This window comes from Protomyctophum bolini (assembly GCF_963924005.1).
Source record: "Protomyctophum bolini genome assembly, chromosome: 10".
Lineage (NCBI taxonomy): Eukaryota > Metazoa > Chordata > Actinopteri > Myctophiformes > Myctophidae > Protomyctophum > Protomyctophum bolini.
Window position 1 is genome coordinate 4,114,419 of NC_137871.1, and position 72,089 is coordinate 4,186,507.

At 45.6% G+C, this 72,089-nt stretch overlaps 1 protein-coding gene across 1 annotated transcript; it reads right to left on the minus strand.

The window, feature by feature from the left end:
• Positions 1-8,338: 8,338 nt before the first annotated feature.
• LOC308322846 (phosphatidylinositol 4,5-bisphosphate 3-kinase catalytic subunit gamma isoform-like) lies at positions 8,339-42,121 on the minus strand (the record flags this gene model as incomplete). Its single annotated transcript, XM_080774336.1, has 12 exons — positions 8,339-8,599; positions 8,860-9,017; positions 10,705-10,816; positions 11,543-11,673; positions 11,899-11,989; positions 13,786-13,932; positions 14,166-14,260; positions 22,039-22,270; positions 23,028-23,093; positions 25,778-27,794; positions 29,476-30,641; positions 41,579-42,121. The coding sequence occupies 12 exons, from the start codon at positions 42,119-42,121 to the stop codon at positions 8,339-8,341; spliced, it is 5,019 nt and encodes a 1,672-aa protein (XP_080630462.1).
• Between the last annotated feature and the right edge of the window lie 29,968 nt (positions 42,122-72,089).

Below are 72,089 nucleotides of genomic sequence, written 5' to 3' on the forward strand. Positions count from 1 at the left end.
GGTAAAACAATAGGTACTAGGCTGGGACGACACAGATACAATATTAACAATGCCAAAAAGACAACCACAAGATTGGTGCAACATTTTATGGCGCACGGCATTGGAGCTCTAAAATGCACTGGACTTCAACACAATCCTAACTGGACAGTAGGACAAAGACGTTTTAATGAAAAACAGTGGATTAAGAACCTCAACACGGATTTTCCTCGAGGCTTAAACATGCCTAAAATTAGATCTTGAACACTAAAAAACTTAAACTCAGGATTAAACTGGAGAAATCTAAAAGTGATTGGATCAGACTTCCTTCGGATACATGGCGAATGCATTTATTCCTTGCATTGTGCCTACACATGTCGCGACCTGCGGTCGCGACATGTGTAGGCACAGTGCACTGAAATCTTTTAATTCCCCCCCCCACATTTCCTGTCAGCCTATTGTATGTCCCTCTATTAAAAATCACACCTGTGTGAACCGAGTGGTGCAACTCCCCTCCCCCCCCTCCTCTCTCTCTCAGTCTCTCTCTCTCTCTCTCTCTCTCTCTCTCTCTCTCTCTCATTAGCAGGCACAGCACTACCCCTCTCTCCGTTTCTGATGCCCCCTACTGGTATTAAGTCACATACTCGTGCTCATGACAACATACAGGTATACAGGTACACAGGTACACGGACATTGCTGGTTGTAGGAGTGGTTGCACCACTCAAAAATATATAAAATAGAGGCGAAAGCCACAAAAACAAACGTAAAAATAAATAAAAAGTATTGTATTGCGGTTCCCTTTCAACGCAACCGATTTCAAATGGTGCTAGAAAACTTCCAATCCACTCTGAACACCAGAGGAAATCAGTCGAGCTGCGAGGCGACGTGTAGAGGGCAGGCCAAACGCTGGACGCTGTCTGTCTGTCTGTCTGTCTGTCTGTCTGTCTGTCAGTCTGACCTGGAGAAGGGAGAGAGGCAGCAATGCAGAACATGCATGAGACAAAATGGCTACGTCATGTGTTTCTTTCTCTCTCACGTGAGATTAAACTGAAGAATCATGTGCTTTCCCTTCCTTGAGGCTCTGAAACATGCACGCACACACACACACACACACACACAAACACACGCCCTTTTAGGGACGCCAGGGACGCCATGCAGTGTCATAACTGGTTAGCCACGGGACACTGCAGCTCAAAGGGGTAAACCCTGAGTTTGGACATGGCTGCAAGTTGCAGCCATGTCCAAACTCAGGGTTTACGTTGCAGCCTGCAACATATTGAGATACACAGACATACAGAATGACAGAGACGAGGGAGAACGTGAATGAGAGAGAGACAGAGAGAGAGAGAGAGAGAGAGAGAGAGAGAGAGAGAGAGAGAGAGACAGAGGGGGGGGTCAACAAGTACATTAAAAGACACAGCTATTATTTGACCCGATGGAAAAGAGAAGTGCTGTTTTTAAATTGATATACAGTAGTAGATATTGTTTGTTGAAGTAGTCCACATACACAGTATAGAGAACACATAGAGTAGAGCTCACATTTCCCTACAGAAATGTGGAAAAGAGGCTAAGCTAACAGAGAAGTGCTCGGATGTCACTGGTCTATTGCAACTGTAGGCTATAAATTGGATAATTAATTCTAGACAAAAAAAATGCAATTTGTAATTGGAACTTGATAGAATGAACAGTATATGTGGCCTTACATGGGAAGTATTTGCATTTCCTCTCTCTACCACGCGCACACAGTCACAAACACACACACACACACACACACACACACACACACACACACACACACACACACACACACACACACACACACACACACACACTTCTCACTGTTCACAAACTTCACACATATGGCATATGGTAGGCTATATGAAAAATCACACCTGTGTGATGTGAGGGGAGCTAATATATTAAAGTCTAACTCATGTTGATTATTATGGTGATGTAACACAAACGGTGCCAACACAAACATTAAACGCCATTAACAATAAAGAAGAGACAATATGACGTAATGAGGGACAATATGACATACATTTTCCCTTCATTGTCAATGGCGTTTTTAAAACAAACATTAACCCATTTTGGGGCGGGAACCCCTTTTGGTGTTAGCATTATGCTATGCTTTAGCTATTGAGAAATAGCAGATCTACAAGCTCATACGCACCACGAGCTTGTAGGTCTGCTATTTTTGAAGAATCGTGAAAAGTGACATGAAAGTGTTTGAAACGACTGACATAGAAAAACTGCTTTTTCAAGAAAACAGACATGATTTATAGAAGACATTTGCAGAATCATTCCCAGGTCAAAATGGGTTAAACCTGTATATATAGGAAGGGCTGCATGGCGCCCCTCAAAAACAGAGAAGGAGAAAGATTATATAATAATAATTATTATTATCATAAAGATGAACCTTACTATAATTTGTCCGGATCATCAGGTTGTGTGCTCCAGCACCCCCCCTCCCCATCAGCTCTACGCCACAGATCTGCTGTCCCATGAAATGAACAACAAAAAATTAAAAATACGCAAGATATTTGACATGTTTACCATATATAAAGGACGGAAATAAACAGGAAATATTCATATTATTCAGAAAGACACAATGAATAAAGGAGATTAATAAATGAAACTGAAGGTAATAAAGGAAGAAAAGTAAAGGATGGAGTCAATGGGCCTGATTCACAACGGCGTTTACGGTGATAACATGACGTGAAGCTAGCGGAAAGGCATTTACGTGGATTTCCCACATTAATTTGGAATTCATGGAAATGGCCGTGAACTTGACGCTCACGTACGTTGGTCGGAAACTCCGTCAATTCCCACGGGACGTCTTTAGGTGGCGGAGACGGCCCAGACGGGAGACATTTGCGGAAGCATACACGTGAGATTTATTCAGAAGGCTTTAGTCTTCATGCTGAATCAATAAATTGTTCCCAAATCTCAGATAAAATATGTAGGCATGTGTCCCCATGACATATTGGTCGATCAGCACAAAATAAATGATAGCCTATATAATAAAAGCTGAGTGCACTTGTATGCCTAAATGCATGCATTTCCCCATACAGAAACTGCCCCTGCAAGCCCGACACCTTTTTATTTATTCATTAGGATATTACTATAGCATGCGCGATTGCGCTTCTCACTTGACAGCTTTCTACTCGCAGTGCAACGGTTGTGAGCTTGTAGATCGGCTCTCGCGCATGTTAAAAAACAAACTCACAATTATAATAAGAACACATAGGCTTATCTGCATTCTGCAATTTCTGCACTACGAATCCAACATTGTTTAGTGTAGTAATGCCTGCAGTAGGCGGCAGGCCTATTGAAATTGTTTTGTTACGGAGCTCCTTGAGTCAGTTGACTGTCGGTCGGTGTGTGTGTGTGTGTGTGTGTGTGTGTGTGTGTGTGTGTGTGTGGGGTGGGCAGACAGCAGCGTGCTGCCGATCCGATTCACATTGGAAAATGAATGGGCTATATAGCCCTGTATAAAAAATAGAAGACCACATTAGCCTGGGAGGCGGCCTTTTTTCCGACAGCATTCTAGCCGACGGGGCAACGGTCCGCTCCGCAGCTCCACATGCGCTGCTCCCGTGCTTGCAAATATGAAGGACAGACTTTATAATCATGTATTGATATTGATCACATGCATGGATGCCACACACAGAATAGTTTAACTCACTGGCTAAACTCACTGGATTATAATTTCTTAAATTCTTCAGACAAGAGGATCCCAATTATTCACTTATGAATGTATAGGCTTGTACTGTTCTTTATCGCGCAAGCCATGCCCCCCTCCCTCTCTCCTCTCTCTCTCTCTCTCTCTCTCTCTCTCTCTCTCTCTCAAAAGACGACTTTTGCATTGACATATATCCGATATTTTAAATATCGGATAGGATAGCCTATGTTTTACCTCTGACTGCAAAGTGCAAAGGTATGAGTGCAGCACCCGCCTTGGTCCCGAACTTAATTAAATAAATTATAATTATATTGTTTCAGCAGCGGAGCACGCACCGTTGTGGACATATTAATAGAGTGCGGGCTATATTCATGCATTGACCGCGGCTGTGAAGCCGCATAGTCTGCGGCTGCAAAGCCTTTTTTCTTTTTTTGACAGACCAAACTGCTGTCTGCTGAGTCATGCTTGAAGCCTTTTATGGTGCGATATGGGGCGTGGATCAATGCAAATGAGGTTGTCGGGTGCTTTTCCGATCACTTTGCACCCACTGCATTCAGTATGACATACACCTGCGATACGCCAGCGCACCTGTGGTACACACCGCTCTCTGAATAACACGTCATCTCAACGTAGCTTGATCGGACGGATAAATACGATATCTGTTTCCACCACAGTGTAACGGTGGCGTATTTCTTTTTAATGAATCAGGCCCATAGAGAGAGAGAGAGAGATCTAGGTACATAGAAAGACAGATACACACACACACACACACACACACACACACACACAGGGAGTGACAAACAAATGCAACAACCCCCAAAGAGCAAAAGTGAAAATAAAAAAATATATAAATAAATGAAAGAGAAAATAAAGTAAAGTATACTTCCATGGATAGGATCCATGCGGTCTGCTGAGGTCATGTGGTGTAGCGCTGTGGTCCGGGCGGCGGTGAGTCTGATCTGACACCAGGAGAGGGAGTGTGTTGTAGGGGGTGGGGGTAGGGTGGGGTAGGGTGGGGCGGTTTCCCGTTTGCCCCCAATTCCACATGCATGCCCTGCAGTTCATCACCCCCCCCCCACCCACCAACCCCTTCAAAGCACCCACCCTTCCTCCACATGGACCCCCCCCGCCTCCCCCCCACCGCTATCTCCTCCTTTCCCTTCATCCTTTTACCCATGTGCGTGCGTGCGTGTCACTGTGTGTGTGTGTGTGTGTGTGTGTGTGTGTCACTGTGTGTGTGTGTGTGTGTGTGTGTGCGTGTGTGCGTGCGTGTGTGTCACTGTGTGTGTGGGTGTGGGTGTGGGTGCGTGCGTGCGTGTGTGTCACTGTGTGTGTGTGTGTGTGTGTGTGTGTGTGTGTGTGTGTGTGTGGGTGCGTGTGTGCGTGCGTGTGTGTCACTGTGTGTGTGGTAGCCTGGTTAATAAACCAGACTAATATCGCACGGACCGCGGGATATTAGTCTGGGGAGGCTCAGCTTGGATTTAATTTCCAGGGCGGCGGGTTGAAACATTTTCTCAGACCTGCCGAAATCCGCCGGCAGGCAATTTTTTTTTGCCAACGGCTGATTCGGTCTGGTTTATTAACCAGGCTATGTGTGTGGTTGCATGTGCGTGTGTGTGTGTGTTGCTCCTCCCATGTGGCCTTAATTGTACTACAATGAGCCCCGCCCACATAGAGACCTCAAGGTCTGCAGCTGCTGTGCAAATTAAGTCCTGTTCAATTAACTAAGAACTGTGGAATGACAATAAGTGTCAAGTCTACCTATTATGCTACATTCATACCGTCATATAATCTCTTTTGTTATCATTTACTATAGTTTATTCAGGACAAAGTTGGTGGTAGAAAGCATACAGTAATTTATACCAATGACCATTCATCTTTGATGAATTGAACATGGTGGACCCTGTTGTAAACAAGTGTAATGCTTGATTGGGTCGTCCACTCACAGTTAACAGTCTTTGTATTGAGTTTGTGCTTGAAATGTATACTGTAATTCTGCAAACTGTTAATAAATATTTCAATCAATCAAAAAAAACAGTTCGATGAAGGATCATTTGTTTTGTTCATGATATCCATGTTTTCAAAATGATATGCACTAATTATTAATGTGAATAAAAACAGGCCACACATGTGGCCTGCTTTAACCCATTCTGAACGGGAACCCATTTTTGTGTTAGCATCATGTTATGCTTTAACTATTGAAAAATAGCAGATCTACAAGCTCAGCGCGCTACGAGCTTGTAGGTCTGCCATTTTTTTTAATCGAAGAACGACTGACTTTTTTAAAATCTGATCTCAGGTCAGAATGGGTTAATCAGACCAGTGTGTGTCCATTGGAAACCTCGTATGAATCTGATCTCAGGTCAGAATGGGTTAAATTGGCTTAACAATCAACGCAGTAGAATAAAATAACACTGCCAAAAGCACAGTGCATGCATATGTCTGGAAAAAGTGCAAACATTTTATGAGCTAAAAATAACATTTATTTTAGCTGTATTTAATACAGATTGATAAACAACAAAAGCACAAACACTCAACTAAACTTGTACTGTATGTGTGTTATTAGTTTCGTCATTACAACGTTCACATGCAAATCCTAATTTTACGTAACATTGTGATTGTAATATTGTAAATCAACATTGTCAAGGAAGCAGAATATCTCTACATTCTGTCAATTATTCAAGTGGTCATGATATGGTGCTACCTTATTAAATCAATTATTCAAGTGGTCATGATATGGTGCTAATAAATCAATTATTCAAGTGGTCATGGTATGTTGCTAATAAATCAATTCAATTAACATTACAGGAGCATGCACACTACAGATTCAACAGGAGTGTAGCCTTTGTTCACCAAACAAAAGTGTTTATTACTTAGGCTACTTCGTAGTTAAAGGTTTTTTTTTGTTGTAACCACCGTGGCTCAGTGATGTCATGTTGTAGTTTTCTTGCAGTGTGACATCATGTTGTAGTTTGCGGTGGTCACCTTGTCGCCTAAAACTGGAGTATGAATAGGCCTTTGTTTACAGTACTGGTTCTCGACCACCAGGAGGGTGTTCCAACCAGGGTTCCACACACAGCTAGATAGTCGATAGTTAAACCCCCTTTTGGTGTTAGCATTATGTTATGCTTTAGCTATTGAAAAATAGCAGATCTACAAGACCTTTGATAAACAACAGAATGAGCCCCAGACCGTTGATAAACAACAGAATGAGCCCCAGACCGTTGATAAACAACAGCATGAGCCCCAGACCGTTGATAAACAACAGAATGAACCCCAGACCGATGATAAACAACAGAATGAGCCCCAGACGAGTGTCGCGCTACGAGCTTGTAGGTCTGCCATTTTTGAAAAATCGAAGAACGACTGACATAGAAAAATAGCTTTTTCGGAAAGCTGTCAGGATGTAGAAGACATTTTTAGAATCTGATCTCAGGTCAGAATGGGCTAATCGGAACCAAATGGACCCATATTGGTCCCTTCATGGTCCAGGTGGTTCCCTTTGTATAGGCTCTCAGAGTTCAAATAATCTGTGGCCTAATAATGCATATCTCTGCTGTCAGGAAGAAACCACTAACTCCAAAATGTCCCATTTTTCAGGAAATGAAACATATAATGTTTTTCAGGAAATTAAGAAAACCTTATTTTTTGCCCCTCCTATATACAGGTTTAATGTTTGTTTTGTCACTCACACAAACATTAAACAATGCCATTAAAAATGAACAGAGTTTCAGAACAGGTTTGTTTCGCCTGTCACTGAGCAAATGTGGGCATATGATGTTATATGTTATGATATCGCAAATCCCCTCACTTCACACAGGTTTTTAATTATTTTTTATCCCACGATTTTGTAACTCATTTTTCACCCCTGTGTCAATCATCTTATGTGATCCTGGGCTCTACACACCCTCCACCAACCTAGTCCCCATATATGGGGGACAAGGGGAGAGCAACGGACTTGAACTCATGCTTCCTTCATGCCTGAGTGTCCAAGTTGCTCCTTTACACCTGACAGGGGGGAGTTTCCCTGGTTGGACGTAGCGCGTGGAAGGAACACGTTATTCCAAGCAGTGTGGTCTTTTTTAAACAATGCAATGCTGCCACAAGTCGGTGTTGTGACTTTATCGGATATTGTCAATTAATTCCATGAGCGGGGGAGAGTAAGCGGGTGGAGTAAGCTGCTTTTTTATAGCAGAGACAGTTTGAGGGTCCAATGGAGTTAACCCATTTTGGGCGGGAACCCCTTTTGGTGTTCGAAGAGTGACTGACATAGAAGATTTTTTTTAGAATCTGATCTCAGGTCAGAATGGAAAACTGTCAGGATGTAGAAGACATTTTTAGAATCTGATATCAGGTCAGAATGGGATAACTCTTTCAGCGCCACCTGGTGGTCACCAGTTTAGACTCTGAGTACCAATTCTCCCATTATAAAGAAAGAAATAATTTGTAATTATATTATGCATGTAATGTGCATGTCATCACCTGTACACCAGATTAGAGGAATTTTCAAAATATGGAGGAAAATAAAAGAAATATATTTTTTAAGAATATTTTTAAAAAAAAAAAGAAAAAAAAGGGGATACGTCTTGACGCCCGTGGCATCCATTACAAAGACCTCAATTAGACGTCTTGACGTTTTTGGCTACTAAACAGAGGTGTTTTCCAAAGCGCTCTTCTTCAGTGGTGGATGATGTTGTGGATCCACCAGTTGACCTGCACGGTCCAGCCCTTGTCCTCGCACAGGGCGATCTGCTGCAGGAAGTGCTCCCTGGCCACGTCCTCCGTGCTCTCCTCCTGCAGTGCCTCCCGCAGGTAACGCATGTCCTCCGTCTCTGCACTGCTCAGCTTGGGGATGCCCGTCAGCAGCATGAGGGAGAACAGGGTGACCAGCAGGCGCTGGTGGGAGCGCAGAGACAGGTACGCCTGAACGCACGTGTCCTATAGGGGAGGGGAGGACCAACTATATATATCATATGACACACACACACACGCACGCACACAAGCACGAGTCCGATAGGGGAGGAGAGGAGAGGAGAGGAGAGGAGAGGAGAGGAGAGGAGAGGAGAGGAGAGGAACAAAAACAGCAAAGCATATAACCAACTAGATATGACACACGCACGCATATCACACGCACACACACACACACACACACACACACACACACACGCACACGCACACGTCAAATCAGGCGTTCTTACCCTGAACCGTTGGAAGTAGAGGCTGGTGCGACCCTTGACCCGGCCCATGACATACAGGAAGTCAGGTGTGAGGACGAAGGGAACGCGCTCCCTGCTGACACCCCTGAAACGCTTGATGTTGCCCAGGATGTGACCGAAGTCTATGTGGAACAGGTTCCCTGAGGAACCAGAAGATCTGAATCAGGATGTGACCGAAGTCTATGTGGAACAGGTTCCCTGAGGAACCATGAAGATCTAAATCAGGATGTGACCGAAGTCTATACGTCTATGTGGAACAGGTTCCCTGAGGAAGCAGAGGATCTAAATCAGGATGTGACCGAAGTCTATGTGGAACAGGTTCCAACAGGGTTGAACACCACTGGTTTAAATGGTTATAATTTAACACTGTGTATACACACTATGGCTCTCATTTATCAACCGTGCGTACGCCAAAATATGGGTGCACGCCGAAATTGCCGACATTTTTGACATTTACCATTTCCGCCAAAGCTTGAAATTGAACGTGACAACGTGCAAAATCCACGTTTGCTCCTCAGCTGGCGTACGCATTTTTTTCTGTCTATACACAAGCGGAGCAGCATTGTCTGAACTGCTGACACTGTCACAGGCATCTAAACATATGTTTTCACTCCTAAAATGTTAATATAAAACGGTATGTGTATGTAAAAAACAAAAGAGAGATTTCCAACTTTACAAGTAATTAAAATCGCGCAATTAAAAACAATATAACATGTTTACAATGTATTAGTTTGTGCTTAATCAAACACTTGTTATGCGAGCGCACTTGTGAGATGATTTTGGAGCGCATGCGGACGCGGTGATGCGGCATATGCGATTATGATATTATTATTTTTTTAAAGGCATGAATGGACTGCACGCCTTTATTTCCAAGTGACAATGACAAGCATACAATACAGCTTGCCTATTTGTAGTAAGTACTAGCAGGCTATAGGCGTAAGGGGCTTAATAATTCACCATTTATAAGTGCTTAGACAGTTTTGACAGTTCAGATAAAAGCGAGATCATTTTCGGGGGTCGGGAGGACGGGACCGCGGCGTGCGTCGCCAACACATACCAGCGCAAGCGGCAAGCCTTCATCCATATGTTTATGATTCGTTCATCAATGATCAAATCACTACATAAACGTTGATTGTGAGCTGCCTTGACGACATGATAGCCTATCTCTCATGCAGGCATGTCACCCACAGGACTTTAATATCACAGCAGTGCGCAGTATCACGCCTTCGCCGTGCACTGTGCACGAATGGGTAAAATTAATATAGGCCAGCCTACAAACTAATTCCATTCATGGCGATGCGATGTCGATGTGTCATGTATATGCGTGCATGCGTGGACATGACAGCAAAGCAAGCGAGGTGAGAGGAAAACAGACAGGGTAGGCCTACAACTTTATTTAATTCATGCAGGTGTTCGTTCTTTATTTAACAAGACACCAGTGGGCTTGCAAGTTGCGTGTGCTTCTGCGTGTGTGTGTGTGTGTGTGTGTGTGTGTGTGTGTGTGTGTGTGAGAGAGGTGCGTGAGGCGGGCAAGGCACGGGAGAAACCTTTTTTCCATGGTTTCCATGGTTCCCACAGGTCGTAAACATGTGTTCAGTCGCAAAAACGAGGGCGAGGCTTGATTTCATAGGGCGTGCCAGATAGATTTCAGCCGTCACATTTATTAACGTCAGAACGAAATTAAGGAAGGATCAGCTGTTTGCGATCACTTTATAAATGCCGTGGCGACGTGGGTGTACTACGAAACCTGCACTCGAATCTGTGGCAGATTTTACACTCGATTGATAAATGAGGGCCTATAGGCCTACATACAATAATGTTGCATACCTTGGTCTGTGATCATGATGTTGTCATTGTGGCGGTCTCCTATCCCAAGCACGTACGTGGCCACACAGTAGCCAGCACAGGAGTTCACAAACCGCTCCACGGAATGGCAGTGCTGTAAGCAAATTAATCCATTCAGGAGGGAACCCCTTTTGGTGTTTTAAAACCCATTCTGACCTGAGATCAGATTCTAAAAATGTCTTCTACATCCTGACAGTTTTCTGAAAAAGCTATGTCAGTCGTACATCGATTTTTCTAAAATAGCAGACCTACAAGCTCGTAGCATACATCTGCTTTTTTTCAATAGCTAAAGCATAACGTAATGCAAACACCAAAAAGGGGTTCCCGCACAAAACGGGTTAAGCATTGTTAGACTTTTAGCTATTGAAAAATAGCAGATCTACAAGCTCATATAGCACTGCACCGAGTGCCGCGCTATGATCTTTGTAGGTCTGCTATTTTTTTAAAGTCGTGAAAATGTGGTGCAAACCTTTGATTGTATATTCTTTTAGAGCGAATGTTTAGGGGGGGGGGGGGGGTCCCCTGGAACAACATATTTTCAGATGGGGGTCGGTGGCCAATTTCTGGGGGTCCTTGACCCCCAGACATTGTTGCTCACTGGCAAATGGGGGCCCGTAGCCTAATGCATGACAAACTGGGGGGTCCTTGAAATTAAACGGGTTGAGAGTCACTGCTAGAGCCGTAACAATCTTCTCTTATGGGGGGTCCGCGGGCTAATTAGTGTCAATTTGGGGGTCCCTGACATGAAGAGGTTTGGGAACCGCTGCCATAGGACACTTGAAAGTCATCCAGTTTGAACTAATGGATCTGTTATACTTACAATTTCCTGAAATGGGCATTTGTTCTTAAGCCACTCAAACAAAGCATCTTCTGCAAAAGCTCCGTTGCGTGCTCCCTCATTGGTCTGGACTGTAGCGATGGTCACCGCATCTCTTACAATCTCTATCATACCTGTTGGATGGGATGCTTCATTATTATTAAGGCCATATTTAAAGATATTTGTGTACATATTGGAATTGAATTAGTATACACATATACAGTAGATTGTTTAACGATTTTGTTATAAAGTGTGCGTGTGTCCATTCGTGTGTGTGTGTGTGTGTGTGTGTGTGTGTGTGTGTGTGTGTGTGTGTGTGTGTGCGTGCGTGCGTGCGTGCGTGCATGCGTGTACCGTACCGACATTCTGTCCTGTGGAGATGCAGCCATAGGGAACCAGACAAAGGTCCAGGGATCTCTCCTGCCAAATGGAGTCCATCACCACCAGCATCTGATCAGTGAGATTTGACCAGAGTTTCCACATGGTTGACCAACAACAATGTCAACCAACCGCCCTACAGTACCATATTCATCCATGCAGTCACTAGCAGTGTTGGGACCGTTACTTTTAAAAAGTAACTAGTTACAGTTACTAGTTACATCATTTCAAAAGTAACTTAGTTACTTTACTGTTACTTAAACCAAAAAGTAAAGCGTTACTTCGAAAAGTAACTTTTTCGTTACTTTTCGGTTCGGCTCGCCCCACATCCAAAACACTTGGTGGAGAAAATATGCTATTTCCGTGCTCAGACCCAGGGACACAACCAGCCAACCAGGGACACACATAGTTCTATCTATAATAGAGTGTTTGCACCACTCAAAAAGAAAAACGGGCTCCCACTTCCAGGCCATTCATTCATGCCTTCAGTTCAGTACAGTGATAATAATATAACAATAGCAGGGGGGACTGGTGGTGATTTTGATGATGCTATGTAGGCCTATCAATACATATTTATAGCAAACAACTAAATACAAGTAGGCTACAACCAACAACATGAGGGTTCCAGTTCCACTGCTCCAGTGAATGTTGTATACTGTGCAGATAGGCTGAGATAGCTCATAGCTGCTCTTATTGGTGGTGGTGGCAATACTAATTTGAGTCTGGAATTTTAAACAAAGTAAGACCAAAACCAGAATTAATATTTTATAATCAAACACACGCGCAAAGTCTCTTTCAGTATCTGTCCGTCTCTCTCTCTCGCTCAAAGGTAGCTAGGCTACGCACACTGTCTCACACACACACACACACACACACACACACGAACGCGCAGCCTCTTTCAGTGTCTCTCTCTCTATCTCTCTCTCTCTCTCTTTTTCTCTCGCTCGCTCGCTCACATGATGTGCATACACGGCGCACACGACACACACACACACACACACGCGCGACCGACATAAACAAACACACGGTGGTATAGCCGGTAGGAATGGGATCGTCATAATTTGCTGGGACTCAACAACTTACTTTGACTGTACTTTGTGCTGGATTGGAGCAGCTGAAGGAAATAAGGAGGAATATAGCCATTTGCGATATGGGCGCCGCCATGACACTAGTCAGAGTAAACAAACTTGCGCATCACCACGTGTAGCACACACACACACACACACACACACACACACAAACGCACACACACTCCTCCTCCTCCCCCTTCTCTCCCGCAAGGCAAGCATGACAGTTCTTCTCATTCTCCCCCGATCGAGACTACATGAAAAATAACGGAAGAGTAACGGAATAACGCACCATGTAGTAACGGTAACAAGTTACTGAATTTAATATAATAAATAACGCGTTACAGCAACCGTTACTGCCGAACGTAACGGCGTTACTGTAACGCGTTATTTACGTTACGTTACGTCCCAACACTGGTCACTAGTATAGACAAGGTTATTGTAATTATCTAAAACTATAAAAAAAAATGTCCGCTCTGGCGCCATTCATCTTGGCAGTAGAACGCTCCAGTAAAAAAAAGCAATTAATCCAATGAATTTCTCTTCAAATTAATAGTCTGTTCAAACTAAAGCAGTTTTTTGATAATTGTTTTCTCTAATAGCAGCAGTTGAGGCAGCTGATAATATCATGCGTTTGGACAGTATGGATGGATGGAGGCGTGCTGACCTGAATCAGACAGTATATGGATGGAGGCGTGTGATTGGACAGTATGGATGGATGGAGGCGTGCTGACCTGAATCAGACAGTATATGGATGGAGGCGTGTGATTGGACAGTATGGATGGATGGAGGCGTGCTGACCTGAATCACCAGCATGTCCTGCCGGAGGTCGTCCCCCTGCTTGAAGATGATGCCCACGGGGGGCGTGGCCGAGACCGGGGACGGCATGGAGCGGAACTCCAGCCACAGCGGCTTCTTCTTGGAGGGCATTACTTTACATTTGTCCAGCTGAAGGACACATGTCCATTACTTTACATTTGTCCATTACTTTACATGTGTCCATTACTTTACATGTGTCCATTACTTTACATTTGTCCATTACTTTACATGTGTCCATTACTTTACATGTGTCCATTACTTTACATGTGTCCATTACTTTACTTTACATGTGTCCATTACTTTACATTTGTCCATTACTTTACATGTGTCCATTACTTTACATGTGTCTGTTTTACTCTTACCAAGATCCTTCCTGCTTTGATCCGAGGGTCAAAGGGCACCAGAAATTCAGATGGAAGGTCAGCGTTTCTAAGAAGATCCAGAAGTTTCATGGCAACTATTAAGAGACACAATAAATACATATAATTATTATTTTTTAAATATAAAGCTTTAAATCATAATTATTCAATTAATCAAATGATAATACGGTAATTGCTATAGTTGCAGCCATAGTTCCCCCATAGGTACCCCATAAAATATAAAGCTTAAATCATAATTATTCGATTAACCAAATGATAATAATTGCTATAGTTGCAGCCATAGTTCCCCCATAGGTCCCCCATAAAATATAAAGCTTAAATCTTAATTATTCGATTAATCAAATCATCGTCATATCATCATCAGTCAATGTCTGTCTGTCTGAATGTCTGTCTGTGTGTCAGAAACACTGCCGTATCTCCTCACCGCCTGCACCAATCGCTCCCATCGCTTTTCACACAGGCATTGACCATAATAATATGGAGGTCTTAACGAAGCCCTTTTTCCAATTGTGGGAGGTCGGGTGGGAAATACAACTCAGAGTGCAGTTTCAGGGGTTAGACACACGATGGCGCCCCTTGCTTTATTTCTCCAACAGGTTCAAACAAAGTCAGTTTTCACAAACAGAACTCAGACAGTAATATTCTTTGCATGAGGTCCCGGCTCCGAGGCGGGAGTCGTCACTGCAGAGGATGAGAGGGGATGTTAGCATACGGTCAGAGCACAAGGTAAGTACAAAGTTGGGGCCTGAGACACCCGGTCTAGGCAGTCTACCAACTGGACCTTTGTATAACTCTTTCTCTTCTTCTTTTCCAGGTTCCAGAGGAGGCCAGGAGGCTCCCCCGGAGGTAGGTAAGGGGGTGCGTATCTTTCTCTATCCACAAGGCACAGAAGAGTACTTTAGAGTAGAAGTACTCGGATACGGGGTGGTGAGTAATTAGAGTAAAAGTACTTGGTATGGTACCGGGCGGGGATGGTACGGAGGGCCCCTTAGGCTCGGCCAACAGGAAGATACACAAGCATTTATATTCTTATTTCTCTCTATCTACTGGGTGGCCGTGTCGGTACGACAACGGCAGTCAGGGGGTTAACACAAAGTAAGCGCTCTAGTTTCTAACGGTCTTCTTTCACCGGGCCTGGCGGCGCAAGCCAACTTAAAGTCTCTTCAAGGGTGAAATAAACATAACACGGGCCTGTCTTCTTTCACAGGGTGTACGTGACACTTTATCTAGAGCCTGCTAGCTTCCATTAGTCTCTACGGGGTTATCTTCATTCAACAATCTTCAGTGTAAAACACCACGGTGACACTCTTCATTCACAGTCTTCATTTAGCATCGACAGGGTGACTTCCTTCATTCACAATCTTCGTTATTATCCTTAGCTGCTCATTTGCCACTATGAGTGCCTCTTCTTAATAACACGGGTGATAGATAGTGAACGGTTTGTCTTACTGCGACCTTATGGAGCTGTGGGGCTGCCGTTTCCATACGGGGGTCCCGTCTTCCGCACTCGTCCCCGATACGAGCCAGGTGGGTCTCCAGTATGCATGCGGCTCTCCGTGTATACTTGTCTATGGGGGGCACACGCTCCTGCGTGTGCTTCCAGCCCCACTCCTACAAGCCTGGTGATGTGAGAATATAAGAGAGCAATTGAGTGGTGATACAAACAATCAAACAATAAACATAGTCCATACGTGAGAGTCCATAAGTGAGAGGAGTGTGGACTTACCATCCAACGCCGAGTGGACGGCATATGCTGCGCGAGCGTCTGTGTGTAGCAGGGATCTGATACTGCTAGGTGCGCAGGCTGTTTATAAAGGGCGCGGCTGACAGGCTGCGGCTGTCCTTAATTGCTAACCAGGGCGGCGGCCGGAATGAGGCGCAGCTGATTTAGAATTGCTCTGGGATAATACACTGAGTCTATGACCCGGCCATGGGCGTGCCTGGTTGTCATGGTAACTCGCCCCTCCCCCTGAGGTGAGACCTGACAGACTCCACACACTCCCCCCCTAAGTTTCTTGCTACCGCAAGGAGCTTGACTACTTCCCTCGTCTTCGTACAGTCTTGAGAGCGCGTCCGCGTGTTTCATCTTGGTCCCGGGCCGGTGCTCTATCTCGAACTTGTAGCTCTGGAGCTCGACGAACCAGCGGGTGACACGGTCGTTGCGGTCTTTGTTCGCCGCCATCCACTTGAGTGGCGCGTGGTCGGTCACGAGGGTGAACTGTCTGCCCCATAAGTAGTACCGGAGGTGATGGATGGCCCATTTCACGGCCAGGCACTCCTTCTCGACAGTGGAGTAGTTACGCTCGTGCTTCAGCAGCTTCCTGCTGATGTACAGTACGGGATGCTCATCTCCGTCTAGCGGCTGGGACAGGACAGCGCCGACCCCGGTGTTGGACGCATCCGTGGCGAGGATGAAGGGCCTTGTGAAGTCCGGCGCCACGAGCACCGGCTCGCTGCACAGGGCGGTCTTCAACGTGCGGAAGGCTTCGTCCGCCTCGTCCGTCCACTGGACGTGGTGGGGAAGGTTCTTCTTGGTCAAGTCGTGGAGGGGGGCCGCGATCGTGGCGAAGTTCTGGACGAACTTCTGGTAATAGGCGATCAGGCCGAGGAAGGACTTGACCTGCTTCTTGGTCACCGGGCGTGGCCAGGTCTGGATCTTCTCCACCTTCCTCGTCTGTGGTCGGATGCACCCTCGGCCGATGGTGTAGCCGAGGTAGTCCGTCTCGGTCCAACCAATGCGGCACTTCTTTGCGTTGGCGGTCAGGCCGGCCGCCCGTAGGGTGGCTAGGACTGTGTCGACCCGCTCCAGGTGCTGTCCCCAGGTGGCGCTGTGGATGATTACATCGTCCAGGTAGGCCGCCGCGAAGGCCTGGTGGGGTCGCAGTATCCGGTCCATCAGCCGTTGGAACGTGGCGGGGGCCCCGTGTACTCCGAAGGGCATCACTCGGTACTGGAAGAGTCCATCGGGAGTGATGAAGGCCGTCTTCTGCTTGGCTCTCTCCGTGAGGGGAACCTGCCAGTACCCTTTAGTCAGGTCGAGGGTACTGATGAACCGGGCGGGCCCCAGCCGGTCAATCAGCTCATCGACGCGGGCCATGGGATACGCGTCGAACACGGAGATCTCATTTAACTTCCGGAAATCATTGCAGAAGCGGAGTGTGCCGTCGGGTTTGGGGACAATCACGATCGGGCTCGACCAGGCACTGTGGGACTCCTCGATGACCCCCAGCTCGAGCATCTTCTGGACCTCTTCTCTGATTGCCTTCCTTCGTGCCTCCGGGATCCGGTACGGCCGTAGTCTCACTACCTGGCCGTTAGGGGTGTCGATGTCATGCTTTAGCACGGAGGTGTGGCCCGGTAACTCTGAGAATACGTCGCGGTTCCGATCGAGTAGCTCCCGCAAGTCCTGTGTCTGCTGGGGCGTCAGATCCTCACCAAGGGCCACGGCCGGGGCCTGCGGGGAGACAAAGGTTACTAAAGCGGGTAGGGGCACTTCCTCCGGCGTATGCCACCGTTTCAGTATGTTCACGTGGTAGATCTGGTGTCCGCGTCTTCTACCTGGCTGACTCACCCGGTAGTTCACGTCTCCTTTCCTCTCTACGACTTCATATGGGCCCTTCCATCGGGCCAGGAACTTACATTCGCTGGTGGGGACCAACACCAGCACTTTATCGCCGGGGGCGAACTCTCGGATCTTGGCACCCTTATTGTAGGTGCGCGCCTGGGCCGTCTGGGCTGCGGCCATGTGCTCTCTTACGATGGGCCAGATGCGTTTGGCGCGCTCCTGGAGCGCGTCGACGTGTTCGATGACGCTGCGGAGGGGGGACGGCTGGCTCTCCCAGGCTTCTTTAGCCAGGTCGAGGAGGCCACGCGGTTTCCTCCCGTACAGGAGCTCAAAGGGCGAAAACCCGGTTGACGCTTGGGGTACTTCGCGAATGGCGAAGAGTACAAACGGGATGAGGCGGTCCCAGTCTTTGGCGTCCTCTTCCGTGACGCGTTTTAACATTTTCTTTAGCGTTTGGTTGAACCGTTCGACCAAACCATCCGTCTCAGGGTGGTAGGCGGAGGTCCGTATACGCTTGACCTTCAGCCATTTATACAGGGATGCTAGGACTCTGGACATGAAGCACGTGCCCTGGTCGGTCAGGATTTCGTCCGCTATGCCGACGTGGCTGAATAGCATCAGCAGCTCGTGGGCGATGGCCCGGGCGTTGGCGGTGCGGAGGGGGATGGCCTCCGGATAGCGCGTCGCATAATCCATGATGACTAGGATGTACCGGTGGCCCCGGGCGGACTTAGGGAGGGGTCCGACAATATCCATGGCGATACGGGAGAACGGTACATCGATAATTGGCATTGGAATTAGGGGGCTATGGGGCACGCCGCGGGGGGCGGTTAGCTGACACTCGGCACAGGAGCGGCAAAACTCCTCAATGGCCTTCTTAACGCCTGGCCAATAGAAGCGGGCGGCGACCCGGTCGTAAGTCTTTTGTACGGCCAGGTGGGCCCCTAACTGGTGGGAGTGGGCGAGATACATTACTCGGGACACATACGGTTTGGGGACGAGTAATTGTTCGACGACCTCCCCAGCGGGGTCCTTGCAAGCGCGGTACAGCAAGTCGTGTTGGACGAAGAAGTGTGGGAAAGGTTTCTCACTCACCCCCGGGTTCAGCTTCCCGTCGACGGCCACGACGTTCCGCCTGGCGCCAGCCAGGTTGGGGTCGGCCCACTGAGCGGTGGCGAACGATCCTTGCCGCCGGGGGGGCGGCGCGTCTATTCTGGGGAACTCTAGGAAGGGGTCTTCACCGAGGGCCGGCGTGTCGTCTGCGTCGGAGGCCTCCGCTTCTTCCGGCCCGGGTTCTGGCTGGGGACTTCCTCGGCCGCTGCTGGTGGACGAGGTCCCGTCTTCGCGGAGGGCGGGGCAGGCGACGAGGGGTACGCTACTTCGGCGGCGTCGGCGGCGCCGCGTCCTGGGGGGCCCTCGTCGTCCCGGGTTCCAGTATTTCTCGAACAGCGGACAGTCCGTTCCGATCAAGAGGGGGACGGGGAGTTCGGGGACCACTCCGGCGGCGACCAACGCGGAGCCACGGGGGGTCTGTACGGTCACGTGGGCGACGGGGTACCGCCGGACATCTCCGTGGACACACGTGACCGGGATGGTGGGTCCATTGGTGGCGGAGGCGAGGTCACCCCGGACCAGCGTCACGACGCTGCCTGAGTCCAGCAAGGCATGGGTGTCGGTCCCATCAACCCGGGCGGGGAGGGTGGTCTGTCGTCGGCTCTCACTTCCGGTGTGGAGGCAGGGGCGGGGCCCTCTCATGCTGTCCGCGGAGGGCATGGAGACATCGGGGCCGGGGGGCCGCTCTGGGCAGGCCCAGGACAGGTGGTCCTCCCGATTACAGACGTAGCACCTGCGGATCCGCGGGCTGCGGTCGGGGGGGCCGGAGGCACGGGGCCGGACCGGGGCCGGCGGGGTCGGCGGGGCTGGTCGGCGTCGGTCTCGGCGGTCGTCTGTCTTGGGGACGGCGTCGCTCTTGGTCTGGCGGAGCATATCCGAGCAGACGTGGTGGTTCTCCAGGAGGGCGATCAGGGCGTCCACGGATGTGGGGCTGACTCGGGCAACATATTTCTTGGCGTCGGATGGCAGGGCACGGACACACCGGTCTATGACTAATCTCTCAATCCACGGGGTCTCTCCGCCCGTGGTCAGCCAGCTCTGCGTCAGGCGGTAGAGGTCGGCGACCTGAGCGCGAGGGGGCTGGGCCTGCTGATAGGCCCACATGTGGTACCGCTGGGCCCGGGCGGGCAGGCTGTAGCCGAGGGTGGACAAGATGGCGGCCTTCAGCGTCTCGTAGTCTCGAGCGTCTCTGGCGGGAAGGTCCCGACATGCGCGTTGAGCCTCTCCCGAGAGGTAGGGCGCCAGTATGCCGGCCCAGTCGGCGGCGGGCCACTGCTCGCGGTCGGCGGTGCGTTCGAAGAGTTCGAGGTACGCCTCGATGTCATCCTCGGGGGTCTGCTTGGAGAGGACGGCGTTGGGGGTCCTAGGGACATCACCGTGTCGGTCTAGCCTGCGGACAACTTCACGCACAGCGTTCTGTAGTTCAGTCTGACTTCGGAGAAGGGCGGCCAATTCGGGGCTGGCCATGTTTAGGCGGTGGTTGAGATCAGATGAATACCCACATTCTCCACCATATGTGGGAGGTCGGGTGGGAAATACAACTCAGAGTGCAGTTTCAGGGGTTAGACACACGATGGCGCCCCTTGCTTTATTTCTCCAACAGGTTCAAACAAAGTCAGTTTTCACAAACAGAACTCAGACAGTAATATTCTTTGCATGAGGTCCCGGCTCCGAGGCGGGAGTCGTCACTGCAGAGGATGAGAGGGGATGTTAGCATACGGTCAGAGCACAAGGTAAGTACAAAGTTGGGGCCTGAGACACCCGGTCTAGGCAGTCTACCAACTGGACCTTTGTATAACTCTTTCTCTTCTTCTTTTCCAGGTTCCAGAGGAGGCCAGGAGGCTCCCCCGGAGGTAGGTAAGGGGGTGCGTATCTTTCTCTATCCACAAGGCACAGAAGAGTACTTTAGAGTAGAAGTACTCGGATACGGGGTGGTGAGTAATTAGAGTAAAAGTACTTGGTATGGTACCGGGCGGGGATGGTACGGAGGGCCCCTTAGGCTCGGCCAACAGGAAGATACACAAGCATTTATATTCTTATTTCTCTCTATCTACTGGGTGGCCGTGTCGGTACGACAACGGCAGTCAGGGGGTTAACACAAAGTAAGCGCTCTAGTTTCTAACGGTCTTCTTTCACCGGGCCTGGCGGCGCAAGCCAACTTAAAGTCTCTTCAAGGGTGAAATAAACATAACACGGGCCTGTCTTCTTTCACAGGGTGTACGTGACACTTTATCTAGAGCCTGCTAGCTTCCATTAGTCTCTACGGGGTTATCTTCATTCAACAATCTTCAGTGTAAAACACCACGGTGACACTCTTCATTCACAGTCTTCATTTAGCATCGACAGGGTGACTTCCTTCATTCACAATCTTCGTTATTATCCTTAGCTGCTCATTTGCCACTATGAGTGCCTCTTCTTAATAACACGGGTGATAGATAGTGAACGGTTTGTCTTACTGCGACCTTATGGAGCTGTGGGGCTGCCGTTTCCATACGGGGGTCCCGTCTTCCGCACTCGTCCCCGATACGAGCCAGGTGGGTCTCCAGTATGCATGCGGCTCTCCGTGTATACTTGTCTATGGTGGGCACACGCTCCTGCGTGTGCTTCCAGCCCCACTCCTACAAGCCTGGTGATGTGAGAATATAAGAGAGCAATTGAGTGGTGATACAAACAATCAAACAATAAACATAGTCCATACGTGAGAGTCCATAAGTGAGAGGAGTGTGGACTTACCATCCAACGCCGAGTGGACGGCATATGCTGCGCGAGCGTCTGTGTGTAGCAGGGATCTGATACTGCTAGGTGCGCAGGCTGTTTATAAAGGGCGCGGCTGACAGGCTGCGGCTGTCCTTAATTGCTAACCAGGGCGGCGGCCGGAATGAGGCGCAGCTGATTTAGAATTGCTCTGGGATAATACACTGAGTCTATGACCCGGCCATGGGCGTGCCTGGTTGTCATGGTAACTCGCCCCTCCCCCTGAGGTGAGACCTGACAGACTCCACACAATTCAACAAATTATAAATTAATAATGAATTTATCAGTGAATAAAAAAAATAACGCACCCAGGGCGCAGTACCCCCCACGGCCACAAGGGGGGAGGGGCAATATTTCACAACGGGTAAGGGCTAGTGATAATAATTGCTATATAGTTGCAGCCTATAGTTTGGTCCCCTCCACCTGTCGCAGGTTGAGGCGGCTCCAGACCGGGCCGGTAGAGCTGTTTGATCTGCCCGGCGACCTCCTCCAGAGCCCGGACGGCCTGGACCTGCAGCGCCAAGCCCTCCAGCATGGCCTTACCGCAGCCCAGCAGGTAGGCCTCCAGAACCACCGCCATGCGCTGGCGGAAATATGGACACCCCGCCACCTCGCTCCGCACATACCAGAAGAAGAAATGCCCGATCCTCTTGCTCTGTTTAATAGGGGAACAAATACAACAAGCAGAGGACCTGGGTGACTATACAGAGTATATACGCGTGCTATACTGAGGGAAGGTAGAATATTTATTTTGAAAAATAGCAGATATACAAGCTCATAGCTCTCTCTCTGTTTCTGCCGCGCTATGAGCTTGTATAGATCTGCTATTTTTCAATATAGCTAAAGTATAACATCTCTTCAGAACTGGTGCGATAAAAGCTCCTTAGGGATCAATGTGACAAAAACAAAATAACTTGTCATTCATGAAAAGGAACCTGTGCAGTCCATTACAATTGGTGGACAAATAGTGGAGGTAGTAGACACTTTTAAATACTTAGGCACATATATTGACAGCAAACTCAAATTCAGTGAAAATACTGACCAGATTTTTTTAACTTGTAACCAACGCCTCCACCTACTACGCAAGCTCAACTCCTTTAGAGTGAGCAAGCATATTATGGAAACAGTCTATAAAAACCTGATAGAGGGAATCTTGACTTTTAACATGGAAATGTGGTTTGGCAATCTAAATGTAAAAGGAAGAAGCAAGCTGCAGCGAATAGTAAACAAGTTGTAAAAAAGTTGTTGCTGTAATCATTTGTTTTTTACTGTTTGAGACCGAAGACGAATTTCCACACGTGGACAATAAATGAAACTAACTAACTAACTAACTAACTAACTAACATAACATAATGCTTAAAACACCAAAAGGTGGTTCCCGCCCCAGAATAGATGAATACTACTTGACTCACACGAAGAGCTCTCCGGATGAGGAAGCGAGCCAGAAAACTATCGTGATATGGTTCCACTTTGAGGATCTGTAAAGAACAGACCAGAACAGATACATGATGAAAGCAGGGTGGTAGATCATTGATTGATTGATTGATTGATTGATTGATTGATTGATTGATTGAAATATTATTAACAGTTTGCAGAATTACAGTACATTTCAAGCACAAACTCAATACACAGACTGTTAACTGTGAGTGGACGATCCAATTAAGCATTACACTTGTTTACAACAGGGTCCACCATGCTCAATTCATCAAAACATTTAGAGACGTACAAATAGACACTTCTATATATAGTTAAAGAACAGAACAGGAATTCATCATAAAGGAAGCAAAAAGGGAAAAGAAACATATACAGTGAGGGGCGGTGGGGGGAGGGGATTCAGATGGGGGCCAGTTTCGAATTGCAGCCGTCCGTAGGTGCCCTTTGAGAGCGGTTTTGAAGGAGTCAAGGGATTCACATGTCTTAATGACTGTTGGTAGGGCGTTCCACGTTTTGGTGGCATAGGAGCGAAACTAATTTAGTCCCTATACAGTAGTCCAACGAACAAGCCAGTAGCCTAAATATTATATTAATAATTAATAATAGCACATCACTGTCACTGACAAATCGTCATAATCGATCATGGAAATATGACATTCTAGGGATATAGCTTTTCTGTCTATAGGGTTTGTACTATAGCGTCTGACTCTTTGTATTGGCATTTTCAGCACCCTCTGCTGGACACATTTCCATACAGCGTGACAAAATACAGACAAACGGACGGCCTCAACAGCATGCAGTGTTGTTTTTGGCAGCAAATTTTGATTTTAGTTTTAGTCATTTTGGGCTCGATCACCAACAATAAATATGCCAGAGTGTAACGGTGGCGGAAACAGATATCGTATTTATCCGTCCGATCAAGCTACGTTGAGATGACGTGTTATTCACTACATTTGTTCGGATCGCTTAGTGTATCTTTCCGCATTTTTCCCAAGCCATTCGCCTGGTGTCGCCTGGTTAGTTGGAACATCCACGCCCATTCTACAGCATATAAGGCAACAGGAAATCTCAAAATACGTCATCATAGCCAGCACAGAGGATTTAAACAGCGCGATGAGCTTGTAGAGTAGTTAATTTTGACAGGAGGTTCCAGTCTGCACGGACAGATCTTCAAGCAAACAGCGCGATATAATTATAAACGAAACTTGCCAACTTGGCACGCATTGCTTCACTCCTTGTTAAATGTCAGAACGCTAATAAGTTAACTGATGTTACAGTTACTTTCACATAATGAGAAAGAAGTTAATTTGTAGGCTACTGTTCACCACACGACCAAATGCTATATTACAACTCGGCAATGATAAGCCCTTACTGATGAATGCACTGCAGGGTTATAAAAAAAAAAAAGAACACTCGCCTGCAGAATAAAATAGATATCCGATACATTCTTTTAATCAGAGCTGCATTGATTCATGCGGGGAATAGATTAATATCATCTCACTGTCATCTGTCTGAATGCCATGTGGAGAATGGATTTGTTATGATCATGGACAATACACGTAGGCATAGCTATTTAAATTTTCAACCATATACAGCGGATATAGCCTATATCCTCTTCGTCAGATGTAAATTAATTTCATGATGTCGTCATATTAAAATGATTCGCGGGACACGGCAAACTTGATTGATCTCATGATGAGATCAATGTAGTAGCCTACAGCCTACACAGCTACAACGTTGCCCATATTATAATTAATTAAGGTGAGCTGGCTTAAAACTGACTGGCCAAATTGCACGCGCTGATGGCATAATGTGGATTTATAGCCCTCGTGAGTCGTGACTGCTGTCTGTCTGTCAGACCGGCATGTCTGTGAACCATAGAATGCCATAGATAGACCATATGCCAGTCGGGCCGGGCCGTGTTCTGTCCTGGCTTTTATATATATCATTTTTTTATGTGCTGAACAATGTTAGGGACACATGCCTACATATTTTATCTGCGATTTGGGAACTATTTATTGATTCAGCATGAAGACTAAAGCCTTCTGAACGCTTGCGTAGATTCGTCCGCCACCTAAAGAGGTCCCGTAGGATTTGACGGAGTTTCCGACCAACCTACGCGAGCGTCAAGTTCACGGCCATTTCCATGAATTCCAAATTAATGTGGGAAATCCACGTAAATGCCTTTCCGCTAGTGTCACGTCATGTTATCATCGTAAATGCCGTTGTGAATCTGGCCCATAGTCTCTTGAATATAGTTTTCATTTAGTTTTAGTCACATTTAAGTCACCTGGAATGTTTTATTGTTAGTCTAGTTTTAGTCGACTAAATATCATACGTTTTTAGTCGACTAAATCTACAGTTGATTTAGTCGACTAAAATGTATTTTGGCGGGCCTTGATGCCGTCATAATGACTGTTTTTACACCGATCTACAAGCTTGTAGATCTGCTATTTTCAGCATACAACCAAGTGTAAAATTACTTATACTGGATCTCTTGTCCACTAGTCTCTTTTGTATTTGTTGACGAAATTGTCAGTATATTTCGTCTTAGTTTTAGTCACCATATAGCTTAGTTCTCATTTAGTTTCTATTTAGTTTTCCTCGGTGGAAAGAGGTAGTCGACGGACATTTTCCGTCTTAGTTTTAGTCGACGAAAATCAACACTGCTCAACAGTTCGCACATGCTTTGCGGACGAACTACTATAAAGGAAACTACCGGTATTACCTGCACCAGCTGCAGCAGATACTTCAGCACGTCATCGTTGGACAGAACCTCCAGCCTCCGGACCGCCAGTCTCCTGACCCGCTCGTCCACGAAATCCACCCCGAGCATCTCCAGCGCCACGGACAGCTCCAGCTCTCCGGGCCGCTCCCAGTGGCCCAGGAGCCAGTGGACGTCCTCCACCGCGGTGCGGTTCAGCCAGTCCACGCTGCGCAGGTACTGGGGCAGGTTGGAGGCGTAGAGGCAGCTCTCCTCCCGGAACCTCCGGAGACGAGACCTGTCCGTGGTGGCGGCCGGCGAGGGGGACCGGCTGGAGGTCTGAGTGGGATCAGCCGAGAGGCGGCGATGATGATGATGGTGGGAGGATGAGGACTCATGAGGCCGTGGTGGGGCTAGCAGGGCGGCGGTGGTGGCGGAGGCGGCGGTAGGGGGATTCGTGTCGACTGTGGTGGCGGTCGGGGGATTCGCGCCGGCGAGAGCAGCAGCAGTAGTACCGGCGGGGGGCGAATTTGGCGATGAAGAAATAAGGTTGAAATCCTCAGGGGAGGTGGAGGAATCAAGCTCGCTCGTGGTGGTGGAGGAGTTGGGGACATCAGACCGTCTTTTTGGAGGCAGCCTAGGGGGGGGAGGTGACGTGCTGGCGTCAGAGAGCGAGGAGGGAGATGCCTGCGTGAAGTAATGGAAGGTTGGGGCAGGGGAAAGATGGGGGCTGGTGCCAGGTGGTGCAGGGGAAAGAGGGGGACTGGTGCCAGGTGGTGTAGGGGAAAGAGGGGGGCTGGTGCCAGGTGGTGTAGGGGAAAGAGGGGGGCTTGTGCCAGGTGGTGCAGGGGAAAGAGGGGGGCTGGTGCCAGGTGGTGTAGGGGAAAGAGGGGGGCTGGTGCCAGGTGGTGTAGGGGAAAGCCCGGCGGGGGAGTTCGCACTACGCACACGCTCGGTCGCGTCAGAAACGCGGCCAGTATCCGGCGAACTCGGAGAGATACGAGAGGCCGGCGAGGACGTGGTAGCAGACGGCGCCGCCAGATCATTGGAGGACGAGGCGGCTTCGGAGGAGACGCGCTCCTCTGGGCAGTCCCACAGGGAGATCATGAAGACGTCCTCCATGAGGTCCTTCCCTTCCAGGCGGAGGTCCTCGTGGGAGCCGGACCGGCCCGTGAAGCTGTCCACGAGCGGCGAGTCCACGAGCGCAGCAGGAGCCTCGTCGACGAGCTGCGCCACAGGGACCACGTACAGGTGGAGCACCTGGTTGGACTTCAGACACTGTCGAACCCAGAGGAAGTTGCCGAGGGAGAAGTCGCCCGTTAAGAACTCCTCCCTCCCCGAGACCTTCAGGACCAGGCCGTCCAGCGGATCACAGTCGAAGCCCTGGTCGGCCATCACCTGTCGGAAGACCTTGAGAAGGATGTCGGGCGTCGCCGTGAGGTCCACCTTCACGGTGAAACTGATGCGGTTCAAGTGGTGGAGCGTGACGGGGAGCGTTCTGCTCAGGTGAGCCTGCAGGTCGTTGGGGACGGGGAACTCTGTGGCCCTGGACCATCGCCTCGACGACGCCAGGTTTCTGGGGCGGGGGGGGAGGGGGGCCTCGCCGTCAAGGCCGTGGCCAATCAGCTGGACCAGACCTTTCCGCAGCTCCCGGCTCTCCTTCGAGTCCACCTCGGACGGCTGCGTCGTGACCACCATCCTCGCCGAACTCGGAGAGATACGAGAGGCCGGCGAGGACGCGGTAGCCAGATCATTGGAGGAGGAGAAGGAGGCTTCGGAGGAGACGCGCTCCTCCTCCGGGCTCGGCGGCAGGGGGGGGGAGGAGGAGGAGGAGGAGGAGGATGTCGTCATCGTGTGGTTGCAGGTCAGGACCACGGGGAAACTGTAGCGGTCGAGGAGGATGGTGACGGCCATGGAATCGTTTACGTCGGGGTTGGTGGCCGAAGACAACTTGTCTGCTGGGTAGGTGAAGGCCTCCTTCACCTCCAGCTCTGGGTAGGGCCACATGTGGAGGGTGTGAGGCCCCTGGCTGAGGAGAGACCTGGAGAGATGGAAATATTAGATTTTTTTTTAGTCTTAAGTCTTTAAAATAGTTTTAATTTACTTTTAGTCACATTTTAGTCCCCTGGAATGTGTTAGTGTTAGTCTAGTTTTAGTCGACTAAATCTACAGTTGATTTAGTCGACTACAATGTATTTTGGTGGGCCTTCATGCTGTCGTAATGACTATTTTTACACTTGCTTAAAATTGCCGATCTACAAGCTCGCAACGCGTCGCGCTGCGACGCGTTGTGAGCTTGTAGATCAGCTATTTTCAGCATGCAACCAAGTGTAAGATGACTTATACTGGAGCTCTTGTCCACTAGTCCCTTCCTAACATTTTAGTCTGTATTTGTTTTGTTTTTGACGAAAATGTCTGTAGGCCTATATTTAGTCATAGTTTTAGTCATCATGACTTAGTTTTCATTTTGTTTCCATTTAGTTGTCGTCAGTGAAAAAAGGTAGTCGACGATCATTTTCGTCGTAGTTTTAGACAGTCGACGAAAACAACACCGTTTCATACAATGTACGAAGTAAACGCATATTGTAGTTTAAGGGCTCTATTTTCGTCCATGCTAAACCCCTTATCTCTAAACTATACTTTGCCCTTTCTTATACAATTTTTGAATAGACTTTGTATTATTAACTAGCAGCTACAGTTGAACTATTCAAAAATGTTTTTCAAAATAGATCAGCTAGTTACTATAGCTGATCTACAGTAGATCGACACGTTGTGAGCTTGCAGATTGGCTATTTTAACTATTAATTATTTTTTTTCAAAATAGTAAAAAATAAAAAGGAAAAAAAGAAAGGGGCAAAGCAGTTTAGAGATAAGGGGTTTAGCACGGACAGAAATAGTCTTGTTACTAAACTGTCGCTACACTCTAACAATTTATTAAAGAATAGTTGTTGTGATGTACTGTATCAGGAAATGTAAAAAAAAACCCAAAAGAGCATTCAGTAATGGAATGCCATGGTCAGATATTCAGGTATTGTAACTTGCTGGAGTTAGTTTGACAAACGGGTTTAGAGTCTTACTGGAAGTTTACTGCAAAAAAGCTTCTTTCCCCGAAAAACCAGATACATGAACGAACAAGGAAAACGCTAGCCACCCCCCACCACCACCACCACCTTTGCCCCCTTCCTGCACTGTTAAGCTCAAATTGCACCTCTATAAACTATTTCTGTTGTATATTTATGGAACATAGCCTATTGTGAAGTTGTTTACAAAAAATAATAATACTTGCTACTACAAGGAAAACATGCACATGTACATATGATACTATTTTTCTACTCTTTGTCTTTTTTGCACTCTATATTATATCCTTGCTGTGTTTTGCTTTTTGATGTTATATTATATATTTTCTGCTGCATTGTGTGAAGGAAGCCAAACTAAAATAAGTTTTACTCTTATGTACCTGTAGTCGTGTACACAAGACGTGACAATAAAGCACAACATTGAACCTTGAACAGACAAACATCTGTTCTAAACTCTTTCTACATGTAGAAACACATGCAACAGTTTTAACAACCAAATTGATGCTGAAACTTGAAAATGACACTTCATTAATGAAGTGTCATTTGAAGCACCATATGTTTCAGCATCAATTGCGTAGTGCACATGTATCAGAGAATGACTGAATAAAATACGAGGCCATGCATGGACATTGGATGCAAACTGACCTGTGGTCAATGAGCAGAAGGTTGACAAAGTACAGCACCTTCCCCTTCCCTTTCTGCTGGCCGTCCGGTGCCTTAGCATTGGCACCGCCGGCTTTGCTGTCGTTGGTGTTGATGGTGAGGCCCAGCTTGGTTCCGCGCGGCAGGTCCCTGAGCAGCATGTCGAACTCCAGCCACTCGTTCCACAGCACCTCGTCGGCGAAGGCCTTCGGAGAGGACACCACCGTGGAGAGAACCTTGTTGCCGAGAAGTACGGTGACTTCCACATACGCGGACTGAGGGGCTTTGTCGGGGAGCGTCGGGACGTCGAAGCCCAGGAGTTTGACCCTGAACCTCCGGTGGCAGTCCCACAGGGAGATCATGAAGACGTCCTCCAGGTCCTTCCCGTCCAGGCGGAGGTCCTCGTGGGAGCTGGACCGGCCCGTGAAGCTGTCGACGAGCGGCCAGTCCACGAGCGCGGGAGCCTCGTCGACGACCTGCGCCACGGGGACCACGTACAGGTGGAGCCCCTGTTCGGACTTCAGACACTGTCGAACCCAGAGGAAGTCGCTGAGGGAGAAGTCGCCCGTCAGGAACTCCTCCCTCCCAGAGACCTTCAGGACCAGGCCGTCCAGCGGATCACAGTCGAAGCCCTGGTCGGCCATCACCTGTCGGAAGACCTTGAGAAGGATGTCGGGCGTCGCCGTGAGGTCCACCTTCACGGTGAAGCTGATGCGGTTCAAGTGGTGGAGCGTGACGGGGAGCTTTCTGCTCAGGTGAGCCTGCAGGTCATTGGGGACGGGGAACGCCGTGGTCCAGGGCTCTGTGGCGTAGGCCTTTTCGTCTCGGCCCTTCAGCTCCCGTCGCCTCGGCGACGCCAGTTTTCTGCGCGTGAACGTGAGCTCCCCCAGCCTGTCGGTGGCCTCGCCGTCGAGGTCGTGGCCAATCAGCTGCACCAGACCTTTCTGCTGCTCCCGCCTCTCCTTCGAGTCCACCTCGGACGGCCGCGTGACCACCATCCTCACCGCCATGCGTCCGGTGGCGTCGCGCGACCATGGAACGTCTAACGTCCTTAGGATCTGATAGTCGTCGTAGACCTCGTACCAGTCCTGAGCCCTGGCGTAGAGCAGGATGTACTCTTCAGGGTCCAGCAGCGCCTGTGGGTCAGGAATCCAGTTCTGCTCCTGTGCCTGCAGACCAAAGAAATGATCAGCAGTGAAAAAAGTACTCCAATGTTTTACTTAAAGGAGAATTTCATGCTAGAAGGCTTTCTTACCTCTCGTTGCACCAAAGTGATCTAGGTGTTATTTTGTGCAAAAACGCATTATTGGGCCCTCATGGGCCCTCAATGTGGCACTGGGTTTTAGTGCTAATTCGCTTATTTCCATCGCTATGAAATCTTTTTTTTTGTATAAATCCTCTCTTCATAATGTCAACAGTATGTGTAAAGACACTACAACTCTCGTGTATCGCAAGACCTCACAAGACTTTGTGAGCTCCATGCAAGTGGATGGAGCTCACGAAGTCTCGAGAGATGGAAAAAAGCAAATTTAATAGCACTAAAACCCAGCACGCCATTCAGGGCTTGTGGTGGGGTATAGTGGGGTTCCATCTCCATGTTAACACTTAGGGTGCCATTTTGAACGTCATATGATATGACATATAAGATTACAGTAATATGAGCTGGGGGCTTGGGGTATGTCATATTGCAATTTTAAGCATGTTAAGAAGCGCTTTCGACACCCCGTGGAGTGCGCAAAACGGCCTTGAATTAGTCATGGGAGTGTTTAAGGCGTGTTTGAGAGTTACCCAATCAACATGTCCGTACTATTTTCTTTACCAGTCAGCTGATGTGACATACGGAATGCGCACTTTGGGGATCGTTATATTACATTTCTTCAGGCTGGCACCATAGAAGACATGACATATGACTTTGTCACATTTGGGTTAATTATTCCTATTGCACTGCATGCTGTCACCTTTATGCCTCAAAATAAGTTGTTTCTATTGAGAAACACCAGTAAAATTATATTTAAATTAATTTAAATTATAATTATATTATATTTGAAATGAGTAATGAGTTGAATGCGTGGTGTATGCCCGTGATCGTATGGTCTTCGCTCGTAGCATTTTATTGAAGAAGACTTTGATTGAGTGTGATACAGCGTATGAAAGCACACTTCCCAAGGATTATGGCGATGTTTTTATTTTTTTTAAGGTTGAGAAATGAAATAATTATGGCCGTTTCTAATCTCAACATTTCAAAAATAAAAGCCGTGGATGCGTCTTTTGCTGCGCTGTTGCCATGTCTCATAGAAACAAGTAAATAGGTCTATAAAAATAATCCCCAAATAAGCGCATATAACTGGTCTGTAACCTATTTTCTGTAACCTATTTTAAATTATTTTAAATTAAGTGCCATGTTTTTATTTTCTAGATAGTGAGTCTGCTATATCCAGATTAATTTTAATGACACCACATTAAAATAAAAGACATATTTTGTTGATTGTCCACAAATATAAAGTTTTATCTTTTTAAATATTTTCTTGCACATTGTTATAATGATCATTATATATCCGCCTGCAGTCAGAGTTCATAGTTTTAATGAATGAATGTGATTCATTGTGAGCTGGTAGATCTGCTATTTTCAAAAGTAAAATTTTAATTACATTTTTGTATTAGCCGTCCTTAGTTGGGCAAATGCATTCATCTGGGGATCCTTGACATGGGAATGTGCTGTGTGAGGATCACTGGTTTAAACAACATTAGGAGAAACCTTTAGAAACAAGAAAAGCAACCACAACTACCAATATTTACAAGCAACTTTACAGAAAAAGAAGCCGCTTATAATAAACAGACTTGGCAACACTCCAGCAGCGTCCCAGAGCCGCTCAAGTGTAAAATCAAACAGTGCTTTATCTTCTTTTTGCGTTTATGAGGTGCCTAGACCCACGTCTAATCGTTATGCGCAGGTCAAGGGGCTTAATAGCAAATTGCGCAAAGCGAAAATAATTAACATATGGACACTCCCACAATGCTAAAATATTCAGCAACGTCGTATTCCATATGTGTGTGCGTTCAACACGGGACGATAAGGCTTTCATAATACGATTGTGCGCAGAGCGAGGCCAATTTATGTATTACCACATGGTAAAACGCACCTTCAAAATCCAGCCCTTAGTGTGCTACAGTTTCTAGTGGACCAAGGATTTCTGGTGCTAAGCGATTAACATGGGACTTTTTTTGGGGGGGGGGGGCCCACAGCGAGGGGCCTCTTATAGCGAGAATCACACCGCATAAATCAAAAGAAAGCCTAACTTGTCCACTTCAATTAAAAAATTTTGATTATACCATGATTCTACCATCTTCCATTCTGGAGATATTGACCTTTTTCTAACACCTGCTTTTGCCTGCACGCTGCTCGTTTGAAAAAAACAACAGAGATATGGAAGCTTGAAGTTGACAGACATTGCCAGACAGATATAAAAATAACACAAATAATATCATATACTGTACATACTATACACTGAATGAAAGCCCTGAATGTCTACTTTTAGGAGGAAAACAAATACACGTTGATCCCATGTAGTTTGTCACTAATTGGCTATTGAATGCAGCTTGCGCCCACCAGAGAACTTTAGAGAAGGCATGGACCCGAATAACTATTATTCACAAAATAAGGCCTATAGCGACATGTACATACTATATACCGTATGAAACAGTAGACTCTCTGCTTTCATAAGAAAAATACTAATACTGTAATAATAATAGAAATCACACCCCAGTGAAGTGAGCAGTGCAATGTTGCACTGCTCACTTCACAACATTGCACTGCTCACTTCACAGGGGTGTGATTTTTATTATTACGAGCAAGACGCGCGAACGCGGAAAGCGAACGCAGATCGTAAATTGCAATAACAATTAGAATAAATTACAGACATGATCTGCAGGGTGTCATAGTTAGTGCTTGGACCACGCCAGCTCCATATATACAAAAGACGCCATCACACTCATGTCACCATGACTCAGCCATAACCATATAAGGAGTCCCCAAAGCAGGACCACGCCATCACACTCATGTCACCATGACTCACAAAAGGGCCAGGTCCACATCCACATAATACAGTAAGCGGGACAGAAAGCGGGACAGATAGACACACACACACACACACACACACACACACACACACACACAGAGACAGACGTGATCTGCTAGGTCTCATAGTAAGTGCTCACTGCGTTCGCAATTACAGTATTAGTTTTTTTCTTATGAAAGCAGAGAGTCTTGATGCACATATCTGATCATAAAACGGACTTGGAAACTTTCTTCTGCCTGCATCGTGGTCAGTCTCTCTCCTAAGTTGTTAGATAGAAAATATACATCAGCCTCAATCGTAGCCCCATATGTCCCCTCTCCCTACGCTCATTCTGTGATTCGAGCTACAATCGCAGTAACAGGGGGGGGGGCAACTAGGCTTTGAGGAAATGATCTTGCATAATCAACATTATTGTAGATCGGGTGCTGCTTTTTCTTTGCCCAAACATGTCCAGACATAACACTACTAACCTCACCGATCCAGTCTCGCGTCTCTATAAGGTGAGAGGCGAGACTGGATCGGTGATTATGTCTGGACATGTTTGGGCAAAGGACAATGATGATCGGGGTAAAGAAGCAGAAGCACGTCAACAATTATGCGGCGAGTTGATCATGGCGGTCCCTCGATAATGTGCAATCTGTCCATGACTGACTCCATGTGTGTTGCAAACGTTATGAAATCAAATGCCGATCGTTGCAGGTTTATATACGGGCAGAGAGCAAATCGCGTTATATCTTTTTCCAAGAATGAGAGAAGTGCAAGGCAAGCCTAATCCTATGCAGTTGAAAGCAGAGGGGACTGGGAGTGGGGGGGGAACTGCCAATGCGATCCAAGACGAAGAGACCCCCCCCCCCACAATTCTCCCTCGGGAGAAACCATGTAGAAACAGGAGGGGAGGGGGAATCGAGTGTATTCACACACACTAGAGCATGGACACATCCATTTTAGATCCCCTGACATCTGCGTTGGTCTATGCCGGACGGCCGTCTCCATTACGTCGTAATGGAGGGCTGCCTCCTCGCATAGACCAACCAATAGGCGGTGCCAGACGCTTCTCAGACCAACACCTCTTTTCAGCAGGGGGGGGGGTTTAACTCTTTGTAGAGCCGATCGGTGTTACATTATGAGTTGTCCGGGCGCGTATATAGTTGAACTACAGAAATCAATAAAAAGACGTATTTCGGACCATAAGACGTATAGAAACGGTATGCGCATAGCATGTTTGCGTATCATAAAGCGTACGGGTACGCTCTTAGCGTTCGATGTGTTAAATTTAGTTGTCATTTACAACTCATGTAAAAGTTTCACTTTCAGTACTAATTTGCAGGTGAGGGTCTATAGAACCATTTTGGTTCGAGTGGCAATCACCAAAATAAAATAATTGGCCTATAGGGGGCGTAGTCAGGTGTCAACCCCCATCAGCCCTAAGAAAATATTAGGGATGCACCGAAAGGGAAATTCTTGGCCGAAACCGAATACCGAATATAGGAAACAGTTGGCCGAAAACCGAATACCGAATAGCCGAATACATCTTTGTTGTAAAGCTACCTGATTATGACAAAAGACATGATTATGGCAAAACCTAACTTAAATAATAAACACTTATGGGTCCATTAAAAAACATCTAAATAATTGGAGGCTTTGTGATTAATTAATCTCAATTAATCACATTTTAATCGCATATCAATAGGCCTATTTGACCTGAGCAGTGAGCTTTTTTTTCTACATAAGCATAGGCAATAAAAACAAGTAATAATAATAGTGATAATATTATTTATATAAAGCTTCTCTCAGTACTTAAAGACACTTTTCAAGGAGAACATGAGAAAACAAATAAAAACAACTTTATTAGAGAAAAACTAAGACTATGGAATAAAATAAATTAAACTGGAATGAGATAGCAATATTCCAGAGGTGGGTTTGAATTTATAGGTGGTGGCATGTCTTTTTTTGGGAAGTGCATCGTTTTGACAGGTCTACCTGCTGTGGACAGTGACCCTGACCATTAAACACGGGACACAACGATACAGTCTATCATTCATTGTTAAAGCTCCAAATGATATTCCCATTCGTCTTTGTGTCTGCCCGTGTAAACGCAGCAGCGAGTGTGAGGTGTTGGGGAACGGATGCAAAGTACATAGTGTTAAAACTAACGTTAGCTCCCATGCTAGCTACTAGCTTCCCTTGTCAACAGAACACCACCACAGATCGGGTGGAAGCTGCTAATATCACGTTGCTTGTGCCCGTGGATGGGAAATAAGATTTAGAAGGCTATGGAATCGTGGATGAAAGCACAGATATGTGCAATACAGTTGTGTCGGATCTGCTGATCTGCTGCTGCCCGTGACTGCTGCTCGTGTGTTGTGTTGCGACTGTCGCTGACGGCTGAATGATGCATAGTTAAAGAGCGTCATAAGCATGCGCCCTTCCTGCGCTGAAAGTAGCAGATCTACAAGCTATCTACCCGTCGCAATGCACAGCGCGTTGGGCTTGTACATCTGTGTTTTTCTCGCAGTTTAGTTCGATTCACAACTTTAGGACCACTACTACTATTCGGTGATATTTTTCGGCTTATTTGAGCCGAAACCGAATAGGCCGAAAATACATTTTTAGCCATTTTCGGCCGAATATTTTCAGTGGCCGAATTTTCGGTGCATCCCTACAAAATATGTAACCAATCTGAACATAATGAGATATGCATGGATTCACAATCAGGAGTAGCATTTGGTACTTAAACCTTATTACACATATAATATTTGTTTCCACCCAGTATTGGTGTATATCCAGCTTCTATCCTGTTGAACCTAGAATGGTGATGTTGGTGCCTATACCTATGTTATCATGAATGACTAATTGTATAAAAACAAAATACATATAATAGGACAATATATAATATTTCACACAAATGAGACAATGCAGTACATGTGGCGAACTAAAGTTAGATATTGGAATATAATACACCACTCGTGTGTTATATTGGTTTACTTTATTAGTTATACTATGTACTGCCACTATAGGGGGCAGAGTAGCAGGTGTGTCTTAATTGTTCAGACTTGGTAGCTTGTTAGTTATAAGACTAAGCATACTGCAGAAGAGAATGAGCTGCACTGATTGCTCTCTTGTGGTATTGATATTTTGAAGGTAAGCAAAAAAGTTAAACATGTCATGAAGGATCCTAAAGTGTTTTTTATGAATATGGATAGTCATGTGGGATAAGTGGCCAAAGTAGGCTACTACATCCCAATAGTATGAGCTAAACCAAAGTAGCCTGTAGCTATAGCACAGGCTAAAACTATAGCTACAGTATAGCAATTATGCTGAGGAAGAAATTGTGTTTTCATTATTTTCATTATTATTACAATGGTAAATGTGAATGTAGCTATATGCACTGCTGACTGTTTTCTTGTATTAATATGTTGAGGCAAACTGTTAAATACAAAAGTTATATAATAATATAGTAATATAATAATATAATATTTTCTATATTCTTTCATGATATGACCCTAGTTTATCCAACATGTTGTTGGGCCTACACATAAACATGGGCACACTCTGGACCTGGTGATTTCTAGAGGGCTGAACATCACTGTGGAAAGGACTATTGAAAGGCCTGAGCTATCAGACCACTATTTGCTGTGTTTTAATATGACTGTCTCTGATCTAGAGAAAAACATCACGGAATATACCATAAAAAAGCGTTTTTTTAGCTCTTCTGCAGCCGACGAGTTCTCTCGTCATCTGGGGCCCCCCCTGCCCGATACCCCCCCAGTAAATGATATGGTTCAATTTTTTAATCTTAAACTAGAGTCAGCTCTTGATATAGTGGCTCCTTTGAAAACAAAAAAGAAACATAACACCAGAATAACACCCTGGATAAATGAGCATACACGCTCACTGAAGCAAGAATGTCGTAGAGCTGAGCGAGCGTGGAGAAAAAACAAACTCACCATCCACCTAGAGATTCTTAAAAAGTCAACAGTCGCCTATAACAAAGCCTTGCGTCTAGCAAGGCAGGCATATTTCTCTGGCATTATTAATGAGAACAAGAAAAATGCCAGAGTCCTATTCTCTACCATTGAACGACTTTTAAACCTTTTAAACTTTCCCGGGCTCTAAAGCTAAGTGTAATGAGTTTGCATGCTTTTTTGATAACAAAATCTTTAACATTAGAGCTGATATTATGAATGGTGCTGCTGCTAGCGCAAACCCTCAAACAGCAGCTAATGGTCCCAGAGTAGATCTCTCCAGGGGGAGCCTATTAACGTTCTGCGCAATTGATGAAGATGAACTCCGCAAAACCATATCACAGATGACATCATCCTCCTGTTCACTGGATAAAATTCCCACCACCTTTCTCAAAGAGGTCTTGGACAGTGTGATTGGAGATATCCTAAAAATTGTAAACAGCTCTCTACAATCAGGTGTCTTCCCAGACTCACTGAAGACTGCTGTAGTTAGGCCCCTACTCAAGAAACACAATCTTGATCCCTCTGTTTTGGGTAACTATCGACCCATTTCAAATCTACCCTTTCTGGGCAAGGTTTTAGAAAAATGCATCTTTCATCAATTGGATGTGTTTCTACAGAACAATAATGTGCACAACAAATTCCAATCTGGCTTTAGGAAAGGTCACAGCACAGAAACAGCACTTGTAAAAGTAATTAATGATCTTAGGGTGTCTGCTGACAAGAAACATGTATCTGTTCTCCTACTCCTAGATCTAACGGCTGCATTTGACACGATTGATCATTCAATTTTAATACAGCGTCTGGAACACTGGATAGGCCTGTCTGGTACGGCCCTGTCCTGGTTTTCCTCCTACCTATCAAACAGAAGTTACTTTGTCAATCTAGCCGAGTTTGACTCAGACAAACACGACATCAGCTCTGGTATTCCACAGGGCTCGATTCTTGGCCCTCTGCTTTTCTCCTTGTACATACTGCCATTGGGCGAACTCATTACCAACCACGGAGTCAATTTTCATTTCTATGCTGATGATACCCAACTTTATCTTTCTGTGGCTCCAGATGATCCCTGTGCTTTAGACCCGCTGTTGACCTGTCTGTCTAGCATCAAATGTTGGATGAGTGAGAACTTTCTCAAGCTAAACGAGGATAAGACAGAAGTTCTCATAATCGGTTCTAGTGAGCAGAAAGAATCAATAATAAGCAGACTTGGTAACCTGACTGTAGAAAGTAACAGTAAAGTAAAGAACCTGGGGGTTATTATTGATTCTGAATTGAATTTCAATTCACACATTAATCATGTTACCAAGATTGCCTTTTTTCACCTTAGAAATATTGCACGAATCAGAGCCTATTTGTCCTTGGACGATGCAAAAACGCTAATCCACGCCTTTGTTTTTTCTCGGCTTGACTACTGCAATGCACTCTTTTCAGGACTGCCTAAGAAAACAACTGACAGACTACAACTTGTCCAAAATGCAGCAGCCAGAGTTTTAACTAGAACTAAGATGAGAGAACATATTACTCCAGTTTTGGCATCACTGCACTGGCTTCCGGTTGTTTTTAGGATTGATTTTAAAATTCTTTTACTTGTCTATAAAGCTCTCAATGGTCTCGCACCTTCCTACCTACTTGACTGCCTGCCTAAATATGTCCCAAACCGCCCCCTAAGGTCTTCCACTGCCGGCCTGCTCGCTTTGCCAAAAAAAATGGCAACTAAAAAACACGGGGAAGCAGCTTTTTGCTTCTACGGGCCGTCGGTATGGAACAAGCTCCCACTGTACCTTCGTCAGGCAGCCTCTGTAGACATTTTTAAAGCTCAGCTCAAGACCCACTTCTACAACATTGCTTTTAATTGATCTTTTATTTTTTGTTATTCATGTCCTCACTGCATTACTGCTTGTTTTTAATGTTGTTGCCATGCTTTTCTTTTATCCTCCATTTCTCTGTAAAGCACTTTGAGCTGCATTTCATGTCATGAAAGGTGCTATACAAATAAAGTTTTATTATTATTATTATTATTATTATTAACAGAAAACTAAACCTGGATAAAGTATTTGGCTGGGACAACGAAATGGCAGTTGTGCATTTTGTGCCAAAAGCAAACTGAGGAAAGACTTGTTTTCCCTCTTGCAAATCCAGTTGCCAGTCGTAGAGAAGGAGCCTACACAGACATCATAGGCCTTGCAAGTCAGTTCAGAGCAATTGACGCTTCTCCCCACCCAGAGGTAGAACTTCCAGATGCATAATCCATGAAGCTAAATCGTGCATCCTGGCATACAACTTGTCTGCATCTTTACAGGGCAACAGCACTTGACAGTGCAAAAAAAAAGGCATTCTGGAGGTGCTGTGGCATTGGCAAGAAGATCATGCCGGACTGGTGCACCTGTTAATCGTTGTCTCTTTTGTGGTGAAGAAACATATGCAGCAGACCGTTCATTCCAGAAGGTAGAACTCACCCAAGAGATAAACGACAAGGCAGTTGCGCTGGGAGAAGACCGTATCGTGGCACTCCATGACTATCCATATTCATAAAAAACACTTAAGAATCCTTCATGACATTTTTTGCTTACCTTCAAAATATCAATACCACAAGAGAGCAATCAGTGCAGCTCATTCTCTTCTGCAGTATGCTTAGTCTTATAACTAACAAGCTACCAAGTCTGAACAATTAAGACACACCTGCTACTCTGCCCCCTATAGAGCGCCGCAGTCCCGCCCCCTTTCAGAAAAGCGAGTGGCCCAGGAAATGAAACCCCAATGCATTCTTCCATCGGCACTTCTAATATAATTTATTTAAAGGCGGTTACGCCGCGGACAATGCCAATTCGGATCATGAGAAATCATGACAATGAACACAATGTTTTGGGCCGATCAAATAATTTATAAGACGAAAAACAAAACAAATAGTGTTGTCTCCTGCCTTTATTTTCTTCTTTCTAATGATTTGATCGGCCCAAAACATTGTGTTCATTGTCATGATTTGTCACGATCCGAATTGGCTTTGTCCGCGGCGTAACCGTCTTTAAATAAATTATATTAGAAGTGCCGATGGGAGAATGCATTGGGGTTTCATTTCCTGGGCCACTCGTTTTTCTGAGAGGGGGCGGGACTGCGGCGCTCTATAGTGGCAGTACATAGTATAACTAATAAAATAAAATAAACCAATATAACACAGGAGTGGTGTATTATATTCCAATATCTAACTTTAGTTCCCCACATATGTACTGCATTGTCTCATTTGTGTGAAATATTATATATTGTCCTATTATATGTATTTTGTTTTTATACAATTAGTCATTCATGATAACATATAGGCACCAACATCACCATTCTAGGTTCAACAGGATAGAAATTAGGCGTAATGTAGTAATTCAATGTACATTGGGCAGCCATCTTTATTTTGTTTCTATATCAGATTATTCAAATAATAATAATAATAATAATAATAAATATTTGAAATCCAGTTGATTCCTCACACAGGATTGACTTGATATAGCAAGAAAAACAAAGAAAAAACAGCAATATAAAAATTAAGACATTTTTCAAATAAACATAATTCCGATTTTGGCCATTTTGGAAATTTGGCAAAAATATATATTTCTATTTGTCGACTTGCCGCTTCCTGCTATTTTTGTGGATATACACCAATACTGGGTGGAAACAAATATTATATGTGTAATAAGGTTTAAGTACCAACTGCTACTCCTGATTGTGAATCCATACAGATCTCATATGTTCAGATTGGATAATTTAATCAAAAGTTACAACAGTTTACATACTTTGGTAGGGCTGATGGGGGTTGGCACCTGACTACGCCCCCTATAGGCCAATTATTTTATTTTGGTGATTGCCACTCGAACCAAAATGGTTCTATAGACCCTCACCTTCAAATTAGTACTGAAAGTGAAACTTTTACATGAGTTGTAAATGACAACTAAATTTAACATGGAGACGGAACCCCACTAGTAGGGGAAATAGCCTTAGAGTATATATGAATAGAGAAGACACCCGAGTTCTCCTTCCAGAGGCTCCATAGAGACAGATAAAAACCCCTGTGTTCACCTGCATGTAGAGGCGGAGCCGCAGCTCTCTGACGTTGCACCGGGCCGGCAGAACCACCTCCAGATCACCTGGACCGGTCCCTACGGAACCACCATCACTGGACCGCTGCTGTGGCAGAACCACCTCCATGAGATCACCTGGACCGGTCCCTACGGAACCACCACCACTGGACCGCTGCTGTGGCAGAACCACCTCCATGAGATCACCTGGACCGGTCCCTACGGAACCACCATCACTGGACCGCTGCTGTGGCAGAACCACCTCCATGAGATCACCTGGACCGGTCCCTACGGAACCACCACCACTGGACCGCTGCTGTGGCAGAACCACCTCCATGAGATCACCTGGACCGGTCCCTACGGAACCACCACCACTGGACCGCCGTGGCTGTGGAGGAGGTCCTCCTCCTGGCCCTCCTGGGACAGGGCGGAACTCAAACAGGAACAGCACGCTGTTCTCAGACCAGTTCCCAGACAGTGTTTCTGCTGGGAGCTCCTTAGCATGCTGTCCTATGGACTGATCCAGGAACCCAGAGCTGCTCATCTTGAGCTATATGGAGAGAGAGAGAGAGAGAGAGAGAGAGAGAGAGAGAGAGAGAGAGAGAGAGAGAGAGAGAGAGAGAGAGAGAGAGAGAGAGAGAGAGAGAGAGAGTCAGACAGACAGGCAGGCAGGCAGGCAAGCAGGCAGGCAGGCAGACAGACAGACAGACAGACAGACAGACAGACAGACAGACAGACAGCAAATGTTGGTTCTGAAAACCCCTCTGCATATCAATGATAAAGAGTATGTATAACTTCCCATTATGCAACAATGCAGTGTTTATTATTCAACTGCTTTTTTAAATGCCATTTTTTACATAAATGCCGAATCACCATAACATAGCAGCACAGGACAGGACAGCACAACACAACGAGCAACTGATAAATAATAAAAAACAGAAATCTTACCTGCTTTAATAAATGCTATTCCTAAATGAGAGGAAACAAAGTGTGTGCGCTTCGTCTGCACGTAACCGGGTGTGTGTGTGTGTGTGTGTGAGACACACACCATATAGAGAACTGGACTCACCTGAGCTTCCTGTTTCCTGCTCCAGGACTTCCTCATTCTCGTGACTCTGTGACTCCAGAGTCCAGAGGACGTGCACAGAATGTCAGAGAGGCAGGGGCACTTTTGGACAAAAATAGCTTGCGACGCGTTGAGAGCTTGTATAGATCAGCTATTTCTGGGGCACAACCCAGCACTCTTTAGCTAGTTGCAGTGTGTGTGTGTATACGACATGGATTTCTAAACTAATTTGTTCAACGCAAAAATACTGTGTTCAAGTTCGGGAGGGGGAAAAAAGCTATTCTCCTGAATGAAGTTCAAGAGGGGAAAAAAGCTATTCTCCTGAATGAAGTTCAAGAGGGGAAAAAAATATATTCTCCTGAATGCTGCCTTCCTTCCGGCATGGCATGGAAAGGAAAGGAGTGGCATTTATTACATTTCTTTCACCATGTAGTAAACGCTGCATTCGTGGTCTGGAGAGGGCAGTTGTTTTACAGACGGGGTAAAAGGGGCAGCGGGGCTGAAGCCCCCTTTGATGTCTACGTCCCTGTGTGACTATAGAGGGTATGCACGTGACATCATCGTACCTGGAAGTTATGCAGGAACGCCCACTGAGTGGCAAAAAAACTACATCTCCCAGAGTGCAGCAGCAAGATGGCTGCTCGTTACCTGATTAGGAGCTCCTGAAAAGGAATGGAGGTTCAGTCATTCTCTCAAACAAACAAACACCAGATGCAAACAGCAAAGATCTACTCCTGGGTCCTACCTACAAAGACGCCAATAGTGATATTGTAATGTTTTATTTAAACTCATGTATGCAGCACTGTTTAATGTGGTTAAAATCTGGCTTCAATGGGCTGATTGTGTGTTTAGTATGTTCAACTGGGAAAGAACATCAGTGTTGCCTTCATTTTTGTTTGAGAGTTTGGTTTGATTTATGTTTTATAAAGTCAAAGTATCTCTTTTAAAAAAATGGTTTACAGCCAGTGAAGGACAGATCAGTGTGTAAAGTTGCCCGAGGGCCAAGTCTCGAAAAACAGTCAGCGATGCTTTGTGTGGATTTTATTTTCCCCACTCCAGCTCCAGTGCAGATATTCACAGTGCAAAAAATATCAAACAGCAAAAATAATACTGGCCCAAAAATCCAAAATAAAGAACTCAAAAATACTTACTGCAAAACTTAGGACAAAGGAAAAATAACAAAACTGCACTAGGCTAAGCCCATGCAATGGGCCCTAGCAGCTCTCTCACTGGGCTGTCAGCATGTTGCCTGCCCGAACATAACTGACTAGCTCTGCCTGCAGTCGCCCTTTTATAGGAGAGGATCCTACCACAAACAGAGAAGCAATTAAATCTAAACGGCTTATCTACAAGCTCACAGATATCCGCTGAACATGAATAAGTAACCAAATAAATAGATGTTCTATTTTAGACTAAACATCATTTGGGTTTGCATTCATTTCCAAAGCCAATAGAAATACTTTGCTCATCAACATTGTGAAACACCTCTACTCCTCAACAGTACTTGGCCCCTTCCCCCCCTTCTTAAGCTGAATGGCTGAGCCCTGCTCTGGTTCAGAGTGCCAGCACTGGAGAGGCCATACCAGTGACAAACAATGCACCAACCACAGGTTACAATGAACAAACTGTTTTCCCTGCAAGTCTGTGTGTATCATTTCATGTGTACATCATTATGAAACCTGAATATGTTGTGAATAAATTGTGAATGCATTCATCAACAGTATTGACATTATATCATGATAGGACCTGTCTGCCCCACTACCCACAGTTTGTGTGGTGTGTGCGTGCGTGCAATGTCCTTAATCAGAGTATGTGTGTGTGTGTGTGTGTGTGTGTGTGTGTGTGTGTGTGTGTGTGTATAGGGCATGGGCTGCGCCGTGACACAGTTTTTACCAGAGCATTCTTGTATTTAATAAAAACACTATTGCTACCCTGTACAACTTGACTACAGGTTTACGCCAGCAGTAAATAAAACAGTACTTACGAAGCCCCTCCGTCTGGCAGCCTACCGATGACCCTAGTCCTCTCTGACTACCTGTCAGTGGGAGAGGAGAGTGTTGGCTGAATGAATATCAACATCCTAATACAGGAGGGGCTAATTATGACAGGCAATCCCCCCCCCCCCCCCCCCCCCCAGTCAAAAAACACTCCGTTTGAAATAGACACTCATGGCCCTAGGGCCTAGATCATCCTTCCTGGGATCAGGAAGCATCAAGCATCAAGAGGGGCTCCCAAAACGTTTTAGCTCTCCCCAAATTGAATCCAATATGAATCACCTCTATGAATAAGTAGTACAAAATAGCCAATCTAAAAGATTTTGTTTAAAAAAAAATATATATATATAGTAGTCTAGTAGGCTAAATGTAACTAAAACGTAAAAAAAAAATAATAAAAAAAAAAAAAAAATATATATATATATATATATATATATATATAAAAGCAGTACAGACCTGAGTCCAGCACCTGCCCTAAAAGCAGGTTCTGTGGGAGGGCGTCCAGCACACCTTCCACCGGCGTGCGGCACACAGGGCAGGCTGGCTGGCTGCAGCTCAGCACCTTCTCCTGGAGGCACCGCCGGTGGAAGGTGTGCTGACAGGAGAGCATCTTCAGAAGGAACAGAAGCAACAGAAAACCTCATGACTCTCAACAACGGACCGCTTTTGTCCCATAATCCGATGAAACAGTGTGAAAGCAAAGCAGACCCTCCTCCTCCTCCTCCTCCACCCAATAGTGATCAATAATGAACAGAGTATGTAAGATGTGGATGTTTAGGTATTGTCATTTCTAAATACACAATGAACACAGTCTGTAAGATGATGTCATTCTAAAACCTGTGTTGCTGCTGTTACAGTACATACAATAAGATGAGATTCAATTTATTGTCAATGTACAGTACAAGTACAGCACAGCGAAAGTTTGCAGTTTGGAAGCACTCGTTTTTGTTAACGGGTCGCGCTGCTGCCTCCTGCATTATGTGCAAATTCGAAACAGGTGGAACGCAGGGCCGTTCAGTGACATACGACGAGTGCTTCCAAACTCCAGCACTTAAAATAATCACTTGCAGAGGATGTCTTGACAGAAAGTAGCTCATAACATCTCTATGGTGGATTTTTATGAAAAACAAGCTCGGCAGATTGAAAGACGATAATTCAAGCTTGGACTACAGCTGCAATGTTGGTGAGTTTAACGTTGTTTGAGACAAGCAGATAGCAAACCAAAAAAGATGAGTGGGGAGTCAATGGAGGGTATTGCAACTCTAGATTCATCCCATTATAAAAAAATCTAGAGTTGCAAATTGCGGCTACCTACGGCAGTGGTACCCAAACTTTTTCATGTTAGGACCCCCAAATTGACACCAAGTAGCCCCTTTTGAAATGCCATTCTCCCATGAGAGAAGAAGCAGTGATGTTCAACCCGTTTAATTGCAAGGACCCCCAGTTTGACATGAATTAGTCTACGGACCCCCATTTAATGGCATTTCTATTTCCGAGACCCCCAAGTTATAGTGTAAAATCAATGTGGACCCCATAAGGGTCCATTTGGTTCCAAACTATGATTTGTCTGGGGACCCCCTGGAACTCCCTCAAGGACCCCTGGGGGTCCCCAGACCCCACTTTGGGAACCACTGTCCTAGAGGCCATTCATGTTTCATGGAAATAGCTTCTGAACACGAATCCTATTGCTAGTTTGACAACTTCAAATACTCTCGGTCATCTTATTAAAATAACTAATGACTGAAAAATAGCAGATCTACAAGCTCACAACACCTCGCAGCGTGGCGTGCTGTGAGCTTGTAGATCTGCCATTTTCAGGGACGCGACTACTGGCTTCTATGGAATCCCGAAATGACTGAAATTAATCGTGAGGACTGACCTATGTGAAAACCGTAAGTACAGGCTATTTGCAACCTTAGGCTAAACAACAAGAATCCCAAAGGTCATCGGTAGATATAAAGGATTGGAAAGAAGTCAGAGGATTTGTAACCTATGTAATGAAGCCAGAATTGGAGATGAGTATCATGTTTTGTTGGAATGTAAGAATACTGGCATTATGAATTTCAGGCAAAAATACCTGCCACTTTATATTTTTACCCACCTTTCTATGTTTAAATTAATTACTAGAATCTGAAAAACAAAAAGTAATCTATAAATTGGGTGCTTTTCTGAAAAAATGTCTTCCACTGTACAAATAGGGGAAGCCTTCCGATATGTGTAATCGTGTAATCTGTAATGTATTGTACTAGAATTTCGTGCGCGCTTCGCGCGCACTCATCCCAGAGCTACTTCGCCACGCACTATGGGAAGAAATAAATGGCGGGAGTTGACTCCACATGTAGTAACGGATGGGTTATTGGAAATGTACCATTGTTTTGTCCTGAATATTTCCACAGCCTAATTACTAAAGGATTGTGACTGTGGGACAGACATACAGTCTGACATACAATAGGCTACACGTGTGCACAGGGAATAAACAATGACCTATATGCCCAGAGTTCGTAAATTAACATAGTTGGATTTTAACAGAAAGACAATGCCATAAATCAGTCAAAGTAAGTGACAGACTCAACAGTAGCACACAGCATGCAAGGCAGCGATGCATGCATGCAAACATGTTTGTCCAGCTGAGATTTAGTGTCTCCATCTCTCTGTGGAAGAGGTTGCACATGACCTGTACGGCCACACTGAGGCGCTCCAACACAAACACAGACACAAAACAACACCACGCTGTTTGTCCAGTTGACCCAAATCAACACCAATACCTAGCCTGTTTGTCCAAAACACAGTATCTGCTGGCCACGTTTCTACTTCGCCACAACCTAATGTTAGTAACAAATGTAGGGGAGAGCCGGCAAGGTTGTAACGCTTCACGGTTGTAACATGGACGTTATATCTTGATTGGTCAACGCCACCATGACGCCATCGCGTCAGTATGTGTACAGCAACGTACTCTACGTGGCCAGGAAGTTTGAAGTGTTTACCTTCAAAATGCGTATAATTTTACACCTGGAGTATATGTGTGCTACAATTTTTGTCTTTGGTGTTGGTGAATAAAAATCCACATGGATGTGTTCATGCTTATGTTCTTCATTAGTTTGCATCGTGTTTAGACGGAATTCACGTTCATTCTGGTCTGTAAGCAACTGCAAAGAAAACTTGCAAAAGCGGGTCATTTGTAACATGTGTTACAAATGGTCCGCTTCCATTCAATGCGATATGTAATATTTACATATTTGACATATTGGCCAATATTATATGTTCTGAAATTGTATTGTATTGTGTAGTGTATTCTAAAAGTAGTTTAGGGTTGTATAACATTGTACAACTCAATCAATCAAACGTTTGTTTAATCAATGTATTGCCCCATTGAAAAAAAAGAAAAGGCCAAACTGGTACACCCGATACTATTTAATATTTCCCTTATGTTTGATACATTTTCGTATCACATCCATGGTATGAAAACAATGCTAAGGAGTTGCTTCAATGAAATATAATTGCTTTAAGCTGAAAACGGGTTATTAGTTATTATGTGTAGTGTAGTGTAGTCAACATGTTAAGGCTCATACACACTGCCCGGTATTTGCTGCGATTATGCTTTCGGGGAGCATTGTTGGCGCTGGCCGACAAAAAACCCTGATCTGACGTTAAGTGGTGCCCAAATGGTAGATCACGATCTACAAAGGCTTTGCAGGTAGACCACATGACATGGCAGTAAAAATATATATAATTTTAATATAAAAAACGATTTTTGCATCTTCCGCTTTAGATGACCTGAGATGACTTGAGTGATTGACATCAAAAAGGGCCTGTCAGCTCAAACACACAATGCAATACTTGTTGTTGCTTACAATCATCAGTAGCAAAGTCAAATACCAACAAAAATAAAAGCCTACGATTTGCATTTTCCCCCCTCTATTTCCCATTCCATGTGCGTTTGTCTTATATGTAGCCTATATGAAAGGCCCCTCAATTACTTGTCACTATTTTCAGCAATGGGATGATAGTTTTATTTGGTGGGTATGCTGGTCGTTTTGAAAGTAGCTCTCAAGTCCATAAAACAAACGAACATAGGCTACTTCTCTATAAGCAGAATCATGAATAGGCCTATTTAATTTATACAAAAGGAGAAGAGAGAGAGAGAGAGAGCAATGTGTTTGTGGCTCAAACTTTGTCTACTATTGTTTTAGAGCAGTGGTTCTCAAACATTGTCATGGCAAGAGCAAAGGAGGCCCAATATTTTTTCAATCTACAAAAATAATCCCAAAATCGCTGATAAATTAAATGACATTACTTACTAATCGCTTATTTGGCAACACTGGTCAGAAACGACCAGTTGCTTTTTGTTGCAGCTCCGTGACTGGGAGATGGGAAGTTTGGGAACTTTCTATTACAGTTAAATCAATATAAAAGTACCACACAACTGAAAAGTATCGCGACTGTGACCGCAAGTTAGAGACGTGTGTGGCTATAATGACGCACAGCTGTTATGTAATCGCGCATCTATAAATTCTAATCTATTTCTTGGGGAGCCGGGACTGTGTGTGTGTGTGTGTGTGTGTGTGTGTGTGTGTGTGTGTGTGTGTGTGTGTGTGTATATATACACTCCGTCGGTAATTCCCTGTAGGCTATACCCACATATTGGTAGCCTATCTCAATATTGGCGTGACGCATTTCACGTGAATAATGTTGTGTGCGCGCGTGCGGAGAAATAGAGTTATTTAATGAGTCGCATGTTGGTGTGTGTGTGTGTGTGTGTGTGTGTGCGTGTGCGTGCAGGCGTATGTATACATGTGTAGTGTGTACTGGGCAGTTGGCTGTCTGGCGAAAATAGGCAAAGTGCTCGGTGTAATGGGGATATTTCGGCCCAATCCAATTAATGACAAAGAACAATGTTGATGTAACTAAGGGAATCGTCGAGTCATTTATTTTGTAAACAAAGAGATTTAGATGGAATAAGCGAAATAGCGATCGTATAATTTCTCCCCTTCCTTCTTTCTCTCATCAATGTCCTGCGCGAGATCAGATTCTGTGCTGCGCGAGATGACATTGTCAAGCTAGTGTGGGGGCGGGCCTGTTGCCAGGTTGCCAGGTTTGCGAATTGTAAGCGAGTTGCAGTGTATGTAAGTAGCGTGGTTAAAGGCCTTGTTTTCTGGGCGTGTTGGGCTTGTTTGTGTCGCTGTGTGGCCAACAGCAGAGGCAGCATTGATTCCGTGTTGCGTGTAGGAAAGGCTCGGGGATGTGGGTGTTTTGGTGTTTGGGCCGAGAATGTGTGTATTAAACAAATGCATTGGCGGCGTGAGTGTGGAAGTGAGGCATTATTAGTGGCAATTCCGAGACTATTCTTTGTGGGCTGGTGCTGAGTTTTGTCGAACGACGCTTTTTGAGGAGATAGGCCAGGACCACTGCGAAGGCCTACGAAGGGTAAGTGTGTGACGTCACTGCCGTGTGAGTGTGTGTGGGTGTAGTGTGTAAGATGGTGTTGTGGGTGTTGCAATAGCGACGTAGCTGTTGTGGCTTTGGGTTTTTTTCTTCTGTATGGGTACCAGTTCTGTCTTGTAATAAAGGATACTTTCGATTGTATAACTTTTATGAATCTGTGCTCCAAACCATGTGATCATCGTCGTGAGTTAAATAAATGATGATGATGATGATAACTTTAATACATGCCTTGGCCGTCCTGTCGTTCTGCTCCAGGCACACGGCACACTCCAGCAGGGGTTCCAGCCAAGCAGGGAGAGATGGCCGGGTACCCTGCTGGGTGGTGCTGTTGGAGGAGGAGGAGGAAGAGGAGGAGGAGGAGGCGGCGGCTGAAGACATCTTGCGCTTCTGTGGGAAAGGGAAAAAAAGAGCCTGTCTTTATAGGACATTCCACAAACTTGATAAAAGTATAAATTCATCATATACAGGTCCATCTCAATTAATTAGAATCTTCGTAAAAGTTATTTTTTTTTTGTTTCGTAATAGAATTGAGTGTCATTATCAACACCTAGCTTATTCTAAACTGGTATCAGCCCGTTTAGCCCGACTTGATACCGGCAATAGCATGTCAAGCTATTTAATAAAAATTAGAATCAACTCATACTGTAGGCCTATCTCTGCTAACTACACATCCATGCAGGGGTCAGATCAGCAGTGGAACAATGAATTCCATCATCAAGTGTAAGATCATTCAAGTAACCCAAATCGGTTATGGCAACAATGGTAGACTCTCTTGACATTTCATTAGTGGCTGTTCCAGACAAACTTACTTGGGACACAGCTAGCCCCATATGTGCCCTCTCCCTACGCTCATTCTGTAGCTACAGAATGAGCGTAGGGAGAGGGCACATATGGGGCTAGGAATAAAGCAAAATAAAAGTAGGCTAAATTGTTTTTTTGTCCACGAAGCTGAACTGAAGAATTAAATCATGACATTTCTGAGACCATTCATGTTTCTGGAAGATGGTTCTAAACATTATATTGCTAGTTTGATCACTTAAAAAAAACAATTTCATCTTAAAATAACTAATTTTAAGATGGGTTAAGAATAACCCATCTACAAGCTCACAACACGCACTGCGACGTGTGAGCTTGTAGATGGGTTATTTTTGGTGGGCAGCATGCTTTCACAGAAGACACGCTATGGCTTCTATGGATGCATATGTTTTTGGACTGTGACTTAAGCAAGCTTGAGAATTTATTTAAACCTTTCACCTGATGTGGACTGGAATGAAGACTTTGTCCACTTTGGAGAGTGTGAGGAGAGCGGGGAAGGGAGAGAGAAGGCCATAGTGAAATAGCCGCAATTTGCAACTCTAGATTGTTTTAATAATGTGATGAATCTAGTTGCAATACCCTCCATTGACTCCCCACTCATAAAAGGTGGTTTGCGATCTGCATGTCTTAAACGACGTTAAACTCACCAACATCACAGCTGTAGACAGTCCAAGCTTGAATTATCCTCTTTCAACTGCCGAGCTTGTTTTTCGTAAAGCTACTTGGAGATCTCTGCATTTGTCTGTCTGCCTGCCTGTGTGTGAAGAGGCTGGGAATTGCACAGGTGATGGGGATTTAGGCTGATTAGGCCCACTGGCAGAGCCTGACAAGAGAACCATGGGTCCTACTACCGACTCGATACTCCCTGTGGGGGTGTGGAAAGCGTGTGAAGTCGGTGGGGCAAACGGTTCTCGAGTTATTACAACCGTACAGTGTACAGTTCTACACTGTACTGTACGGTGGTTGGGGCTGCTGTACAGTAGGACCATAGACTGTAAAAGAAATAATAGTAGGACAGGCCTGTAGTCATGTTTCTTATGACATTGCGACCCCTGTGGATATATTGTGTGGTGGAAACAGCTCTACACTTTCTAACCACCTGCAGCCCAAGATATAAGAGACAAATACTTCCCGCAGTTCAGAGTTCACACACACACACACACACACACACACACACGCGCGCGCACACACGTACACAAAGTTTGAAAAGCATGACCAATGGGGGGGAAAAAATAAACTCCTGTATACAGTTTTAGTTTATCATCTTCACAGAACAGATTCAAGTGCATGGTTTACTTACATCACCAGAAAAAAAGAAAAAAAAAACAGCCATGTGAAGGTGATCAAAAGGCATATGGGCTGACACTTAAAAGCTTAGAAGTGCCCATCCTTCTCACAACATTTGAGATACTCGATCATCATAGTTATCAGTTTAACAGTACAGAGACAAAAAAAGAGAACTAATAACAACCCTATACACCGAACCCACACCCCTGTCACTGTAGATATCCACCAGGATCCATAGTGATTATGACTATGCTTTAGTTAGACATTAGTATTGTTTTATATACACACACACACTGTATTTGGCCAGGGTAATACGCTTGAGCAATGTTTTGAATTGTGATATATATTACTGCTGTGTTTGACATCCTCTGTCAATCCATTTCAAATCTTCAGTCCTATCTGATCGACAGATTTGCGCCACATTTTCACGATTTTTCAAAAATAGCAGACCTACAAGCTCGTAGCGCGCCACTCGGTGGCGTGCTACGAGCTTGTAGGTCTGCTATTTTTCAATAGCTAAATTATAACAATGTTTCAAACACCAAAGAATGGATTAATAGAAGGGTCTAGCACCCCTCAAAAAAATAATAATCACAGCACTCCATCTTTAAATGTTTATCCAGTGTGGACACGCTGGTGTCTCTTCAGATTACTTGCCTCACTGAAACTCTTGTCACAATGTTGGCAGGGGAAAGGTTTTTCTCCAGTGTGGACACGCTGGTGTGTCTTCAGACTACCTGCCTGACTGAAACTCTTGTCACAATGTTGGCAGGGGAAAGGTTTTTCTCCAGTGTGGACACGCTGGTGTGTCTTCAGACTACCTGAGTGACTGAAACTCTTGTCACACCGTTGACAGACGAAAAGTTTTTCTCCAGTGTGGACACGCTGGTGTGTCTTCAGACTACCTGCCTGACTGAAACTCTTGTCACAGTGTTGGCAGGGGAAAGGTTTTTCTCCAGTGTGGACACGCTGGTGTGTCTTCAGACTACCTGCATCACTGAAAGTCTTGTCACACCGTTGACAGATGAAAGGTTTTTCTCCAGTGTGGACACGCTGGTGTCTCTTCAGACTACCTGCCTCACTGAAAGTCTTGTCACACCGTTGACAACCGAAAGGTTTTTCTCCAGTGTGGACACGCTGGTGTCTCTTCAGACTACCTGACCGACTCTCCCTGGCCTCCTCCCAGTCAGACTCATCACTGTCTGTTGTATCAGAGTCTGATACAACAGACAGTGATGACTGGCCACAGGCCACAGGCTCTGCTCCACGCTGGTCTGCAATGAAAGAATACAATAAGGACTTTAATAATAACGACTTTGATGTGACAGGAATAAAGACTTTATTAAAACAGAGAGAGAGAGAGAGAGAGAGAGAGGGGAGTTGCACCACTCAGTTGACACAGGTGTGATTTTTTTATATAGAGTATTAATGTATTTTAGCGCACAGTATGTGTTTGACCACAGCCTAGAGGAAGCCTTTATGACCAAGCATTGTAGTGTCTGTTATAATTGGCAGCCATACCTACAGTATACCCAGAGTAATCTAGTAAGAGAGTGGCGACACAAGCCGAGCGCACCACCACCCAAGGCCCTCAGAAGGGTGCTCAGCCGAGCGCATCACTGGGTGTCGGCTGCCCAGCATGGAGGAACTGTACACTCAGAGATGCCTCAGGAAGTCCCTGAGGATCATTAAGGACCCCACACACACCCATACAGTTTGTTTCAGGCTGCTGCCCTCGGGGAAGAGGTACCAGAGTATCAAAGCCAACACAGGCAGATATACTGATCTGAGTTCTTTAAATTTATACTTAGTATCGTTATTTAATTATTTACTTTTTTTTACTTATGTGTATTGTGGAGCATCAACCAACCTAAGTTTTTCACAATGCTGTACCTGTACATCTGTGCGACAATAAACACCTTGAACCTTGACTCCCATTGTAACAATTATGGAATGCGGAAGTGCTCATTCTATCTCAATGGGATAGTTCCAATGTTTGGAACTATAGCCCAAAGGCACCCGCTTTGCGGCATGTCGCCACTCTTACTATTCCACTCGGTGTATATAGATGCTGAGTGGCATGTGCCTATTGTAACATGAAAACACATGCCATGATAAGTGTAACTGTATTTATGTCCTTGTATGCATCTCCTTTGTGTGGACATAAATAAATGGTTATGACATTATATCATGATAGGACCTGTCTGTCCCACTACCCACAGTCTGTGTGGTATGTGCGTGCGTGCAATGTCCTTAATCAGAGTGTGAGTGAGTGTGTGTGTATATAGGGCATGGGCTGCGCCGTGACACAGTTTTTACCAGAGCATTCTTGTATTTAATAAAAACACTATTGCTACCCTGTACAACTTGACTACAGGTTTACGCCAGCAGTAAATAAAACAGTACTTACGAAGCCCCTCCGTCTGGCAGCCTACCGATGACCCTAGTCCTCTCTGACTACCTGTCAGTGGGAGAGGAGAGTGTTGGCTGAATGAATATCAACATCCTAATACAGGGGGGTCTAATTATGACAGGCAATCCCCCCCCCCCCCCACCCCAGTCAAAAAACACTCAGTTTGAAATGGCCCTAGATCATCCTTCCTGGGATCAGGAAGCATCAAGCATCAAGAGGGGCTCCCAAAACGTTTTAGCTCTCCCCAAATTGAATCCAATATGAATCACCTCTATGAATAAGTAGTACAAAAAAGCCAATCTAAAAGGTTTTGTTTAAAAAAATATATATAGTCTAGTAGGCTAAATGTAACTAAAACTTAAAATATAATTAAAAAAATAAATATATATATAATATATAAAAGCAGTACAGACCTGAGTCCAGCACCTGGCCCAAAAGCAGGTTCTGTGGGAGGGCGTCCAGCACACCTTCCACCGGCGTGCGGCACACAGGGCAGGCTGGCTGGCTGCAGCTCAGCACCTTCTCCTGGAGGCACCGCCGATGGAAGGTGTGCTGACAGGGGAGCATCTTCACATGGAACAGAAGCAACAGAAAACCTCATGACTCTCAACAACGGACCGCTTTTGTCACATAATCCGATTAGTGAAACAGTGTGAAAGCAAAGCAGACCCTCCTCCTCCACCCAATAGTGATCAATAATGAACAGAGTATGTAAGATGTGGATGTTTAGGTATTGTCATTACTAAATACACAATGAACACAGTCTGTAAGATGATGTCATTCTAAAACCTGTGTAGTACAGCACAGCGAAAGTTTGCAGTTTGGAAGCACTCGTTTTTGTTAACGGGTCGCGCTGCTGCCTCCTGCATTATGTGCAAATTCGAAACAGGTGGAACGCAGGGCCGTTCAGTGACGTACGACGAGTGCTTCCAAACTCCAGCACTTAGAAAAATAATCACTTGCAGAGGATGTCTTGACAGAAAGTAGCTCATAACATCTCTATGGTGGATTTTTATGAAAAACAAGCTCGGCAGATTGAAAGAGGATAATTCAAGCTTGGACTACAGCTGCAATGTTGGTGAGTTTAACGTTGTTTGAGACAAGCAGATAGCAAACCAAAAAAGATCAGTGGGGAGTCAATGGAGGGTATTGCAACTCTAGATTCATCCCATTATAAAAGAATCTAGAGTTGCAAATTGCGGCTACCTACGGCAGTGGTACCCAAACTTTTTCATGTTAGGACCCCCAAATTGACATCAAGTAGCCCACGGACCGCCCCTTTTGAAATGCCATTCTCCCATGAGAGAAGATTTTTACGGCTCTAGCAGTGATGCTCAACCCGTTTAATTGCAAGGACCCCCAGTTTGACATGAATTAGTCTACGGACTCCCATTTAATGGCATTTCTATTTCCGAGACCCCCAAGTTATAGTGTAAAATCAATGTGGACCCCATAAGGGTCCATTTGGTTCCAAACTATGATTTGTCTGGGGACCCCCTGGAACTCCCTCAAGGACCCCTGGGGGTCCCCAGACCCCACTTTGGGAACCACTGTCCTAGAGGCCATTCATGTTTCATGGAAGTAGCTTCTGAACACGAATCCTATTGCTAGTTTGACAACTTCAAATACTCTGTCATCTTATTAAAATAACTAATAACTGAAAAATAGCAGATCTACAAGCTCACAACACCTCGCAGCGTGTCGTGCTGTGAGCTTGTAGATCTGCCATTTTCAGGGACGCGACTGCTGGCTTCTATGGAATCCCCAAATGACTGAAATTAGTCGTGAGGACTGACCTATGTGAAAACCGTAAGTATAGACAGGCTATTTGCAACCTTAGGCTAAACAACAAGAATCCCAAAGGTCATCGGTAGATATAAAGGATTGGAAAGAAGTCAGAGGATTTGTAACTTATGTAATGAAGCCAGAATTGGAGATGAGTATCATGTTTTGTTGGAATGTAAGAATACTGGCATTATGAATTTCAGGCAAAAATACCTGCCACTTTATTTTTTTTACCCACCCTTCTATGTTTAAATTAATTACTAAAATCTGAAAAACAAAAAGTAATCTATAAATTGGGTGCTTTTCTGAAAAATGTTCATCCACTGTACAAATAGGGGAAGCCTTCCGATATGTCTATGTATATCGTGTAATCTGTAATGTATTGTATACTTTCGATTGTATAACTTTTATGAATCTGTGCTCCAAACCATGTGATCATCGTCGTGAGTTAAATAAATGATGATGAAAAATGATGATGATGATGATAACTTTAATACATGCCTTGGCCGTCCTGTCGTTCTGCTCCAGGCACACGGCACACTCCAGCAGGGGTTCCAGCCAAGCAGGGAGTGGCCGGGCGCCCTGCTGGACGGTGCTGTTGGAGGAGGAGGAGGAGGAGGAAGAGGCGGCTGAAGACATCTTGCGCTTCTGTGGGAAAGGGAAAAAAAAGAGCCTGTCTTTGTAGGACATTCCTCAAACTTGATAAAAGTATAAATTCATCATATACAGGTCCATCTCAATTAATTAGAATCTTCGTAAAAGTTCATATTTTTTGGTTTCGTAATAGAATTGAGTGTCATTATCAACACCAATAGCTTATTCTAAACTGGTATCAGCCCGTTTAGCCCGACTTGATACCTGTATGTCAAGCTATTTAATAAAAATTAGAATCAACTCATACTGTATCTCTGCTAACTACACATCCATGCAGGGGTCAGATCAGCAGTGGAACAATGAATTCCATCATCAAGTGTATAAGATCATTCAAGTAACCCAAATCGGTTCACAATGGTAGCTCTCTTGACATTTCATTAGTGGCTGTTCCAGACAAACTTACTTGGGACACAGCCTGAAAATCCACATTCTCTGCCGTTTTTAACTAAGTTATCCATACATATGCATGGAATAAAGTAGCCATGGTTCGACGCTCGTACTTCATGACAGTCATATGTTTCAGGGCTAGGAATAAAGCAAAAATAAAAGTAGGCTAAATTGTTTTTTTGTCCACGAAGCTGAAGAATTAAATCATGACATTTCTGAGACCATTCATGTTTCTGGAAGATGCTTCTAAACATGTATTATATTGCTAGTTTGATCACTTAAAAAAAACAATTTCATCTTAAAATAACTAATTTTCACAACACAATTTTCACACACTGCGACGAGTTGTGAGCTTGTAGATCATAGAGTTATTATATGCTCTATGCTGCACACCTGTCTCAACTATCTCATCATCAGCCAATCTGCTTCTGCTCACGTGTGTGTGTGTGTGTGTGCGCGTGTGCGTGCGACCGTGCGCATGTCTCTGCTCTTTGTCTGATTTATACTCCAGGATAATGTCATGTGTGATGTGTCCTTGAGCCTTGGTTGTCAACTGTGTAAATCTTTTTTCTTTTCTTTTCTTTTCTTTTTTTCTCAAATGGCACGTCTGCAGTTACAACTTAGGTCTCGTCTTGACTCTTTTATATAAATACCGTAGCTCCCTCTGCTGTGTAAATTATAGCACTACAGTCATTTATTTACATCCCCCTAAAGCAGCACATGTAGTTTCTGAGATGTTTTTTTGTGTGAAATTTTTTTAATTCATGAAATAAAATACATACAAACGACTACGAGTGAGGCTTGCCAAGTTAGCCAGTTTAGAATAGTGGTCCATGTCCAAAAGTAGCCAGATACTTTGGTCAGCACATCAAGTCATTTCTGAGCTATATTAGATGATTGCACATTATACTCACAGGGTGATAGGACACCAAATTGCCCATACATTAAATTAAACTGCCGATCATGTCATATTGCACTTATAAGTATAAGTTCTATACATCTCTCTTCGAGTCCTCCATCGCATCGATGGAGGACTCGAGTTTCCAACTTATTATCTTTAATTAAAGGATTTTTCTTCTTACAAAAAAACATTTTATTATGTCAGATAGACCACAGACAGATAGTAACTTCATCTTTGTTTCTGTCCACTGGGCTTTTTATTTTATATTGTACAGAAGCGTATTGCTTGGCACGAAAAGAAGAAATAATCAGTATCACGTTATAATATGAACATTATAAGAACATCATGTTCTATAATAGAACATTAGATGAGTCAAAACATTGGTCACTCTGGAGTCTGGACAGCTTGGATGATACAGCCCTTCCATCTGGTTTCAATCAGAATGGTGAAACACTTTATTGTCCATTACAATCTCAAAGCAATCCCACCAACATAAAAGAAAATAATTGTATTTTTTCATTGTTTTTTTTATTGAGGATCTGATATTTCACATGTCCAGTTGCAATATTGCAGAGACATTACCCCAGGTACAGTTTAAGTATCTCAGTGTCTTGTTCCCGAGTAGGGGAGGACGGAGAAGGAGATAAGCCAGAGAATCGGAGTGGCAGGGGCGGTATTGCAGTCGCTGTACGTCTGTACCGCACTGTTGTGATGAAAAGAGATCTGAGCCCGAAGGCAAAGCTCTCTGTTTACATACTCTGACCTATATGGTCATGACCGAAATAATAAGGTCACTAAATCGCGAAAACAAGCAGCCGAAATGAGTTCTCCGACAGGTGGTTGGCATCTCCCTGAGGGTGAGAAGTTAAGTCACGCGAGAGAGACCCGGAGGAGAGTCACTGCTTCTTCGCCTGGAAAAGAGCCAGCTTAGGTGGTTCGGGCATCTGGTTAGGATGCCTCTCTAGCGTCTCCATAAGGAGGTCCACGATGCACGTCCCACTGGGAGGAGACCCCCGGGAGACCTTGGGATCCCCAGGAGGAAGTTACTAATGTTTCTCTGGAGAGGGAAGTCTGAGGCTCTCTGGTGGAGCTGTTGCCCCCGCAACCCGACTACGGATAAGCTGCTGAAGATGGCTGGATGGATGGAGTTGCAGTATACAGTGCATAAAATATAAAAATCACACCCATGTGAAGTGAGGGGCGCTCTTGTCGTCGTACATCATCCAATAAAAAATGTATATACTTCTTCATGAAAAACATCAATTGAGTCATCAAAACAAACATTATGTAACCCCGCTAAATAATTAGATCGGACAGGATACAGGAGTATGGTACAAGCATAATAGTTTTATTTATAAATAGGATACAAAAAGGCATTTATTTGAATATCAAAAAGTATTAAAAACGTGTTGGAGTAGACTTATAAATAGTGGAAGGATGGTAGTTTCACACAATACATGATGAATAAATAAGGAAAAGGGACAACAGTCCTTTACAGGGCTGTTTCACTTGAACACTTGAACCAGGTCTCGTCACTCTAACCACACACACTGTCTTTTCACTGGCTCATACAGGCCAACATCTCGACCTGTAGATTCCTCCCGTTAATGTCCTACACAGACTGGATAATGCCACACCCCAAACATTACTCGGTGGACCTCCCAGGCTATACACTACAGCAGTATGGTGTATACCAACTGACAATTCCGCAGCGGCGCGTACCTCCCACAACGCATGAACGTGCGGCGTGTGTGAGACCCACAACTGACGTCCTGTCATCTGCCTGTCCAGAACTTCTTTAAATACACGTCTCACTTAGGCCTCTACTACCCTCTAGGGGTTACATTCTACCCCCCCATAATTGAATCGTCGCCCCTGACGATCCACCATAAGAATAGGGATAGTGCAAGTTGCTAGGGAAGCCGCAGCCACCATACTCTACCATGCAGTCTGAGTTTCCTGCTCTGGCCATGCTGACTGGGGGAGATGATTGGGGTTTGAGTGCTGTCCTGCGGTCTCTCGGGTGGTACGCCGAGGTCTGTAGTGCGATTCACCCACCTCTATAATGGTGTAACTTGGCTCTTCTAGACCTGGCGAAGATGGCCTGCTTGAGGTGGGAGAGTCAAACATAGAATAATCATAGTCATTATCAGAGTCATAAATCCCATCATTGTCTTCCAAAATGACCTGATCATTGTCCTCCAGAATGACACATATTGATTCTCCATTTTCTGAACCTGAATCATCTGCTTCCTCCGAGTCAGACATCCTGGCCAGGGTCTCTGGTACTGCTCCTGCACCGACAGCCCTCATCTCTGACCGATGTACATGCTTAACTGGGCCGTCCTGGTCAATAGGCACCACAGAGTAAACGGTCCCCAGGGTCCCCGGACATCTCACCACCCTGTACATACTCGGGCTCCAGACATCCTGAATTTTGTTTCTCCCTCTAACCTGATGGTTTTTTAAGTACACCAGCTCACCCTCTTGGAACCCCATATCCTGGGTGCCGACATCATGTTTGAGGTTTCTACGCTCCAGTCGCTCCTGTAGACGTTCTCTCACTTGGCTGTAGGCCTCACTTAAGTTGTGTTGATGCTCCTGGATCCAGTCCTCCACAGATCCACCACTGGGTTCTTCCCCACTGCTGCCAAGGAAGAAATCAACAGGTAACTGTGGTTGACGACCAAACATCAAAAAGTATGGACTCACCCCTGTAGTCTGGTGTGCTGTGGTGTTATAGGCATAAGTCAACTGAGAGAGGTATTGGGGCCAACGTTTCTTCTTATCTGGGGGCAGTGTGCGCAGCAGATCATGCAATGTCCTATTGAAACGTTCACATTGACCATTGCCCTGTGGATGATATGCAGTGGTGCGACTTTTCTTGATGTTATAGAGCTTGCACAACTGTTGGATGATGTTACTTTCAAAATTTCTTCCCTGGTCCGAATGGAGACGACCTGGCACGCCGAGAAGATGGAACCAACTTCGGACCAACACATCAGCCACTGTGCTAGCCCGCTGATCTCTTGTCGGGATGGCCAATGTGTACTTGGTGAAGACGTCAGTCAGGACCAGGACATTCTCTCTCCCATCACTTGCAGGCTCCAGCATGGTGAAGTCGATGGCCAAGATCTCATTGGGGCTGGAGGCCTGGAGTGTGCCCAGGTAGGTTCTCACTTTTGGCCTCACGGCCTTGGCTAAAGTGCACCGCTCACATTCTCTGCACCATCTATCCACATCTCTCAGCATACCTGGCCAGAAGCAGCGGCTCCTAACCAGGTCAGTGGTACGGTCGACCCCCTGGTGGCCATGGGCATCATGGAGGCTGGTAAACACTTCTTTCTGCAGCATCTGTGGCAGCAGCAACTGGTGGACTTCCTTATTTCCATCAGGCATCCCTCCTTCTCCAACAAACGATCCCACTTCCGGATCAACTCTTTACTGTCCTTCATTAGCCCCTCTTTCTCCTTTGCCTCAGGCGGGCGCCCTCTCCGCCAGAGTGTCAAGACAGGGCCCACAACCGGGTCTGCGGCTTGTAGCGAAGCAAGGTCTGGTCGGATACAGCAGGGAAGGGTGGTTATCTCACTGCACGTGGCCTTCATCCACTCCTTCGGTGCACCAATACTTGACGCTAGCTGCCTGGGGACCGCCATACCAGGGGACGCCTCCTCCAGGGGTAGTCGAGACAAGGCATCAGCGTTTGCGTTGGAGCGTCCTGGACGGTATTTGAGCGTGAAGTTGAAGGAAGCCAGCTCCGATGCCCAACGTTGCTCGATCGCTCCCAGTTTAGCAGTCTGCAAATGACAGAGGGGATTATTATCTGTGTACACTATAAAAGCATTTCCTAATAGGTACTCCCTGAACTTCTCACAGACTGCCCACTTGAGAGCCAAAAACTCTAGTTTCATTGAACTGTAATTTTCCATGTTCCGTTCCGTTCTCTTCAAGCTGCGACTTGCATAGGCAACAGGTCTGGACTTCCCAGCATGCTCCTGTGATAAGACAGCTCCTAGTCCTTGGTGACTGGCATCGACTTCAAGAATAAAAGGTTTTGTAAAGTCTGCAAATGCCAATACTGGTGTTGTACAGAGCTTCTCCCGTAGTGCCTGGAATGCTTGCTCACACTTCTCATCCCACCGAGGCATTAATGGGATATTTGGGGTCTTACCCGTTCGAGGACTCAATTGGCCAACCAGGTAGTGGAGCGGGGCAGCCAGTTTGGAGTAGCCCTCCACAAACTTTCTGTAGTATGATGTGAAGCCCAAGAATGAACGCAAGTCTCTCAGGTGTGTAGGCCGCCTCCAGTTGCGTACAGCAGTAACCTTCTCTGGATCAGTGGCCACCCCCTGTTCGGACACAACGTGCCCCAAGTATAACACCTGCTTCTGAAAGAAATGGCATTTAGACAGTTTGACTTTTAAGTTTTGCTCCTGGAGGCGTTTAAAGACCACCTCCAGTCTTTCCATGTGCTGCTGAACTGTTGAGGAAAAAACAATCACGTCATCAAGATATAATAGGACAGACTTGTGCCGCTGGTCACCAAACAGTCGCTCCATCAGCCTTTGAAAGGTTGCTGGTGCATTGCATAGCCCAAAGGGCATCCTATTAAATTCAAACAGGCCGAAAGGAGTACAGAATGCAGTTTTTTTCCGGTCCTGTTCTGCCATCTCTACCTGATTGTATCCACTGGCTAGGTCCAAGGTGGAGAACCAGCGGGCTCCCGTGAGAGCATCCAAAGACTCGTCAATTCTGGGTAGTGGGTATGCATCTCTATGGGTTTTGGCATTGAGTTGGCGGTAGTCGACACACAATCGGATGCCCCCATCCTTCTTCTGTACCACCACAATTGGTGATGAGTAGGGGCTGCTACTTTCCCTAGCAACTTGACTATCCACCAACTGCTGAATGTGGGCTCGCACAGTTTCGTACTGTGCGGGGGGGATCCTACGATATGGCTGGCGGACTGGAGCCGAATCTAATAATGGGATTTCATGAGTAATGAGTTTAGTACACCCCACATCACCCTCCCCCTTAGAAAAGATAGACTGATATCTACATAGTAGCTGTTTGGCTTGGTTTGCATCCCCTTCTGACAGGTTTGTAAAACTAGACATGGGAAAATCAACACCCTGGTCATCCTGAACCTCCTGTGAGGAAATCTGGGCTATATACTCATGTGCACATTCATCAAATGACAGTTCCACAGTAGGACTTGAATGTCTCAGAGCTGCTTTTGCTATCTGCACAGACCCAATTCTTCTACGTGGTGTAATCCACACATCCCTAGTACCCACATTAGTAACTGGAGCGTAAAGGAGACCTCTCTCCGCCTTAACTAAAGCTGGTGAAAGCAGCAGACCTTCAGGGAGGGTACCTTCATCTGGGCCAAGTGGCTCCAATAAAAACTCAACAGTACTAGAAGATGGGAGCTGTGGGCAGGTGACAGGGATCATAGTTAATGTGCCTGCAGCTACATAAACTGGTGTCTTGCCCTGAACCCTCACTTTGTAAGCCTCTGTAGAATTTAAAACTGCTTCCATTTTCTCACAATAGCGTAGGGCCAGTTTCCATGCTGGGTGGGCTGACTCAACCTGAGGAGTCTGAAACAGTGCTGAACCATGTTGGCGAAACAAAGTATAGTAAAAATCTCTTACAACATTCATACCTAGAACTCCCGGAACGCGTCTTTTCTGCTCTTGGCCACTGGGAGTGGGGGGATCTTTTACAACTAGGACTCCACAGTTAGGAACCTGTGTTCCATCGACATTTATCGTTAGTGTAACATAACCAATATATGGAATATCGAGACCATTGGCCGCCTTAAGGCCTAGCCAATGGCAATCCTCAATATTCTGCTCACCTAACACTGAAAAGTGCTCGTTAAAGAAACTCTCTGTGACAGTGGAAACCATTGACCCTGTATCAAGCAAGGAAGGGACATCAATATCACACATTTTCATTGATACCACAGGACAATTACCAACCAGCTTCTTAAATACTTTAGCACGGTCTGAGTGTTTAACATTTAAGCCCAATGCCCCCACCTCCAACATGTGGCTCTGCACGCTGGGGGATTCTAGTTTTTTTGCTGTGCCGTCTCTTCTCCATGCTGCCCGTTGTCAGAAGTGACTGTAGCCTGACTATTCTGGTTATTTTTTCTACAAAAGCGAGCGATATGTCCTGCGTTATTGCAGCGAACACAGATGGGCTGTCCCTCTGGAGACCATTGATACCGGGTGGCCTGTCTAGGCCTCTGCATGCCCCTGTTGTACCCACCCTGTGCCCCCATAGTTTTAACCAACATATCTAGTTGCTCCTGCTGTTTCATTACAATTTCTTTCAGTTCTGCATACTCAGATTGCTTAGCATTGACTGCCTTGCACGTTACTATAGCCTGGGTTTCATGAGAGTGAGACGTTGGGCGAGTGTACTTTACCCCCTGAGGCTGCCCCTCCTCAACCCAACGAATGGCCTCCTTCCTCAGGTCCAGGAGTGACATCCCAGGGGTCTGGCGCACAAGCCTTTTCAACTCTCTGCTAAGCATATGGTCCCGTACCCCTTCAGCAAACTGGTCTCGTAAAACCTGAGCAGAGTTGGGCATAACATCAGAGTTAGATTTTTCTATTTTGTCCAGGATAGACAACAGTGATAATGAAAAGTCTTGTAAGGACTCACTTTCTTTTTGTCTACAATCAAAGAATTGACGCTGTAATGAAACATAGGAGTTCGAGCAGGAATACATTTCCGTCAGCACATCAGAAATTATTTTAGGATCTTCCCTTTCAACACGTGGCCTAAACTTTATCTCCGACCTTGCCTTCCCCTCCAAATGATCAAACATAAAGAGAGCTTTATCGGTTTCTGACATATGGCGACCCCTTGTGGAAGCCTCAACCTCTTCTACCCAGTCTTCTATGGACAAGGACCCAGGTCCACCAGAAAACTGTGGGCATTTTCTTTCACGGGGTATATACATCACCTCCCGCCGTTGGCTGCTCTCACCCTGAGCCCCATTACCTCGGCCAGGTGGTTCTTTGAGTCTCTCATTTTCCACTCTCATTTGTTCAAGCTCCTCCCTGAGCGTCACCAGTTCTTCTTCCGCCATGACTGGTTCAGATGCAGTTGGTCCGCAGACAGACTTCAGTGGGCGACGGGGCGTAGTCTTCTTCGACTGCTGTCCCTTTTCCTTTTACAAACAGTTTACTAAAATAATTAAACCATCTCCCCCATTAATTGGTCTCAAAACACTACTTGTACCGTCCTGCCGACTTACGCCAAAATGTAACCCCGCTAAATAATTAGATCGGACAGGATACAGGAGTATGGTACAAGCATAATAGTTTTATTTATAAATAGGATACAAAAAGGCATTTATTTGAATATCAAAAAGTATTAAAACGTGTTGGAGTAGACTTATAAATAGTGGAAGGATGGTAGTTTCACACAATACATGATGAATAAATAAGGAAAAGGGACAACAGTCCTTTACAGGGCTGTTTCACTTGAACACTTGAACCAGGTCTCGTCACTCTAACCACACACACTGTCTTTTCACTGGCTCATACAGGCCAACATCTCGACCTGTAGATTCCTCCCGTTAATGTCCTACACAGACTGGATAATGCCACACCCCAAACATTACTCGGTGGACCTCCCAGGCTATACACTACAGCAGTATGGTGTATACCAACTGACAATTCCGCAGCGGCGCGTACCTCCCACAACGCATGAACGTGCGGCGTGTGTGAGACCCACAACTGACGTCCTGTCATCTGCCTGTCCAGAACTTCTTTAAATACACGTCTCACTTAGGCCTCTACTACCCTCTAGGGGTTACAATTACATTTGTTTTTATTGTCTATAGCGTATTCTTAAACAAGCATCGTTGAAAGACAAACATTAAAGTTGTATATAGGAGGGGCTTTTCAAAAAAGAAAAGAAAAAAAAGATCACACTCCTCCTTCGACTATTTGTTTAATTATTATTCTTCCAGTTGCTGTTGGCAGTCATGGATGCCAGTTCCCACCTGATGTCATGTGTGAGTCCCGACTGCTCCAGACCATACTGAATAACAGCTAGCTGGCATAATGTCTTCAGACTGGGACTTAAGTCTAAGATGTGCAGGTCATTGGGTGTGTTGAGTCCTCCAAACAATATGATACAATCTTCCACCATGCAGCAGCACATCCTAAGCCTCTGAGATGGACATTTCCCTTTGGGCTCGACCTTCTTCATCCAGGAGAAGGTTTCTGGGCTGAATTTCCACAGATCATTGAAGTCCTGGTCATTGAAGTTGCTGCCACCAAATATGTACAGCTCAGAATTGTAGGTGAAAGCTGAATGACCATAGCGTCGTTCTGGAAGAAGCTGTGCAGAAGGTATACTCAGCCAGTAGTTGGTCTCTGTGTCAAACATTGTGAGGTTGTTGTAGAGGGCCCCAAGGTTCCCCCGGCCCCCGAATACAAACATCTTTGTTCCGATGATGGTGGCAGAGTGACATGACGAAGCAGGTGGCGGCGTGCCGCTAGCGTTGATTAAGGACCAGACCATTGTGGTGGTGTCCAACCCGTAGATGACATTAGTCCATCCAGTCTGCTGGACGTTATGTCCTCCATAGATATACATGAACTTCCCCAAGGCACATGCTGAGTGGTCCCTTCTTGCCTCGGGCAAAATCCCAGAAACCGCGGGCCTGAACCATCGCAGAGTGTCGACGTCAAACGCGTAAAGCACGTTGCCGTAAGGAATCCCGCCCCAGATGTAGATCATGTCCCCTATGGGCACAGCTGAGTGGAGACAGCAAAAGCAGGGAACCTCGAGGGGACGTTCTCCTCTTCCATTTTCCACCACGGGGAGCAACTTCACCCAGTGTAGAGACTCTGTGTTGAAGATGTGCACGCCGATCTGATCCACGTTGTCCTTGTTGCTGTACCCTCCAAAGGAGTAGACCTTGCGCCGTACTGCTGCAGCAGCATGGAGCCCTATCTCTGGCCCTCCCTTCAGGTGTACCCTCCAGTGGAACATCTCACGAGCCACGACGCCGCATGTCTGTCTTCCAACTAACTACAGCGTAGCAAAAGCGTTGCCAAATGGTGTTCTGTCTATTTGACAATTCAGTTTAAAGGACAATTACTTGGTTATGATGACGATATCACTGATGACGTCATCATTTCAGGCTGTAACCCCCCCGAAATAATCATAATTATTGTAACTGGGGACCACCCTAAATAATCATATTGGAACTGGCAAGTGGCAACCCCCAAAAAATTATCCTATTTGAACTGGGGACCGCACCTGAGGCACTACATTTTGTTTTACTCGGTTAATAGCAGATCTACAAGCTCACAACGTACGCCTTGTAAGGCATTATGAGCTTGTAGATCTGCTATTTTCACAACTTTTGCCTCTTTGGCTCTTTCTTATATTATTTGACAATTTGGCCAATGTTTCACCAGTTTTACATTTACATTACTTTTGATGGCGTTGTGGTCTTTCTTTTCTATCTTTTTTGTTGTTTTTCTTTGTTAAAAAGGTCTTAAAAGTTCTTAAATCGTTACTTCACTGTCGTCTGGGGCTCCTACAAAATCACGTGGTGAACGCCCTGGGGGTTCACGTGACAATACCCTTCCTTTGGGGGAGGAAATAGGATAGAGTAAATGATTCAGTCTGATTCAGTCATTTTACAGTAATTTTGCAATGACCTTGCTATGTAAGATCACAGACATTCTAGGACTATAACTAAAAAACATTGCATGGATGCACCTGGGACGTATCCTCAGTGATGTATCCCAAGGTCATCGGGGTTTCGGGTCTCTCGAACATCATACCCCTCACTCAGGTGACCCAGCCGGGGTGATCAAGTCCCGACTTACATCCCAGTAGCTACCCTCAATCAGTCCCAATAGGGAAAAACCAGGGCCACACAATCCGTTGCTCCGGAACTACTCTGCCAGGACTGGGAGAACCAGATTCTGGCATGTGGAAGGACTAGGCTCTGTGGGTTGACTCCTGTCCGGGACCCTCCTACGTCTCACCAGGTCCACTCCTGCTCTCACCAGGCCCAAGACCTGTGCGTTCCACCAGACTCCCAGCACCAGGCACTTCATTCAGGAGTGGTGGATTATAATGGCCCTTAAAAATGTTGGAAAGGTAATTCATTGGAAAGCCAGACAATGATGCAGGACAGTATTGTTGGCTGCTAGGAATGTCACAGAAAATGTGAAACCAAGAGTCACTTGTCCAACGGACAAGTAAAATTTGAATGCTCTTGTCCGGCAAGATTTATTACTTAATTGTCCCAGACAACAGAACAGGACAAGCCATAATGTCAAGCCTTCAGGTGTTAAAGGAGTAGTTCACCCAAAAAGATAGTTACAGTATTTTCTATCAATTACAAACTGTCACGGTCCGTGACAGTGTGTAATGTTTTCTTGTGTACCCTGTTCTTGGTTTTTGTTTTACCCTTCTGTTGTGTTCCATCTGCATTTTGATTTTTTTAATCTAGGCTGTTGTCAAAAGGTCATGGCTTTGAACCCTTGGCTTGACCAGTTGACAAGTTTACAATGTAAATGTAGCGATCGCGTAAAACAGGCTGCAGTTGCGCCATGACATGTGAACCATGGCTAAGTTTGTGCTAGAGTTGAAATGTACTGCAATTCTGCTAACTGTTAACATATCAATCAATAGCAACACAAACCTGGGCAGGCAGGGCAGGCAGTCTCTTTGTGGAGCTCATTGGCAAGGGGATACGAGAGACCATTATGTGAAGTTGCGAACCTTGGGGGGGGGGGGGGGGGAGAAACTCCTCCTATTGGTGGAAAAAAAATACATGACATGATCTGGACCATTACTAGCTTAAATGATTCAATCTATCCACACAGGTCAGTTGTGGTGGCTACAGGTTGAGTAATAATAATAAAACTAATTGATAGAATAAAAATCCAACAACAAACCAACAACAAGTTTGTAAATGTACCACATGGTCACTGACCTGCTTGTAGACGACACTGAAGTATTCCAGAATGTAATCCATGCTGGATTTCCACAGCTCTTTTGCAGTCCATATGGACCAGAGCTAGCCCTGGTCCAGTGCTTACATACCATAAGCGATACCATTTTGATTTTTTTAATCTAGGCTGTCATGGCTTTAAACCCTTGGCTTGACCATTATGTGAAGTTGCGAACCCTGGGGTGGGGGGGGGGGGAGATTTGGTGTTGTGGAAAGGCTGGGTGTGCTATGGAGCTTTCACGTTCTAGGGGGGGGGGGGGGGGGGGGGGAGGTGCGTCTGGGTGTGCTATGGCGTTTCCACACTCTATGCGCTGCAGCCTCTTTCCTGAGGGGTCATCTGATTCCTGCAATTTCCTTAGGGCTTCACATAAGTCGCATAAGATTTCAACCTTACAACTACTTTGTACTACTAGGACTAAGTCTAAAAAAAAAAAAAGGTTTGAAATATTTATAATAAATTAATAATTTACATTTGGGGGATATCTTTCACAATAATGAATAGAACATGTTCTAGACATTCTAATCACAAAAAAACATATATTACAATTATTGTACCTACTTTTATTAGGGTAAAGGTCAAAAATCTTAGGTTAAAAAATGTTCAAAATCGAGTCCAGACATTTTTAACAAGGTGGAGGTGGGTTGAGACAAGGTGGAGTTGGTGGGCATCACGCTTAGCACGTTAGCGCCTTTGCTTCTCAGCATTGCTCATTTTTGAAGCACGCTGCAAAAATAAATAAATAATACAATTGAATTAATGAGTCTAACTGTTGCAACTATAACTGTGGTTTTGACTATGTAGTGCAATTAAGGAAACGGTATTCATAATTCAGTAATGGGTGTAAAATATGTAGATTAAACTAAATTAGTTTACTTCATGTAAAATATTTAATTGGACCATAAATAATAGTTATATAGTTTAGTAACTGATATGCAACCCTGTTACTTTAATCAAAGTAACAGGGCTGCTAATAATAGTATCAGGGTTGCAGGTAACAGGATTGCAAATCCATGCTAATGTTAGCTTTTCCTCAAAACTAGAAGCTAGCTGTTTAGCTAACTCTTAGCATTTACCAAGAGGACAACCTTAGTACCTTACATGAGTAAATAAGTAAAAATGTTTTTTAAAGTAATTTATATTATTCTGGAAATATGCATAACAGGGTTGCGTGAGGTAGGTTGAGACATTCAAGCAAGGCTGACAATATTATACAAATATGAAAAATGGAAGAGAGGACATACCTGTGGTCTACTCATGCTGCTAATATGGTGTTTGATGGACACAGGTTCCTTGCATAATAATACTTATTTAAAATATTGTTCACTAGTAGGAATAAACACGCCATTGGGAAGGTTTAAGGAATTTATTGACAATGAAGAAATGGAAGGATGAAGGTGGGATGGATGAATGCGGGCGAGTAGGTTCCGGGGGGGGTCGCCGACCCTGGAGTCTTTGGGGAGGAGGTCGAATGGCACTCGTCGTGTGGCGTTCGTCGTAAGGCGTTCGTCTTACGGTGCGCATGGACGATATCCCCCCGCAGGAACCTGATAAGGAGGGGAGAGAGTTTTGTTTTAATCGTTTGATCCACTTTTGGCAAGGTGGATGTAGTAGCTCCTTTGGGGGGAGCGGGGAGAGGAGCTGCTATGGAGGTGAAGGGGTGGGGGTGGGTTGCGAGAGCCTGTGGAGGCGGCTAGTGTGCGACGCAGCGAGGCGGGCGAAGCAAGGAGGATTCTGGCTGGTACTGGGCAGGTATAAAAGGGGACGGGTAGATTGACGTGGACGTAGTTTGTATTCTAGGTCCCCAAAAAGCAAGGTCTAGAACTGGGGGTGGAAGTGGGTCGGGAGGAAGGTGGATCGAGCGTGGGGGAAGTGTTCTAGCTGGATCTCCTGGGGCAGGCACTCTCGGGGCGGCCCTGGTCTGGCCTTGGAGAGAGGGAGGGGGGCATGGGGAGGGTAGGAGGACAGGAGAGAGACAGGAGTGAGACGGCAGGCAGCAGATCGTCTGTAAATGACAAATGACAAATGATGCAAAAATGGACTAATGACAAGGCACATTTGTCCTAGCAAGGTGACCAAAACATTTGACGTGGAAAATTGCAAATATGGACTGATAACGTGGCACATTTGTCCTAGCACGGTGACCAAAACATTTGACATGGAATATTACGAATATGGACTATTATGAAAAGGGATACCACGGGGCTGGGAGGGGATGGGGGGACGGGAGAGGTGGGATAGAAGAGAGGGAGGGGGATAGGAGAGAGGGAGGACGGACGGGAGAGGGGGGGTAGGAGGGGTCGGAAAGGACGCTGGGGGGTAGCAGTGTGGAGTGAACGCTGGGGAGATCCGGCGTAGGGTGGTAGGTGGCCGGGAGGAGAGGGTAGGCGGGTGAAGCCTGTGGGAAGGCGAAGAGGCCCGAGGGAGGGTGGGCGGAACCTCGGCAGGAGAAGCCATGAGGAGGGCGGGGGGAACCTCGGCAGGAGAAGCCATGAGGAGGGCGGGGGGAACCTCGGCAGGAGAAGCCATGAGGAGGGCGGGGCGAACCTCGGCAGGAGAAGCCATGAGGAGGGCGGGGCGAACCTCGGCAGGAGAAGCCATGAGGAAGGTGGGCGGAACCTCGGCGGAAGCGGGCAGAGAGTGGGGGGACTGGACGGGGGGGGGAATGGGAGAGAGGGGAGGGGGGATAGGAGAGAGGGAGGGGGGGTAGGAGAGAGGGAGGGGGGGTAGGAGAGAGGGAGGGGGGGATGGGAGAGAG